Consider the following 60,948-nt stretch of genomic DNA (forward strand, 5'->3'; position numbering starts at 1 on the left):
TGGAAAATTAAAACATGTACACCATACCATAGATACATATTCAGGATTTCAATGGGCAACTGCTTTGAGTTCTGAAAAGGCTGATTCTGTAATCACACATTTATTACAAGTTATAGCCACCATAGGAATACCTGTACAAGTTAAGATTGACTATACTCCAGCATAAGTCTCTAGTAAAATGAAACAGCTTTTTGCATATTGCAACATAAATCATATTACAGGTATACCACACAATCCTGCAGGGCAAGCAGTTATATAAAGATGTAATTGCTGTAGTTGGTTATTTTACTCTTTGGCTCTTTGGGGGCCCACCACCCAGCTCCCAAATATTCTTTCTTATGAATGCCCACTGTCCTTAGCTTGGCTTATTTCTAGCCAGCTTTTTTTAAATTATCCCATCTATCTTTTGCCTCTAGAATTTTACTTTTCCCTATTCTACATAACTCTCTTTACTTTTTACTCTGTGGCTGGCTGTGTGGCTGGGTGGCTGGGTGGCTGGCCCCTGTAGTCCTCCTCTCCTCTTTTTCTCACTGTTTGTTCCTCCTTCCCAGATTTTCCTCCTTGTCATTGTTTGCTGTAGCACGGGTGTGTGGGTACATGCAGGTCCATGGAAAGAAGACTCAGAGGCACCTTAAGAATGAGTTTAGTCTTTGGTGGCTGCAAGGGGGTCCAGCCTCGAAGGACTGAAGCACTTTCCCTTCGCCTAGAGCATTTTTATTTCTCTCTATTACAGTTTAGTCAGTTAATTTCCATATGTTCAAAACAACCCGAAAGGAGCTCCCGAAGATACAAGGCCAAGTGCAGATCCCTCGATTTCTCAGGTACCACAGTTTTCCAGGTTTCCTGGACCAAGTTTTGCATAGGCTTTGTAACCTTAGGAGACTCCCAGACAAGAATCACAAAGGGCCAAGTTTTGCATAGGCTTTGTAACCTTAGGAGACTCCCAGACAAGAATCACAAAGGGCAGCTAGAGAAACAAAAGGTATTGGTTAAACAAAGGATGGATTAGGGCTAGGTGCTATGCTCTGAAACCAGGCCAGGTGTAGCTCAGCAGAAATGCAGCCACAGATACCCCTTTCTATATATAAAAAAAAAATCAATTATCTTGTAGGTTATGCAGCCTTACAAGAAATATAGCCTTCCTTCTTTCTATCTGTCTTACAATCTTATGCAAGTTTATACCAAAACACATCTTTTTGTTTTGTTTTGTTTTGTTTTGTTTTGTTTTGTTTTGTTTTGTTTTTCAAGACAGGGTTTCTCTGTGTAGCTTTGGAGCCTGTCCTGGAACTCACTTGGTAGTCCAGGCTGGCCTTGAACTCACAGAGATCCACCTGCCTCTGCCTTCTGAGTGCTGGGATTAAAGGTGTGCGCCACCACCACCCAGCACCAAAACACATCTTAAAGCCAATAAAGTTACTATTGCTAAAGCAAGGGCAACACCTACTAGGATAAGAAATCTATTAAAGTGATTCATAGGATTGAATGAGGCTATGGTCTGCTAGATTCTCCATAATGTCCTTTCCTGTCGTATCAGGTAACTTTTTTGCAAATGTTTCTTTAATTTCTTTCTGTAAATCAAAAACCATTTGAGAAGAATTAGGGTGACCCAACAAATGCATCGTAATTTTTTCCCAATCATACTTGCTTTCATTAAATCTTAAGTGTGTGATACAATAACAAGAAACATTCCAACCCCATTTTAATTTTATCTGCTCCTTCAAAATTTCTAACTGATCCCCTAACAATACAACAGCTTGCCTTATTTTAGCTAATTCATTTACTATCTCACTATCTATCTTATTTTGTTCAGTCCAAAGTTCTTCTGAATGTCTATGCCAGACTCTAATGAATTCAGCAGTTTGGATTTCTTTATAAAATGTCACTCCAGCGGTTGCTGCTGTAGCCATCAATGCAGTGATTCACATAATAAATCAACCACCAGTCCAACCATACGACAGGTTTCTTTTAATATTCTTTCAGCAAGCTTCTGTACCAGAATCATCACAGGAGAGTCTTGCCATGGCCTCGACAACTTCACTGGTATCCAGATTGCTGGCCTTGCTTTAAGAATGTATAAACTGGGGCTGGAGAGACGGCTCAGAGGTTAAGAGCACTGACTTCTCTTCCAGAGGTCCTGAGTTCAATTCCCAGCAACCACATGGTGGCTCACAGCCATCTGTAATGAGATCTGGTGCCCTCTTCTGGCCTGCAGTCATACATGCTGTATAAGTAAATAAATAAATCTTTAAAAAAAAAAAAAAAGAATGTATAAACTGGGGCTGGAGAGATGGCTCAGAGCTTAAGAGCACTGGCTGTTCTTCCAGAGGTCCTGAGTTCAATTCCCAGCAACCACATGACGGTTCACAACCATCTATAATGAGATTTGGCGCCCTCTTCTGGCCTGCAAGCATGCATGTAGGCAGAACACTGTATACATAATAAATAAATAAATCTTAAAAAAAAAAAAAAGAATGTATAAACTGGGCTGGCAAGATGGCTCAGAGGTTAAGAGTACTGGCTGCTCTTCCAGAGGTCCTGAAATCAATTCCCAGCAACCACATGGTGGCTCACAACCATCTGTAATGAGATCTGGCGCCCTCTTCTGGTGTTCTGCACTGTGTACATAATAAATAAATCTTTAAAAAAAAAAAAAGAATGTATAAACTTTCAGAGGTCAAATTTAAAAACATAATAGAATTAACACAGGTATGAAAGGTACATCATTTACAAGTGATGTTGTAATTATTTGGGTGTCATTGTACAGGCCCCTTTAATAGCAGGTAAGGCAATGGTACACATGCCATAAAAGGATGGCTTTGATTCAGTCTCAAAAAGAGTGTGCTTATCATCCTTAATGTTTAATTTTCCTTCCCATGCCTCAAGAGGGTGCCAATTTCCACAAGTTAGTCTGAATTGAATTGCCAAATTGCAAGAGAGGACTTGCCATTCCAACTTCATGCCACTGAATAGGTTCATTAATAAAAGCACTGATTTCCACAGTTCCATTTATATTATACGGTTTCCATCATAACTCTGAGTGAGAATATTTCTCTTGAGGGAAGCCACAAGGGTTCCAATCAATGAGGTCTCCTTTGGAGATATTAATTAGCACTCGAAGTTTCTCTCTTACACTGTTGCCAATGTACCCAGTCAGATTCCTTTTTGGTAACCCTTATCTCACAGAAGGGTAGATTTATGGAACTAGTAGCATTAATTGCCTGTCCTTTAAAACTGGATGCATGAAGCATATAAAACTTATTATGATAATCTTGGGTAGTATTGACTATGGATAGCCATACTTGAGAGGTTATTTTTAGGCATTGAATTCCATTTCCCATGCAAATAGGTATTCCTGTACTCCAACACTGTAATTGTCAATCACTTTACCCTCCTTCATTGGCTGAGTGAGACCTCAGTTGTCATAAGGACCAGGTAGCCAAGATGATTCATTAACCATTACAGAAATATTCATATCTCCCCAACTTACTGCTATGTTAATTGGAGGATTGGAGATATAAGCCCAATAATTATGATCCATCCCTTTTATCTGCACCATTACCATGGAAAGCATGGCAAGAAACAAGTTTGTAGCATTAAAGGCTTGTGAGTCATGTGAAGTACCATGTCTCCTTTATCACACAAACTCTTAAGCTGTCCCCAGGTGGGAGGATTAGTTGTTTGTTGCAAAGGTCTCCTGTGTCTCGACTTTCGCAGAGACATTCCTGCATCTGTAGCATCTTGGAGATGTCTTTTGCTCATGGCAGATTTTTATCAATTTTGATGGAATCCACAATTTATTATCTCCTGTGGAAACATAAGCATAACCTCGGCCCTAACTCAACACTTTCCCTGGACTACTTTGATACTAAAATATGTATAATACATAGGCTGACTTGATTCAGCAATTCTTCCTATAACTCAATTTTGTTCCTGTTTCATTAGCACTTAAAAAGATTTTTTTGAGTTAGTAGGGTATTATGCAGTCTATCTCTGGGTGTCCTCATATCCCCCTTCTGTTTAACAAGCATTTCTTTTAGGGTGAGGTTAGATCTCTCAACAATTGCTTATCCTGTAGGATTGTATGGTGTCCTGGTAACATGTTTTATATTGTAACGTGCAAAAAGTTGCTTTATTTTACTGGAAACGTAAGCTAGGGTATTATCAGTCTTAATTTGTACCAGTATGCCCATTACAGCCATTATTTCTAATAATGTATAATTATAGAATCTGCCTTTTCGGAACTTAAAGGCAGATGCCCATTGGAATCCAGAGTAAGTGTCAATGGTATGATGAACATAAGATAAAGAGACAGAAAGAAAGGAGAGAGGAAGAGGAAAAACAGAGGTGTGTGCACCTCATGGCAGGGAAGGAAGAGAGCAGAAGAGAGACAGGAAGGGGAGGGGTTTTCCTTAAAGTGAGGCTTTCACATCAGGACTCAGAGCTGTGCCAAGGGGTGGGATTTCAAGGAGCAGGTCAGAATATTATGATCCCATAATTCTTACACTTCCCATAATTCCCACAGCTCAAACACCTCTGGGATTAAGTGTCCTATACATGGACTCATCCAGACAATACCACTGTTTTTAGCTTCTTCCAGCTCTTCCTGTTGAGATCTTAAACTAGGAAGAGGAAGGCTCAATTCTGTTTTATTTTCTACACTGTTTCCTTTGAAAGGGAAAAATCAGTAGCCATCTTGAGAGACACTTCCCCCTCCCCTCCTCCAAAGGTATCTGCTGACCAGCAGTTTTGGAAGTGACCAGAAGTTGAACTTATAAGGCTGGGACAATAAATCTATGTATCCTGGACTTGGCAAAACAAGATATGGGGAATAATGGGCTCAACTGACCAGAAGTTGAATTTATAGGAGAGTAGGACGAAACAATAAATCTGAATGTATATATATCCTGGGTTCAACAAAAGCAGGACATAGGGAATAAAAATTCATGTCTCTGTAGATACCCTGAATCCTGTTAGCCATCAGTAACCTCATGCTTACAGTTCAGCCAGTAACTTCAAAGAACTACCTCACCCCTAACCCCCTCGTCCAATCCCAAGCTGCATGTAAACCTTTCCTATATAAACCCCTTCAAGTGAGCGCTCAGGGCATTCTCCTCCACCGGCTGTGTCGGATGTTGGACGAGGACCAAGCCCTGGACTTGCTTGTTTCGTTATTAAAAACCTCTGTGTGCTTGCATTGGATATCGGCTCCGTGGTGGTCTTGCTTGGGGGTCTTGCGACCTGGGCACAACACCCAGGCACTGGGGGCTGGAGAGATGGCTCAGAGGTTAAGAGCCTGCACTATTCTTGTAGAGGACCTGAGTTCCTTGTAGAGTTCCCAGCAGCCACATCGGGCAGCTCACAACCACTTGTAACTCCAGCTTCATGGGATCTGATGCCCTACCCTTCTCAGACTACCGTACTCATGTACACGTACTCACACACCATCATTTAAGATAAAAATAAGTATATGCTATCAAAGGCTGGCGAGATGGCTCAGCAGACGAAGGCACTTACCACCAAGACTGATGACCCAAGTTCAATCCTCAGGGTCCACATAGTGGAAGGAGAGGACCAACATCCACAAGTTGTCCTCTGACCTCCACATGTATGCCATAGCCTAGGCGCACAAACTTACACTCACACCCATACCCACAATCACTGTCACACAAGTAGATGATAAGTAAATAAAAAATTAAATTTATTTAAAAACATTTCATCAAATTAATTTCAGGCTCTGTGTTTTGGTGTATATAATACAGAAATGAATTTCTGATCCCCAAGATATCTCATTAGGCCCAGCAGTGGTGGCTCACACCTTTAATCCCAGCACTTGGGAGGCAGAGGCGGGCGGATCTCTGTGAGTTCGAGGCCAGCCTAGTCTACAGAGTGAGATTCAGGACAGGCACCAAAACTACACAGAGAAACCCTGTCTCGAAAAAGCAAAGCAAAGAAAAAAAAAAAACAAAAAAAAACAAATAAAACTTCTGACCTTAAGAGTTTTGGGTAAGGGAGACCCCATGTGTCACATCTTAGGGGCTCCCCAGGCCTGGCACCCTCCTGTCACTCAGCACAGAAGTTGTGGGGTTGTTAGTTTTTGTCTTGTCATAAGTCCCCTCAGACTGTAGACAGATGTTGGGGTGGGGGTGTCAACCATTCTACAGCAGTCCCTCCCTCATGCAAGCTTTTACTTTATATATTTTTAGTTATTTGAGATTAGCCATGGCCCCAAAATATTAAATGGAAAACAAGTAAACTTTCAGCAAGTTCTTTCTAGCTGTATTTTGTTTACGTGCATGGGTGTTTTGCCTGGACGTGTCTTTGCATCATGTACATGCAGTGCCCATGGAGGCCGGGAGAGGGCAATTAGATCGCCTGGAACCGGACTGGGTGCCGGCTGTGGAACCCAGATCCTCTGGAAGAGCAGCCAGTGCTCTGAATGGCTGAGGCATCTCCCAAGCCTCAAGTTGGTTTTCTTTTTGTTTGTTTAAAGGAAGATCTTTTATAATTCTTTTTTTTTCTTTAAGTGAAACACTTTTTTTTTTCTTTAACATACATTCATTGATTTATTTGTCTCTGTGTGGAGACAGCTTGATTTCTTATGCCTGCTGTTCCTAAAAAGGTCATGAAGGTGTTGCTGTAATCGCCACAGGAGGGCAGTCTAACACTGCTTTGCAGACTGCAAAGAAGCCATGGTTGTCAACCTCATTCAGGAAGGCCAGAAAACTCTCTCAAGTTTTAAGAGGGGATAAATGTGTAGGAAAGGAGAATCTTGCAGAAAGCTAGCAACTATAATGCCCTGTGATCACTTTGCAAGGAAAAGTAATTAGTAAACTTCCTGTGGATTCAGAGCTGACACACTGGGAATGTGCTTTCTCAACACATCTATTAAGTAACAACAACAGCAGGAGTGAGTCTATTCCTCTTTGGACCTTGTGTCCTAAACTGCTGTCTTAGCTCTGTCTCCTCTCATTTATGGTTGTTTTTTATACTTTATCTCCTCTCGTTGACAGGAGATTCACTAAGATTTAAGGTGTGTACCACCACACCCAGCTTTAGCCCAACTCTTAAATGATTTCATGCTATCATCTTTTGAGGGGAGAATGCTACAGGGGTCAGCAGCTTAGGTGGCTACTGAGGATGACCTCTCTCATATTCTATTTTGGATTCTGCTATATCAACACAAAAGGGACCAAGACAGACTCTTGTAATCATACCTTTTTTGGGGGGTGGGCTTTGGGGCAATCTCTTCCTCGAGCAGTGTTTCTTCAGCACCTTCTGTTGCTAAGACATGGACAGAATTTCCAGCAGCTTTTAATTGTTTATCATTTATTGAGGCAGCGTCTCTCCCTAGGCAAGGCTGACCCGGAATTTACTCTGTAGCCTCAGGCTGGCTTCCAGCTCATGAAGATCCTGTAATTTCAGCTCCCACATGCTAGGATTACAGGGATGAGGCCCCATTCCTGGGCTCAGTGACCACTTTTTCTAATCGAAGGAGAAAGGCAAGCGTCACATTCTGACACCAAAGGGGGAAGTGTCCCTAATAGGTGTGAGCTGGCTCTCACCCGAGTCATTCTCTGGTCTTTCTTAACATTCTAACTTCAAAGATGATGGAGAAATAATTTTTGTGTGTGTTTTCCTTTTTTTTCCCCCAAAATGGGATGTCATTTTGTAGTCCAGACTAGCCTGAACTCTCTATGTAGCCAAAGATGACCTTGAACTCCTGATTTTCCTGCCTCTACCTTCCAAGTGTTGGAGTTACAGGTATATGTTACCACACCTCCCCTTAAAGTTACAGTTTCAGGGCCTGGAGAGACGGTGCAATGCTTTAGAGCAGTTTCTACTCTCACAGAGAACCAGAGTTCAGTTCTCAGCATTCACATGGCAGCTCACAATCAAGTCTTTTGTCTTCCTTGGGCACCAGGCACACACATGGTACAATATGGACATACACAGGCAAACACTCACACATAAAACAAAAATAAAAATCATTTTAAAAATAAAGTTAGATTTTAAGTGCTAGTTACTATGGTTGGATAGGAGTCCTTCAAAGCCCCAGGTGCTAAAGGTATGGTCACCAGCCTAGGTCACCTTATTGGAAGGTAACAACCTTTAGGACATGGGTCTAGTAAAAAGAAGTTACACCAGGGGGCTGGAGAGATGACCTAGTGATTAGGAGCACCATCTGCTCTTCCAGAGAACCTGGGTTCAATTCCCAGCACCCACATGGCAGCCAGCTCACAACCATCTGCAATTCCAGGGAATCCGACACCCTTTTACAGACATAAGAATAAATCATTAAAATAATAAAAAAAAAAAATCTAAAAAAAAAAAAAGTTGCGTCATTGAGAGTGTGCTCTTTAAGGGAATACTGGGACCTGGCGCCTTACAGTGTTTCTTGTCTCCCTGGCACCGTGAGGTGAAGAGGCCCCCACCCCTCCACTGGAGCACGGGAGCCATCCTAGGCCTGAAGCAGCAGGGCCAAGCAGCTATAGACTGAAACCTCATAAAATGTGAGTCAGTCGGCTTTCCGTCCTTGCAGTGGTTCTTACGGCTTGGACATTAAATGAAGGCTTAGCCACTGAAGCAGCTGTGTCCAGAGGTGAGGCCCCAGGGGATGATGGGATCGTGAGGGCTCTGACTTCAGACTGGACTGACCCGCCCATGCATTCCTAGCTCTGTGGGCTCCTGGGAGATAGATGGTGGGGATTCAGAAGGTGGGGTGCAGTTGGAGCAATTCAGTGATGGGGAACATGCCCTTGAAGGGTGTGTTTTCTTCCTGGCCCCTTCTTTCTCTCTTCCTGCTTCCTGTCCACCGTGGGCTAAGCACCTTCATTCCACCTCACTCTCCCTGCTCTCAAGACTGTCTCACCACAGGACCAGAAACAAGGAAGCCAACTGTGAACTGAGAATAAATTATTCCTAGTTACAGCCGATTCCTCGGGTATTTTGTCAGGGCGGCGACGGAAGGCTGACTAACAGGGTTGGTTACCTCAGGCCTTTGTCACTCTGACGCAAAGCTGACTAACACACCAGGGCTGCTCTTTCAAAGCAAACCCATGCGGCATTTGATGGCTAAAAATGGTTGAGATGAAACTGATGTGTTTCACCTACAGAGAAAAGATGCCACGGACACCAGAGTTAGGGCTAGAAAATGGTGGGTGACAGACAGCACCTGATACCAGGTGGGGTCGAATATGCCAGGCAAAGCACAAACCACACGGTGCCTTCCAGATGGTGCCAAGGACGGTGATTCACCTGGAGACGCCAGCAGCTCTGTTCTGGACTTCACGGCAGGTGTGTCCTATAACGTATCTCCTTCATTACTGTTGCAGGGCAGAGACCCAAAGACCACTCAGTGCAACCAAAGTCCTAATGGAGAGTCTGTCTGTGTTAAGCAGGCTGGGGACTGCCTGGAGAGCAACACTTCTTTTTTTTTTTTTTTTTCCGAGACAGGGTTTCTCTGTGTAGCTTTGCGCCTTTCCTGGGACTCACTTGGTAGTCCAGGCTGGCCTCGAATTCACAGAGATCCGCCTGGCTCTGCCTCCCGAGTGCTGGGATTAAAGGCGTGCGCCACCACCGCCCGGCTGAGCAACACTTCTTACAGAGCAGCCTCAAATGCATTTTATAGTGAGCTTTTAAAGGTAAAGAACACAGAAAAACTACATCCTGGTTGGCAGTTGCAGGGGGAAGTTAAGCAAACAAGCAGTTTAACATAAATCCAAAACCATGAGCTGGTTTTTTTTTTTTTTTTTTTTTTTTTTTTTGTGGTTTTTCGAGACAGGGTTTCTCTGTGTAGCTTTGCGCCTTTCCTGGAACTCGCTTTGGAGACCAGGCTGGCCTTGAACTCACAGAGATCCGCCTGGCTCTGCCTCCCGAGTGCTGGGATTAAAGGCGTGCGCCACCACCGCCCGGCCTAGCTGGGTATTTTTGTCCTTGATTTTCTAGAACAGTCTTGGGTGTTCTCCCACAGCACTGTTCAGAGCAGGGGGCATAGAAAAGAGGCAGGGCCATTTCCAGGTTAAATCAAAGATGGCTCCAGCTGAGACAAGACGACGGAGGAACTTTACCCTGTCACGTTACTGTGCTCGGTCCATTGAGGAAGGTAAAGGAGAGGGTGGGCCGTGGTGATTGGCAGCTACAGTTAGAGATTAACAATGGCTAAAATCTCACAAGCCCCCCAGGAAGTACAGACCCAACAGGTGGCCTGGCTCCGCCCTCCTCTCTCTTTCCTTCTTACTTTCTGCTTGAAACCGGGTCTTATTTTGTGTAGCAGGCTGGCCTCAGACTCACAGCAATCCTCCTGACTCAGCTTCCCAAATGCTGGGATGACAGACATGTGCCACCATGCCTGGCTTATGTAAACATTTAGAATGGATCATATCAATAGGTTTATTAATCTAAGCTAAAAACTATTGTATTCAGGGCCAGACGTGGTGGTGCATGCCTTTGAGCTCAGCACTTGGGAGGTAGATACATGAGAATGAGAAGATCATGGTCATCATTAGAAGCATTAATCTAATTAATCTTTATCAATAAAAAATCAGGAGTCAAATATTGGGGTAAGAACCTGAAAGATCAGAGAACAGGGAGCAGCTATCAGTAGCTTCCTACCTCTACAATTCCTTGATCCAAAAGGGTTGAGGTCCTCTCTCAGCCCCATCTTATCACTTCTTGTATGCTATCTGTCCTCAGTCCTCCAAACCTCTATGGTTAGCTAGTGGCTAGCTCCGCCCTCCAACTTCAAGCAAACTTTATTTGTCAGAACACAATCAGAATCTCACACATTTCCCCTTTTTTGTCTAAATAAAAAGCAAAGGTTAATTGTATATAGTAAAACTATATACAATAAGTACAATAACTATACAAATATATACAGGCAAGAATTACATTAACAATATCTGATCCATTTGCATTTGACAAATTCATAGAAATACAGGAGGTAATTTTAAGAACAGGACACCCACATTCCCAAGAGGTGGGGTGGGTAGTTTTTGGTCGTTCATTGACTTACGGATATTTGTTATCATTTAGGGGGGTTGATTACAAGTTGTTATTGATAATGGTCAAGAAAAAAGCTGAACAAAGGAGATTAGATTCAGGGATCTCATTCTAAAAAGAAAAGGGGGGATATAGAAATGATAGGATAAAGGGTAATTACTGAATATACTTTAATCCAAAAAACAACTGTTAATCTCTGTAACTTGAGTTTTTCTAGTCCTGCCTGGCCCATGGTCAGGACAAATCTCTCTCACCCGCCAGTCCTGCAGACACACAGACCCAACCAAGTAAACACACGGAGACTTATATTACTTCTAAACTGTATGGCCATGGCAGGCTTCTTGCTAACTGTTCTTATGTCTAAAATCAACCCATTTCTATTAATCTATAAATTGCTATGTGGCTCATGGCTTACCAGTACCTTACATCTCACTTTTCATGGCAGTCTCTCTGCCTCAGCCTTCCACTTCCCAGAATTCTCTTCTCTCCTTGTCCAGCCTATACTTCCTGCCTGGCTACTGGTCAATCAGCATTTTATTTATACAGAGTGATATCCACAGCAAATCTCAAAATATTTTACATTGGTATGGATTTTAATTTATTGATGTAAATTTAAAGTTATTTCTATTACGCTGTATGTATGTTTCTACTCTTATTTGGGGTATTGTGCTTATATAGCTCATTTAAAAATGTAATGTATAATTAAAAATTACAGATTAATAGTTATCTATAATAGTCAAATTTATAGTCATGTTAGGTGTGTTTTCAAGGTCATAAACAGATATATTTAGATAAATGATCTTCAGACACTTCAAAGATCTACAGAATATGGCATTTAAGATGTTTTAACAACATAAGGGTTTTGTTTTGTTTTTTTATGACAATGAGACATGTCTGCTCCTGGCAGCACCAATCTACTTCAGAGAAGATGTTGGGCATCCAAAAATTCCATATGGAGTTTGCTTTCTTTATGGCAAAATCTAGTCATGTGGGCATGAAACTGCCCTTGGCCTCAATTACTGACAGTTACTGTCCAAACTGGACCAGCAGGATGCTGAACTTTGCCAAGACAAAGCAGGACAATCCTTCAAAATTCCCTGCTTCTCAGGAAAGTCTATCAGATATGCTAGGCCTGGAGGCCAGAGCTGGATGCCCCAACATTACAAGGGAACTTTGGGTGACTGTCCAGCAGCCTGATGTCCTTGTCATTAGGTAACATTTCACCCTTCTGGTGTCTTTAATAGAGTTGAAGACTAAATAGTTATTATAGTTTTCCTTAGTTATAATAGAAAGTGAATTAGATAGAAAACTTTAGATTCACTAAGATAGATAATTAAGTATTTTCTCTAATTTTGCCAAATGCAAATGAATTACATAGTGTTACTATAATTCTTACTTAATAACTGTTTTTGTTGTATATAGTTTTACTATATTAAGGCTAAAACTTGCCTTTTTAATTAGACAAAAAGGGAGAAATGCTGTGGAATAATCCTTTTTTACACTATGAATATATATTACTCTCATTGGTTAATAAAAAGCTGACAGGCCAGTAGCTGGGCAGGAAGTATAGGCAAGACAGCCAGACACAGAGGACTCTGGGAAGAAGGAGGGTGGAGTCAGAGGAGATGCCACCCAGCCACCAAACAAGCAGGATGTATAAAAAATGAGGTAACAAGTCAAGAGCCACATGGCAAAGCATAAATAGAAATATGGGTTAATTTAAGTGTAAGAGTTAGCTAGTAACAAGCCTGAGCTATCAGTCGATCATTTATAATTCATATTCAGCCTCTGAGTTGGTTGTTTGGGACCTGGCAGTTAGGATAGAAAATGTCTGTTTACAATCTTTGGCTACTGTGGTGGCTAATCTTGGTTGTCAACTTGACTATAGCTAGAATCAACTCAAATCCAAGCTGCTGAGCACTTGTGTGAAGGGGTTTTCTCAACTGGATTTTTAGAGGTGGGGAGACCCACCCTAAATATTGGCCACTCCCAGAAGGTGTGGCCCACATAAAAGGACAAGAAGGAAGCTTTTGATTTTTGCCTGCTTGCCCTCACTCTTGCTGGCAAGTTCATCTATGCTGTTGCTCAGGCATTCTTTTTGCCTGTATAGAACCAACATCTTCAGGATTCCAGCACAGGCTAGAGACAGCTGCTTTCCAGGAATCCTCTGGAACTGCAGCACCAGATTGGGACTGCTGAGACATTCAGCCTTAGTGATTGAACAGCTACTGGTGTGTGTGTGTGTGTGTGTGTGTGTGTGTGTGTGTGTGTGTGTGTATGCATATGTATATTCATTGTATCAGTTCAGTTCCTTCAGAGAGCTCTAACAACACCTCCATAGCAAGTTTGAGGCCAGTCTGGGCTAGAGATTCTGTCAAAAGAACAAACAAACAAAAATCTCAAACATCTATTGTAATCAAAACAGCAGAATGTGGCCCAACAATTGTGACCAAATTAGCAGAATAGATTACAAGTCTGCCTCCATTTACATCGGTGTGTTTGGAAATCTAAAAGTTTTACATTTTTGGCATTTATTTTTATTAATAATTTTTAAAGGGAGCATCATTTATTGAGTACACGGCACAGCAGCTGCCTGGACAGTAGGTCCAGTGCCCATGGAGTTTAGTATTGTTTTTCAAATACATAAAATCACAAAAGCAGTACAATAGCTCTGTCACCCTAGAGGGTCCTCCTGCTGCTACTGTGTAGCAAGGCCCCACCCACAGACCTTCCCAGCTGCAGGTCTGTGCTGTCTTGTGAGTTTGGGATTTGTTTGACAGATTGAAGCAGTGTGCAACCTCTGGGGTCTGGTCCCTTGCAGCTGTGATATGCATTTGAGATGAGAGGTAAGGATGTTTTTATTAGCACAAAGTTACAAGATGTTCACCACCACCCCACCCCTGAGATAGGGTCTTCCCGTGTAGCCTTGGCTGTCCTGAAACTTACTGTGTAGATCAGGCTGGCCTCGAACTCATAGAGACCCATCTGCCTCCGTCTCCTGAGTGCTGGGATTAATAAAGGTGTGCACCATCACTGCCTGGCTAGTATCTTTTCATATATTAACTTTTGCATTTTTTTTCTCATCTCCTCTCTGGCAATATTGGCTATGTTGCATTCATTTATGAATCCTTCATCACTGCCATTTTCTCTACAGCCCTTGACCACTGTTGTTCCTTGCTGTTTTGTTTGGATGGGGAAATAGGCATCTTTCTCAGTTCTAAACAAGGGGCCATTAGGAAGGATCTGCAGGGAAAGGTGTCATTCAGGGGACTGTAGAAAGAGGTGACATGTCACATGAGGCAAACAGATGATCAACAAACAGATCAATACAGAGAAGCAATGGTCAAACTAGCTCTAGCTGACGCCATTGCCATCACCCTGGCCCAAACCCAGAAAGGGGGCTCCCTGGAACGCGGTGCATGGCAGGAGCTCTGTGAGAGGAACAGCATTGATGCCCAGCAGCCCAGCAGGGGTGGAGCCAGTTCGGAAAGGGCTCCACTTTGCATCTGCCATGCAGGCTCTTACTGATGCGAACCTGGCATCAGTACCAGGTCCCTTGATGCTACTGGACAGAGTGTCCTCCTGGGGCACTGAGCACAGAGTGCGTCTAGAGAGGCGATGTCAAATGGCCAGTTTGCAGGATCTTGGAAAGTTCCCTCTTATAAGAAAGAGATCTGAGCCGGGCGGTGGTGGCGCACGCCTTTAATCCCAGCACTCGGGAGGCAGAGGCAGGCGGATCTCTGTGAGTTCGAGGCCAGCCTGGTCTCCAAAGCGAGTTCCAGGAAAGGCGCAAAGCTACACAGAGAAACCCTGTCTTGAAAAACCAAAAAAAAAAAAAAAAAAAAAAGAAAGAGATCTGGGAGGGCCAGGAGAAATGCTCAGTAAATCAAGGTCCTGTGGCCAAGGCTGACAACATGAATTTGATCCCCAGAACTCACAGGGTAGAAGGAGAGAACTGACTTTCACAAGTTGTCCTCTGACCTCCACATTATGCCGTGGCACTCACCCAAAATACATGTTTAAAAAATTGAAGAGGGGCCGATGAGGTAGCTCAGTGTTGGAGAGCACCGCTGCTCTTCTTTTAGAGGACCCAGGTTTGAGTCTCATGCCGTGGCACTCACCCAAAATACATGTTTAAAAAATTGAAGAGGGGCCGATGAGGTAGCTCAGTGTTGGAGAGCACCGCTGCTCTTCTTTTAGAGGACCCAGGTTTGAGTCTCAGAACATACACAGCAGCTCACAGCCATCTGTAACTCCAGCCAGGGGCTGTGACTCCCTCTTCTGGCCTCTGTGGGTACCAGGTACATGGGTGGTACACAGACATACATGCAGGCAAAACACCCGTAAAACACATAAAAATAAAGTCATTCTTAATGATTTGTTTATGTTTTTATGTGAATTGGTGTTTTTTTTTTTTCTGCATGAGGAAATGTCTGCGTGAGGGTGTTTGATCCCCTGGAGCTGGTGTTACAGTTGTGAGCTGCCATGTGGGTGCTGGGTATTGAACCCAGGTCCTCTGGAAGAGCAGCTGGTGCTCTTAACCACTGAGCCATCTCTCTAGCTCATTCCTATTTTTTTTTGTTGTTGTTGTTTTTCGAGACAGGGTTTCTCTGTGTAGCTTTGCGCCTTTCCTGGGACTCACTTGGTAGCCCAGGCTGGCCTCGAACTCACAGAGATCCGCCTGGCTCTGCCTCCCGAGTGCTGGGATTAAAGGCGTGCACCACCACCGCCCGGCCTCCTATTTTTTTTTTTTTTAAGTTAAAGAAAGGGATCTAGGAGTCTGGGTTTGGGGCTCAACAGACAAAGCATTTGCTGGGCAAGCATGAGGATCTGAGTCTGAATCCCCAGCCCCCACATAAAAGCTGGGCACAGCAGCACACGTCTATCACTCTGGAACTGGGTAACCAGAGATGCAAGGATCCTGGAGACTTTAGGGTGGTTTTCTGTTACTTGCAGCTAAGGGCATGAGGCATGGATATTGGCAAAACTGCATGCAGTGAGGTCTAGCTGCTAATGATTCTGTGGATTCAATTTTCTCTACTGTGAGTGGCACTTGTAAAGCTTAATAAGAATTCAGAACCCATTCAAAGTATTAATATAGGTTAAAATCAGGCCATGGTGGCACACGCCTTTAATCCCAGTACTTGGCAGGCAGAGGCAGGAGGATCTCTGTGAGTTTAAAGCCAGTCTGGTCTACAGAGTGTGTTTTAGGACAGCCAGGGCTACATAGAATGGCTCACTGGGTTCAGCTGCTCACAGACAGGTCTGATGACCTGATTTCGATCCCTGGAATCCATGCAGTGGAAGGACGGAACCAATTCCTGAAAGTTGTTCTTGACCTCCACAAGTGCCCTGTGGTGTGTGCACTCACACACTGAATAAATAGACCAATGAATGAACAGGTGCAAAACATATTTAAATGATTGTCATATGGTACCACATGGGACAGAATAATAACCCCACTGCAAACCAAAGTTTGAGCAGGGGTACTTCACTGTCAACATAACCAGGTCTGTGATGGACTAATGAAATCCATGCTATTTGCTTTATCTGTGTACTGTCTTCTTAGTCAGACTCTGGGCTGAACTTATGATGTATAAGGTCAATAGATTGTGAAAGAAGTGGGACTGTGCTGGCCTTGTGAACTGACTTCACAAGACTTTGTATGCTACTGTCCCTTGTCTCCATGTGGACAAGGTCCGGCTAGGCCACTGGAGGAAGAGAAACAACATGGAGGAAAATTCAACTGTCTTATCCTAGACTGCCAGAACAGCCTGTGTGCAGCCAGCAGATCCCCAAACATCTGAGAGACCCTAAGCAATTCACAACCAACCACAGTGAATATATCTAAGACTAGAAGAATATCCTAGTTAATTTATAGGCTTGTGTGTAATAAAAAAAAATATATGGAATTTTAAGCTACAGTATTTGTGGAGGGAAACCTGTTACAAAGCCATAGCTAACTGATACAAAACCTCAATAACTAACATATCTGAATGGCCCAGTGCCACAGAGATTGGCTAACTGACTGTTGGCATAGTGTGGAAACATTGTCTCTAATCAGTAGTCTGCAACAGGTTGGCTCAAAAGGGTTGGATTGTAAGAATTTACTAGACATGGCTCACATTGACAATGCTTAGCCCAGGCCCTTCTGGTAGAAACTAGAACTACGCAGTCACATACCCTTGTGATATGGTTTGGATGTAAGATGGCCCTCCCCCACGTCAGACTCAAGTATTTGAACTCTTGATCTCCAGCTTGTGGGAGATTGTGAAACCTTTAGGAGAAGGGGTCTACCTGGAATGTAAGATGAATTGCTAAACGGTCTTATTAATAAAAACCCAGAGCCAGATATTGGGGTAAAAAGCTGAGAGATCAGAAAAGCAGAAAGAAGCCAGCCACGTTCTTACCACTTGGAGATACTCCGCCAAAGAGACCTACTTCTGGATCTCTGTACACCCACGCCTATATGCCTTTCTGTTCTGCATCTCACTTCCTTTCTGCCCAGCTACATTACTTCCTCTTCCTGCCCAGCTCTGTCACTTCCTGTCTGTCTGTACAGACCTCTAGACCTTTATGGTTAGTGCTGGGTTTAAAAGTATGTACCACCATGCCTGGCTCTGTTCTCGGTGTGGCTTTGAACTCACAGAGATCCAGACAGATAGATCTCTGCCTTCTGAGTGATGGGATTAAAGGCATGTGCTACCATTGCCTGACTTCGATGTTTACTATAGTGGATGGCTTTTTCCTCCAGTCCTCAGATAAACTTTATTTGGGTGTACAGATAAAATATCACCACACTGGAAGAAGTCAGTGCTATGGGCCTTTTGGGTTGTAGTGTGACTCTGGTTCCAGCCCAAACTCTAGGGTTCCTGACTGATAATACACTGTAACCACAGCCATGAGCTGCCGCCACCAACATCCCTTCCCTGCCATGGACTGGGTTCTAGTTTCCTTTCTGTTGTGACAAAATACTCAGACCAAAAGCAATTTAGGGGAAGAACGGGTTTATTTCAGCCTACACTTCCACACTCACAGTCCGTCATTGAGGAAGTCAGGGCAGAAACTCAAAGTAGGAACTTATTGCAGAAGCCATGGGGGAACATTGTTTGCTGGCTTGCTCCAGGGCTCATGTTGGGCTAGCTTTCTTATACAACCCAGGACCACCTACCTAGAGATGGTGCTACTCACAGTGGGCTGGGCCCCTGCACCAATTAACAATGTAGACAATCCCCCAGAGACATGCCCCTGACAGGCCAGTCGGCAATTCCTCACAGACATGCCCCTGACAGGCCAGTCTGCAATTCCTCACAGACATGCCCCTGACAGGCCAGTCTGCAATTCCTCACAGACATGCCCCTGACAGGCCAGTCGGCAATTCCTCACAGACATGCCCCTGACAGGCCAGTCTGCAATTCCTCACAGACATGCCCCTGACAGGCCAGTCTGCAATTCCTCACAGACGTGCCCCTGACAGGCCAGTCTGCAATTCCTCACAGACGTGCCCCTGACAGGCCAGTCTGCAATTCCTCACAGACGTGCCCCTGACAGGCCAGTCTGCAATTCCTCACAGACGTGCCCCTGACAGGCCAGTCTGCAATTCCTCAATCATGCCTCTCCTTTCAGATGACTCTTGGCTGTGTCAATTTGACAAAGTTAACTAGGACAGACTGTAACCTCTGAGTCATGGACCAGAGAATACTTCCTCTTTGAAGTAGTTCCTATCTGGTGTTCCATCAGAGCAATGACGTCACACTAAAAACCACAGAGGCCACACTAAAAACCACAGAGGCCACACTAAAAACCTGGATGTGGAGCCAGCTGGGCACCTCTGCAGCAGAGATGGGATGTCGGTGGAAAATTAATTACACTTGACCGTTACAGCTCAAGGGTGATGCTTGCCAACTGATACCAAACTGCAGTGTCCGTGTACCCGTCTCAAAGCTGGGAATGTCCCGGAAGACCCCAGTTCCAGCAGGCAGAGAGGAGCTAGAAGGGCAACTGTAACCACAACCCTTATAAGAGAAATTGTATTCGGAGCCAGAAGATGCCTCGGGGAGGGAGAAATCGGTCAAAGGAAATGGTAGGAAAGCGTCCAGGAGAGGCCACCTGGTCACACATTCACAGCCTTTCAGAATTGGTGAATTAAAATTAAGAAAGAAAAAGGAAACAAAGCAGAGCATCGAGGCTGAAAAAAAGGAGAGTTCACTTCATTGATGTGTTCCCTTATTGGTGTGTTCTCTTATTGGTGTGTTCCTTTATTGGTGTGTTCTCTTATTGGTGTGTTCCCTTATTGGTGTGTTCCCTTAGATGAGGTCAGATGACTTCTGACATCACTTGAAGTCCAGGGTCTGCCTGGCAAGTTCCATTAGTGATGACAGCCTGCCCCTTGGGTTCCCTTCAATGGTTTGAATCAGAACCTGGCCAACCCTAAGTGCATGAGTTAAAAATAACGATAAGTGGGGAAGGGCTGGAAGGATGGCTCAGTGGTTGAGAGAGCACTGGCTGCTCTTGCAGAGAACCTGGATTCTGTTCTCAGCACCCCCATGACAGCTCTCACCTGTAACTACAATTCCATCTGATGCCCTCTTCTGGTCTCCATGTGTACTGTTCATGCACAGCACCCATACCTACAGGCAAACATTCATACATATAAAATAAAAATAAATACATCTTTTAAAAATAAAACATTTAAAAAACAATGGGAAAGCTGGGCATGGTGGCACACATCTTTAATCCTAGCACCCAGGAGGCAGAGGCAGGGGAATCGCTGTGAGTTCGAGGCCAGCCTGGTCTACATAAAGAGTTCCAAAACATCCCGAGCTATGTAGAGAGACCCTGTCACAAACAAATACACACAAAATGGAGAAAAAAGCACCAAGGCAATCACAAGTTTTGAGTCTCTATGAAATCTCACTTTAAACCATAACTAGATAATAAAGACCCGAACCACATGGCTAAAGTTTACAAAAAAAACTGGTAATAGTGAATAGATACCACGATGCCCCAAATACAAGAATAAGCTGCCGACATCCAAAGACCTGCATAGAGTTGGTGTCTCTGCAGGAACAGTAAGGAAGTGGAGACCCTGGAGTAGTTACCCATTGGTAACTGGTCAGGTCTTTTCAAAACATCAGGTGGAGGGAGGAGGGGCCCTGTAGAGGGTTCAGGAGAAGCAGCAGGTAGTGCTGTAGGTAAACAACATGGAAATACGGCATGTGGTACACACAGAATTATAGCTCTCCATGGAAGGAGCAAAGAGACAGAGTTCTCCATCCCTTTTCTGACCAGGGCCATGTGTTTATTAGTGAAGGTGTCCTACAGGAACGCCTCACTCTCTCTCCTAAGGGGTAAGGCCTCACAGGAGTGGTGGACTTCATCCAGCTTCCTTGTCTCCCAAATTCTGAAATCTAGTCTAGAGACCAGAGCTCCATCCTCTCCAGCAAGCCATTTCATTCCCCCAGTCAGTCTTATCTGTGAAACGGAAATAATTGTAAGGAGTCCCATCTTGCTTATCCCAGGATAATGTGAGGCTGGTCAAGAGACCGTACATGTCAAATTACAGGCACTTTTTTTATGCTATGATGAGTTCTGGAGACACCACTGCCCCTTGATGCTGTAAATTCTTGGGCAAAGTTGCCCGCTCTCTCAGCCTCTATTTTGGTGCCCTCTAAAATGGTAACAGCAGTAGTAATCTACGTTAGAGAGATGATTTGAGAATGAAATGAAGCAGAACGGAAAGGCGTTTACCATCGTATTACCTGATGTTGCCTATGATTCCTCTCATAGCTTCCTTCATTGAATTACTCAGTACTCACGCGCAAACGCCAGAGGGCGACATAGACGGGGGAACGCCAGCCACAGACCATTGCCTCAGCGTCGTGAACCGCCACGCGGTGGCGCTAAGGCACAGGCTGTCAGGTTTTCCGCAGCGTTCGGGGATCTGAGAATTAACTGAATGAGGGACAAGGGAACCCTGGGGACAGAGGAGCCCTGAACCATACGGTCAGAGATGCTTAGACCCAATAGCCCCTGGGCCTCTGGGACGCAGTAAGATCAGTGGGGTATGAGTGGGCCCTGGCACTCTTTCCTTCTGGCGGTGTCTGCATCCCTTCACTCTGCAGCCCTGTTACCTGATACGCGGAGGGAGCGCGCGTCTCTGTGGGCTCCGCTGCTTGCTGAAGCTCATTCATCTGCCACCGCGGCACTCCGTTGCCATGACAACGTGATGCAGACGGAGGGGGGTGGCCGGGAGGAGGGAGGCCCTGCGTGACGTCTGCACTCCTCGCAGCTCCTCTCTCGCGGCCTCTCCCAGTTCTTGCCTATTTTGGAAGAGAGCCGCAGCCCTTCTGCTGATGCGCGCGCGCTGGCGCCTTTTTAAGGCAACTGGCAGAGTGGCAGCTTCGCCAGAGCTCAGGAGCTGCCCCCGCCCCTGAGCGGCGGAGTCCTGGCCGGCCTTGGGAGCCCCCCGGAGCCATCGCCCCACCCCATCCCCATCCTAATGCCCTCCACCTTTGTGGGGACATTTTAACCTTGGAGAGAGGAGGTCTTGCCCTTAACCCCTCGTCCCCCGCCCCCAAGAGGGGAGACTGTCTTATAGAAACCTTGGAAGGAAACAAGATGCCAGGCCTATCCGTGCTTGGAGATCCTACGGACAAGGCCACAAGAGGGACAACGCCAGGTGAGGACCTCACGGCCCTCGGGCCTCCTTTCAGCCCCTGATTAAGCCTTTTATTCCTGGGGCTCAGTCTGAAGTAGATTGGGATCCCAGGAAAACTCAGCCCTCTCATTAAACTGAAAGGGAAACTGAGGCACAGAGAAGAATAGTGATTGGCTAGAGTCACATGGCTAGTTCCTGGAGGAACATAGGCCCGAGACCAGGGAGCGTGGCTTCCTGGCCCCGGGAGATCCTCCTGTTCCTTAACGCTGAAGACTACCGATACATTGTGTTCCTTTCTCCCTTGCCCTGCACCCAGCCAAGGGCCAGGCAGGTCCGCCTCCCAACCAGCTGTCTTTTCTTTCCCAGCAACATGCAGATCTTAGGTGGGTTTTCTGGACCAATGGCCTTTCTGGACAAACTTCTGGATCCCATGGACTCCATGACCAGGTTGCTACTTATAAATGTCTGCTTCCACTGAAAGCCTCTTGCAGCCCACCAGCTCTCTGGAACATTCTGGAGTCAAACCTCTCCTAGACTGCCTGCAAGTGCCACTTGGCTTCTGGATGGAAATGTGGCCTGCTGGACACTGGCAGGACTCCCCAGAGCCATGTGGACCCAGCCCCTTGGACCCTCTGCCCAGTCCTGATGACACCTGACAGAGGACAGCATGATGTACTTGGCCATTCTTGAGGAGATGTACAATTTCCAGACAGGTCTCCATTCTGGACCAGGATTGGGGAGCCAGAGTGGATCTGATCTAGGTCAGCATTTGTGGTTTTGTGTATAGCACCTATCCCTGGAGCCTTGAAGGGTGCTTCCAAGGGGCATCCATTGCCAGGGCCAAGCCTTCAGTGCACAAAGGGGGAAACTGAGGCAGTCTTCAGAAAGACGTCATTTGCCAAGGTCACAAGGCAAGGCAGTATATTTGTTGCTGAGATTAGGACCCAGAACACTGCCTCCTGACCCCAGAGGCCAGCCTTTGAATGACACACAAGGTCACTGCACTGTGTGAGCCAAAGACATGTTTCAGGATCTACCATCTCCAGCTGTGGCCGTGGTCCTTTGAGTTACTTCATTCTGCAGTAACCTTCAGCCACCCAAGAGAGATGACCTCCGAGGAGTTCCCTCTTCAACTGGGCCTCCGAGATTCTCTGAAAGTGGGTGTTTGGGCTAGACTGTGGGGTCCATCCATGGCTGCCTGGGGGACCATGCTGAGAGGACTTTCTTCCTTCCACAAGACTGGAGTTCAGGAAGCTGCATACAGTAGTTACTTCAGGCGCAGGCTGTGCAGACCACTCAGGATAAGCAGGGGTCTGTTCTGTGCATTTTGGATCCCATCAGACTACTCCAATGGTGAGTCTCCTGATGAAGTAGGTACGGACCTGTAAGAATGGCCCTGGCTGGGTTGGATCTACAGAGGGAAAAGCCAGGGAACCACTTGCTTTCCACTGAGCTACATACAGCCTTAGGAAGTACTTATTTCCCCAAGTCCATACAGGCTTGGTGTTCAGGGATCTCAGAGCCGAGAAACATGGTCCCCTGGAGACTTCAGGCTCTCTCAGACCCTAGCATTGGGCACATGGGCTCATCATCCATACACCCCACCACCACCACCACCCCCCCCCTCCCCCGCTGAAACTGGGTTTCAGCTTTGCAGTATTCAGATTCCAGAGCCTGAGAGGTGCTGGGCCAGGTGGGACCTGGATATAGAGACACTCAGGAAGCCGATAGGGGAGGATGAGCCTTTAAGGCCAAGTGTTCTGCTGGTCTTTCACTTTGCAAGTAGGGAAAGGGAGGCCCAGGGAGGAGAAGGGACTTGCATGGTACCCCCAGTGGGCTGGTGGCAGTTAGGGCTAGAATCCATGTCTCCTGATCCTCTTGCCTGGGACTCTTCCTCTGCCTTAAACACAATCTGCTGGCACCAAGGCTAAGCTCACTTCCTCTTCATCTCAGATCTCTGAATCCTTGGCAGAGGAATCCTCAGACAGGGCTGGGCCATTCAGGAGCTTTCCCCTTCGCCAGATGGTCCTTTCCTCCGAAGCTTCCTGGTGTCCCCTCCTCACCCACACAGTGCTCATCCTTTCCTAGTTCCAGAAGCTTCTCCAGCAACAGGCCAGAACGGCTGCTTCTCTGCTTCTTGCTATGGTTCAGCCAACTGTGGCTGCAACATTTGCAGGAGTGGGCATGTCCCCAGCTCTCTGCTCTTGGAGTCTCTTCTTGGTTGCCTCTAGGGTTTTCTTTCTGCCTCTGGCCCAGGCCTGTTGATCATCGCTGAGTTTTAAATCCCTCTGTGTTTCCTGGCCTCTCTTAGGCTGCTCTCTGAAAATGCCTCCTCTGTGTGCCCAGGGCCATTGGGAGTGATCAGCCCACACATCACATCTGCTCTGGGGTTCTAATGAGCCGATCCCCACACCAGATACATAAGGCATTGGGTATCTGCTGCACCTGTAAACTCCATGTCCCTGGGGACACTCAGGTGATATTAGAGACAAGCATAAATCTGGGTCTGCAGTAGCCTGCAAACCTGGGTAGAAGTGAGAGCAAGGAGAGGACAGTCACAGGGAGCTTTGGGGTGTGGGAAACAGGAGCTGGGATTTAAGATGGGTAAGAACATGGTCAGGTTGGCCTCTAGAAAGACGGCCAAGGATTTCAATTGTTGACTCCTGAAGAGAATACATTGGTACTGGCCTGGATGCTCCTTTCTGCCCTTGAGGGATGTGAGGATGCCCACTGATACACAGGAAGGGGTCTGAATCCAAATTCTCAGGGTCACTTGGTGTGTATCCCTCAGTTTCCTCAGGACTCCACTGATATCTTTATCCCTCTCTTTGGAGATGTTTCAGCCTGGACTGTGGTTGCCTCCATCTAGTACTCATAGACCAAGGATGCAGGAAACACACAGGGCCATGAACCCAACCAAGCCGCTTCTCTATGGTCTTACTCAAAATTATATTTTCCTTAAGATAATGGCCACTCCCGTTCCATATCCAACACTTACTCTGTTCCTTCCATGCCTCTGGCCTTGTTCTGAGTGCCTGACAAATCAGTTCACCTAGCTCTTTTCTGTTTATTTGTTTTTGTTTTTGTTTTGTTTTGTTTTGAGACAGGGTTTCTCTGTGTAGCTTTGACTGTCCTGGAACTCACTCACTCTGTAGACCAGGCTGGCCTCGAACTCACAGAGATCCGCCTGTCTCTGTCTCACCTAAGTCTTGCATCAAGGCCTTAACACAAGTTTTATTATCCTCACATCTCAGTTTAATATTGAGGCATGAAATGGTAAGTCCCTTAACTGACCATTGTCACAGTCTGTAATGGAGGCAAGACTCAGTCCGGCCCTCCCTCCAGGCCCCACCCCTTTGCCTCCCCTGCCTTGACTGTCCTCCAGCTCTATGTGAAGATCCTGTATATTCAAATTCCTCTTTTTATCATTTTAGTCACATTTTTGTTTATATTGTGTGCATGTGTATGGGTAGGCGTGCGCCATGTCTGTGTGTGGAGATCAGAGGACAACTTGTGGGAGCCAGTTTTTCTTACCACCATGTCAGTCCTGGGGATTGAACACAGGTTGTCAGGATTGGCAGCAAGCACCATTACCTGATGAGCCGTCTTACTGGCCCCTCAATCCCTTCTTAATGGCCCTTCCATTCCGAATGTGACAAGCCACATCCTTTCAGCCTTCTCTTCACCAAGAAAAATATCTCCATTCTTTCCATCATATATATATATAATTACATATACATACATATATATATATGTATATATTACAAATATACAAGGAGTACTTTGCTCCAAGCTGGTGGTGGACAAAGCAGACTATTCTTACCCAGGGGGCTCCAGTCCAGGCCAGGGAAGACAGTGACCAACTCATCAGCAGAACCAAGTCCAGAACTGCCACTGTCCCAGCTGGTGAGAGAAGCGCAGGACACCAGGGACCCTGTAGCTGGAGATTTGACCTGATACGGAAGATTTTCTGGAGTGACATTTGAGCCAAGATATTGAGGAAGATGATAACCAGGTGCAGGGAGAGGCAAGGGGCTGTATGTGCACAGGGCTGCAGAGACCAGGAGGACAGAAGCTGCCTGTGGCTAGAAGGGGTGGGGCGCAGGCAGGGGAGGGGAAAGGTCACCGCAGCACAGCCTGGGAGGAGGTCTGGGTTGCTCCTCACACTTCCTGAGGGCCCTGGTGGTTAAAGCCTGAGCCTTGGCCACCTCATCTCAGGTCCATTCCCAGCACAGCTCCTGCAGCCAAATCTGCTGGTTAAAGTGGGGCGGCGGGGGTGGGGGTGGGGGGGTGGAGGGCAGCTATTAAAGGAACACAGTGCTGCCTTGTGTCCACCTAATTAATGAACCTGTTAGCTTCTACCACCAGGACCCACCACACCTTATAAAGCCTTAGGACCATGCTCCAGTTCATTCCGCCCCACCCCACCCACCCAGCACAACCAAGTCAGTCAGTTGGCCACTTGACTCCCAGCAACACAGCTCAAACACACCTCCCTAGGGAGCCCACTGCCAGCTCCCTGGGCTTGGTCTTCCCATACGTTTCTTCTCCCAGTACCCCGGATGCTTCTTTCGTGGCAGTCTCTCATTCAGACGGCTTGCTGGCATTGTCTTCTCACCAGTGTGGAGGCTCCACGATGTTAAAGCCAGGCTTATGTCTCCCCCACAGCCAGCAGCCACCACAGAGGCTGGCCCCATTCATCCCTGAGGTGTATGTAGTGAGCATCACCTCCACCCCCTTAGTCCCTGATTCCTGCCCAGGCCTGTGGTGGATGCTGGCAACATGGTGGCAGGGGCTGGGGTAGTAGACAAGGAACAAGCATGATAATTAAGACTGACAAATGCAGCCTCGAGACAGGGGCATGCCTATAACTCCAGCACTGGGGAGGTAGAGGCAGGAGGACAGGAAGTTCAAGGTCGTCCTCCGCTATGTAATGAATTTGAGATTAGGCTAGGATCCCTGAGACCCTGTCTCAAATTTTTTAAAAGTGCAATAAGGAAGAGGCCCAGGTGGGACTGTGAGGGCAGAAGGGATGTGCTAGTCACCCCTAGAAGATCATTGGGGCAGGGAAGAGTTCACCTGCTGAGGAAGATCACAGGCATGAATGTGTGAGGGTGCCTCCTCCTCCAGGCCCGCAGATCTAGAGGTCAGGGGTCATGCTCTCCACTTCTGTCTTCATACCACTGAGGCAATGGGGTCCCTGGTCTGAATTTTTAAAGTGAATTAATTTTTTCTCCCCTCCTTGGAGCAGGCCCCTCTATCAGCCCTGTCCTCAAGCCTTACCCAGATATCTTCATTTTCCCCATCCAGGTTCTAGTCTCCCCCTCCTACCCACTCCATCCCTCCTTGTCCCTCACCCCTGCCCAGCCCACTGCCCTGGCTCTGACCGTTCCCATGAGTGGGTGCCAGCGTGTACCCTCTTCACATGAGATTTGTTGGTTTTAATCATAAATAGATAAAACGTTCTGAGTGCTTCTATGAGTAAGTGGGATTGAGGGAGTGATCTCACAATGGGAAGGTCGGAGAAGGAAAACAGGAAGGAGAAGGAGCAGCTGAGACCATCTCGATGCTGCGCAAGCCAGCACTACCTGAGGGCTAGCTCTCCATTGCATAAGTGGATTGAGGACTGCCAGAGAACCTCCTGGAAAACATTTATGGGACTGCAAGTCCACCAATTCAAAAGAACAACATAATAAGAAAATCTAGATTTTTAAAAAGAAAACAAAGAATGTGGAAGCTGAGAAGCAGGGATTTTAATTCTGAGTTCATCTCATTCTGGCTGTGTGACCCTGAGCAAGTTGCCCACCCTCTCTGGGAAGGTGTATATTCTTCCACTGAGTCAGATTAGAGACATCAGGAGGCCTGGTATCTCATACTATGCTCATTTTTTTTCCTATAAGAAAAATTGGTGGTCTTGTAATAACTTCACTTCCAATATGGGACAACTCATCTTCCCAAAATGCAGTTCCAGAGAGACTGGGGGTGGACTGGGGTAACCTCACTCTTCACTGCCAACTGGAGTTCATGCTGTCATGGGAACAGGTATGCAGAATCACTTCTGCTTGGGGGAGACTGTACATTCATGGTTACGAAGAGGGCTAGACATTTTAGTAGTGGCTTCCCAAGTTCTTCTCCCTTAGAAAAGTAAAGAAAGAGTAAAGAGAGAGACGAAGTGACAGCTTGGTTTGTTCTGAGACCAGAGAGCTTTCCAGAAAGAGACAAAGTGATGGGGGGGTTGGGGTAGGGGGGCTGTTTCTTTGCCCTCTGCTCTAAGGATGGCAAGCCTTCTCTATCAAGGGTCAGGCAGTAGACATTTCGGCTTGGTGGTCCCTGGTCCCTTCTGTGTTTACTTAACTTTGTGGCTGTGTGAAGACAGGCACCAGCCATAAGTCAACTAATGGGTTTGAATCTGTCCCAGTAAAATTTCATTTGTAAAAAGAAGCAGTGGACCAGATTTTATTTGGGGTCATAGTATATAGGTCCCACTTTTGTTCAATGTGGTAAGAGAACAAGTTTCTGTGAGCGAGTTAGGCTTAAAGCATAGCATTGCCTGCACCTTGCTGTATGACTAAGCCATTGTCCATTTCTGATCGTAATTTCACCAACTATATAATGAACAGAAGAATACCAACCATACTAGTCCTGAGAAAATGTCTTAGAGGGCCTGATAGAATGGCTAGGGAGGTTAAGGAACTTGCTGGTAAGCCTGATGACTTGGGCTTGATCCCTGCCCAGGACCCTGTGATGGAGTGTAAACTAACTCCTGCAAGTTATCCTCTGACCTCCACACATGCACACCATGACACATGTGTGTCCCCACCATGATAAATAAATACATGAAAATAAAGTGTCTAAGAGATCAAAACAAGTCCCTCCGTCCCCTTACTCCATCCCTTTCAATGGTGCTAAGTCACCCCACAGGCCACATCCTTGCTCGCTAAGGGTGATAGTAGCCTTCTAGGATGGAGATGCATCTTTCAATAGAGTCAGATTCTTGGTCTGTCTTCCCAACCTACAGTCCTCAATGACCCCGTTTCTGGAGCAATTCAAGCACAGGAGGAAACAAGGAATCTCTCTTCCTCTCCACCATCCAGCCATTTGGCAGGGTGCTAGAGTTCACTTGAGGGAGCAACATGGCTGCAGTGGCTGGTGGCCAGGCTTTGCAGGAGGCCTTTGAGAGTCGGGCTGGCACTAGAGTCAGGAACAGTAAGCGTCTGTGTTCTCCTAGCCAGCTCTGGCCCAGCTTTCCTGGAGCCTCCATGAAGCCGCCACAGCTGTGGTCAGGTGGGAACTTGCAGCCCCATTCATTGCATCGTAAAGTTGAAGTTGTCATCTTGTCCTGTCTGCTCAGATGACCTCTGAGTGTCACATCCTTCAGCACCTTTTCATCTCTAAAGCCCTAGCAAGTGGTTCATGCCCTCTCTTCCACCTTCCTCTTCTTCTCTTTCCTTTCCTCTCTCCTTCCCTTCCTCATAGACATATTTGTGCAGACAAACACCACATGTACACTGACAGTCCTCTGTCAACATCCTTGTTCCAATTTTTGAGAAAAAGCAGCCAGTAGTCTCCATGATATTCTGAAGAATCAAATCCTCCACCCACCTTCCAACTCCTCAGGAGGTCTTCCTCCTGGAAAATCTCTGAAAAACATACATCACTTCTTCTCTAATAGGGGTTGAGGGGCGATGTCCGTCTAGAGCCCCAATAAAGCTATGCAAGACAGGAGCAAGGGATCTCATGGCCTGTTCTTGCTATAAAAAGGCCTTTTTCGGAAAAAATAAAGAAAGGAATCAGCCAATCCCTTCTCGATGCCATCACCTCTTCTTGGTGATTTTTCGGGGAAGGAGTGGGTGGGTTTCCATGGCAACAGATGCGAGCTCTGCTCAGTAAAGAAGGGACCTTGATATTTTTTTCTCTCTCATTCTCTCAGTTGTGTGTGTGTCTCTGTGTGTATGTGCGTGCTACACATGCCTATGCCCACACCAGCAATTTTTTTTAGAACTAAAGAAAGCCCTTCTCTCAGCTCCCCAAATATGGAATGATGGAAAACCACTCACTCCTGCAGGCCAGAGAAGATTCGGGATGGTTCCAGAGAAAGGGGAGTGTTCCTGTGAGGTTGTTTTTCTCCACTGCAGAGACTGCATGCAGCAGAGAGGCCTTTGCTTAGAGGCTAAGAGTTAGAAAGAAAGACGCTTGGTGGAGAGAGGTGAGCAAAGGACAGATGGTGCAAAAACAAAACCAGCAAATGGTATCAGAGTGGGCAAGGGACGGAGCACCGGGTCTCGGGAAGCATTTGATCCATACAAACCATCGAATGCTGAGCGAAAGATCCAAGGCAGGCTCAGATATGGACACAAACACACAGAGAGCTATAAAATAAATATATGTAAGCACAAAATACAAAACCACATGCAACACAGGAAGGTAGAGACTTAGAAAAACACAGACAGATCAAAACCACAGATGCAGGTACTGGCAAATGTATAGACACACAAGGATGCAGAGCCCAGCTACAAAACACATGCAAACAGATACATGGATGCAGATAGACAAGTGTGTTCAGACAGACAGGCTTGGATGCAGACACAGAACATGCAACACAGCTTCAGCCAAGTACACACACACACACACACACACACACACACACACACACACACAGACCCCCAAAGCCCCTCTCTCAACTCACTCCTTGCCCACTTTCCCATAACAAAAGGCTGTGATGCCTCCCCCATCTCAGGCTTCCAATTCTGTTCTGCTGCTGCTGCTGCTGCCGCCGCCTGCCGCTTGGGGGGAGAGAGTGGGGTGACTCAGCCAGGCCAGGATGACTCATACTGACAGTATTTTTAGCAGCGGCCAGGAGCTCTCCAGCGTGCCAGCCGCCCCCCTCCTCCTGCCTGCTATTTCAGAACCGTCACTGGTGATATAAATAGCTCTTCTCCCACGGCCTGAAGCTGCTGCCAGGCTATTTTTGGTTCTGCACAGTTAAAAATAGTTTCGTGGAGGTGGGAGGCAAGAAGAGTGGGAGCTGGCCTAGGGAGAGGAGACATTGGGGGCACACAGAGCTTCTCAACTTGAATCAGAGTAGTCAAACTAGGATGATCCCTCCTCTACCCCCTCCCGTGTTCCTTTCTAGACCTTTCTCCCCTTCTGAAGTTCCTTATCCCTAGTCCATTCTTGTGGAAAAAACCAAGGAGTCCTTCCTTAAGCCTAATTCTCTTCCCTAGCTCAACTATTTCCTACAGCCCAGAAGTTTTGACCCCCACCCCTGTAAATAGCCCATATACATCCTCAGGGAAAAGGATGGCAGCTGCATCTTGTCACCCTCGTCCATCCTTTGATGTAACAGGCAGGCCATGGCCAATCTGATTGGCAAGGCAATATTCAGCACCACGGACAGTGGCCACCAACCCGTGTTTTCCCAGGGCTGCTCAAACTGCTTGGGAGCCCAGCAGGACCCAGCAGAGAGACACAACTTATGGAGGAGATACCAAGAATGTCTGCTAGCCAAGGCTTAAAGCATCTGTCTGTGAGGAAGACAGGCTAGGGATGAGCCTGTGATAGAATGCTTGTCCAGCATGCACAAAGCCCCGGTTCTATCCTCAGCTCTAAGAAACAAAGAAATCCACTTGCCACATGATGATTTAAGTAGATGCTTTCGATCTCTACCAAAATGGCACAAAACACCAGGAAAGGGTTTCTACAACCATGTACCTCTTCTTTCTCACCTTTGGCATCTCTAGGGATTGAACTCAAGCCTTGAGCATGCTAAAAGTGTGCTCTACTACTAAGTCATAGTCCCATTCCTGAACGCACTCCCTTCCAACACCCCTTCTCCTCCTCCACATTTCTTCTCTTGCTATCACCCCTTTTCATGAGGAGTGGGGGTTTTCCTGACCACAAACTTTTCTCTTTGGTGTCAAAGTTCATTTATACCTCTGTGACTTTCTACAGCCAGGACTATCTCTACCCCCCAGCTTTTTAAATAGTCTTGTTTGTTTTTTGTTTGTTTGTTTGTTTGTTTCCAGCCCTAAAAATGTTTTTACACATTCCTACTCTAAATGAGATTTCAGGCAAAAAGTTTCCATAGACCATCGCTTTCTCCTTTTATGAGGTTGAGGGATGAAAAAGGGCACCCATCCCCTCCGTAGAGAGTAATCATATATAGTGACTAGAGAGAGGGGCAGTGTGATGCAAAGGCCACCCTATGGAGGTAAGCCGGACCAAAATAGATAATTAAACCAAAGGTGCAGTTTTCAGGGGTTTAGGGGTCCACAAATTCCCAACATTCAGTGGAGTAAGAAAAAAAAAAGGAAACACACACACAAATATGCACACAAACACACACACACACACACACACACACACACACACACACACACAGTGGAGAGTGGAAAGGCAGAACGAGGAGCCTTGGCGCTAAAAATGGAGCAAGAATTGGAGGAAGATGGGAAGGGGAGCCTGGCAGAATTAAAGGGTCTTGGGTAGGTGCAGCAGTCACGGAGGCTCAGCAGACCCTGACTTCTTAGCTGCCTCCCCCTCTTCCTCGCCGAAGCGGTGGGGGGAGCTCTCCGGAGCAGTGCGGAGGCCGGTTGGCCCCGCCCGCCGCCGCCGCCGCCGCCGCCGCCGCCGCCGCCGGAGGATTCCTGTCCTAATATGGAGCTGGGATTCCCCCAGCCCCGCCCCCGCCCCCAGCCCGCCGGAGAGACTGGGGCTCGCAAGAGGGCGGGGGAGCAGCTCTCCTTGGGGGCTGGCAAGTGAGAGAGGGTGCGGGGAGGCCTAAATGTAGATCCAGATCCTTACCAGGCCCTGGGTTCTTGCCTCAGTTTCCCCCACAGGTGACTAAGGGTAACTAATAGAGGAGTGAGGACCACAGAGGTGATGTTTGTGTCCCTATGCTGTCCTGGATACATGCTCAAGGCCGAATTCAGCTGGTCTCTTCCCCACAGGAATACCATTCCATCCTAGAGATTTAGACCCTCAGGCCAGGGCTTGGAGAGGAGGAAGGAATTATTTATTTGAAAGTGGCTAAGGGATTTTCAGATTGAATAGACCCTAGCAAAGACCTCCGGTTGTGACCTACCCCCTTCCCCAAACCTAAGGAAAGTTCCTCGTGTGACTTTGACCTTTGCCCGGCAAATAGAGGCAAATTCGCAGAGGTCCCTTCTCCTTCCTATCCTTTGCCTCCTTAGAAAAATCAGTGTTGGTCCCAGCCGGTCCTAGGCCTTTTGCAAACTCTCCTGCCAAGGGCTTCAGCCCACCCTAACCCGTGCACTGTTCCTCCTCTCAATAGAATACAATGGGAAACCTGGGCCCCTGCACTCCACGCCTGGCTCTGCACAGCTCTCGCCAGCCAGCCCCCTCCGCAGCCTCCTTCTCCCCCCTCTTCCCCCGCCCCCTCCCTCTCCTGTTCCACGTCACAAGATGACGTAGGAAGCCAGGGAGGGAGGAGGAGCGCCCCCCCTCCCCAGCCAGTGGCTCCCGCTGCAGCTTGCTTTAGCCCAGCCTCCCGCCTCCCGCTCCCCCCTCCGTCTCTAAAACGAGCCCCCCACGCCTGCCAGGAGCTATATAAGGCGGATCGAGGCAGGCGAGGGGGGCAGCGCTGCCGAGCGGAGCCCAGGAGTGGAGCGGGAGCGAGCGAGAGCCTGAGCGAAAGACTGAGAAGCAAGCAAGAGGAAGCCTCCGGTGCATCGGAACAGGATCGCAGGTGCTCGGGAGCCGGAGCTGGAGCTCCACAGCCGGCAGTCATGTACCGATCCACCAAGGGCGCCTCCAAGGCGCGCCGCGACCAGATCAACGCCGAGATCCGGAACCTCAAGGAACTGCTGCCGTTGGCTGAAGCGGACAAGGTCCGGCTGTCCTACCTGCATATTATGAGTCTTGCCTGCATCTACACTCGCAAGGGTGTCTTCTTTGCTGGAGGTGAGCAAGCTTGGGCTACCGGAGACCAGAACTGACAGGGACCAGGGATGGAGGAGCTGAGGGAACGCGCTGAAACTGCCGCTTGTCTAGGATAGCGTTCTGGAAGACTGGAGAGAAGGGACTTGAGGGGACTCGGGACTTGCTACTTTTTCTCCTGAGTTCGGTCTAGACTAGCCTGAACGATGGTTCTAGCACCAGATTTGTGGGAGATGGAGAGCTAAAACAGAATGGTCCAGGTTCCCATTGCCTCAGAGGCATTCCAGGAATCCGGGGAGTGGACGGAAGGAAGCCTGGCAAGCTGCAGGGAAAGCCTGCAAAGGCAAAGTCTGGGCAAGAGCAGCATGTGCTAGGAAATGCTTAGAGGGTCTTTCCATGCTCAATGGGGCGCTGTCCGCGGTTCTGAAATCCGCTCGCTTACATGCTGCTGTCCGCGGTGCTTAAAACAGCAGTCTTTTGCGAAGAGTGCTGTCCGCGGTGCTGAACCCCAATCCCTTCGGGAGAGCTCTGTCCACAGTGCTGACAGCTCAGGGCTGCTGAGGTTCCCGCAGGGTTTGGAAGTCTGAGGGCTTCCGGGCTAGATCGTTCTAGCAACAGGTTTTCTGGCCAAAATCCACAAGCATAGGGTCAACAGGTGTTTTCAGAGCTAGGTCTGTGAGAATTTCCTGTGTCTGCTCTGAGACTCAGATGATGCTCTCCTCATTTGTTTTGTACCTGAGTCTTATCCTGACACCACAACCTCTCACCCTACAGGTACTCCTCTGGCTGGCCCCACGGGGCTTCTCTCAGCTCAAGAGCTTGAAGACATCGTGGCAGCACTACCTGGATTTCTGCTTGTGTTCACAGCTGAGGGGAAGTTGCTGTACCTGTCTGAGAGTGTGAGCGAGCATCTGGGCCACTCTATGGTGAGTAATGAAAGTCTTTGCATCTTAGGTTGTGGCATATGTGGGATAAATGAGCTTTCCACTACTGAGACACTGGAGGTGTGGGGGGAGTCTGCCCTGAGAAAAGCTATTGGTCACAGACTGGCTCTTTCTGCCTTCACTAATGATCACCTCTCCTTTCATTCTTCTAGGTGGACCTAGTTGCCCAGGGTGACAGTATCTACGACATCATTGACCCTGCTGACCATCTGACTGTTCGCCAGCAGCTCTCCATACCCTCTGCTCTGGAGGCTGGTAAGAGCTTCCCCATTCTTCAGTGCGCTCCTCTGCTTCCCTGCTCCAACCATCTACTTCTCCTCTGGTACCCACTCTCTTAGTCAGTTTTTCTTTTTGTTCACCTAGATCGCCTTTTCCGTTGCCGATTCAACACTTCCAAGTCCCTCCGGCGCCAGAGTGCAGGCAACAAACTGGTGCTTATTCGAGGTCGATTCCATGCTCACCCACCTGGGGCCTACTGGGCAGGAAACCCCGTGTTCACAGCTTTCTGTGCCCCACTGGAGCCAAGACCCCGCCCTGGCCCTGGCCCTGGCCCTGGCCCTGGTCCTGCTTCACTCTTCCTGGCCATGTTTCAGAGCCGGCATGCTAAGGACCTAGCCCTACTGGACATCTCTGAAAGGTAAGCCCAGAGTATTCAAACTCCAGTATGAAAGGCAGGCCAGAAAGAAGGGCACCTTAGACTCTTGACCTTAGATCCAGGACAGGGAGGATGGGGCTTAAGTGGGCAGAGAACCTGGGAGGGAGTGAAGTGCATGTGTGAAGTAAGGAAAACAGAAAGCTGATCTCACCCTTTCCACCTTCCCAGTGTTCTAATCTACCTGGGCTTTGAGCGCAGCGAACTGCTCTGTAAATCATGGTATGGACTGCTACACCCTGAGGACCTGGCCCACGCTTCTTCTCAACACTACCGCCTGTGTGAGTGTCCTGAGAGGCCGTGGATAACACAGGAAGCTGGCAGAAGGCATGGGAGATAGACCAGGAATGGGCTTGGTCCACACTGATGTTGAGGAGACACTGAGTCCAGCAGTTTTGGAGGCTATAGTCAACTTTGGGGTGAGAAGTCAAGGCAATATAGGACAGAGCTAAGAAACACTGAGTGATAAGGTCAAGGTGGGGAGCCTAGAGGTACAGGTTAGGGTAGTCAGAAGAGAAAATTAACGACTCCCTCAGTCCAGTGTAGAGGTGAGAAAGGTGGGTGTGTAGGTGGTGTCGCCTGATGGACTCACTAACCCTGTATCTCTCTTTCTCCCCAGTGGCTGAAAGTGGAGATATTCAGGCAGAAATGGTCGTGAGACTTCAAGCTAAGCATGGAGGCTGGGCATGGATTTACTGCATGCTGTACTCAGAAGGTCCAGAAGGCCCTATTACTGCCAATAACTACCCTATCAGGTAAGCTGTAAGATGCAGGACAGTGGAGGGGGGAGGAGGAGCTGAGGTCAGTGTAGAGACAATGCTACTGGGACTGGGACTCTGACAACAGGACAGCAGCGCCTCACAAGTCACTGCTTCTCTCCTCTCCAGTGACGCGGAAGCCTGGAGCCTCCGCCAGCAGCTCAACTCTGAACACACCCAGGCAGCCTGTGTCCTGGGAACCCCAGCCGTGCTACCCTCGTTCCCTGAGAATGTCTTCTCCCAGGAGCAGTGTCCTAACCCACTCTTTATGCCAGCCCTGGGGCGTCCCAGAAGCACCACCTTCCCCAGGGCACCTGAACTAGGTGTGATCTCAACATCAGAAGAGCTTCCCCAACCCCCCAAAGAGCTGGACTTCAGTTACCTGCCATTCCCTTCTAGGCCTGAGCCTTCTCTCCAAGCAGACCTGAGCAAGGATTTGGTGTGTACTCCACCTTACACACCCCACCAGCCAGGAGGCTGTGCCTTCCTCTTCAGCCTCCATGAACCATTCCAGACTCACTTGCCCACTCCATCCAGCTCTCTCCAAGAGCAGCTGACTCCAAGCACCGTGACATTCTCTGATCAATTGACACCCAGCAGTGCAACTTTCCCAGACCCACTGACCAGTTCACTGCAAGGACAGTTGACCGAAACTTCCGCCAGAAGCTATGAAGACCAATTGACTCCATGCACCTCTACCTTCCCAGACCAGCTGCTTCCTAGCACTGCCACATTCCCAGAACCTCTGGGTAGCCCTGCCCATGAGCAGCTGACTCCTCCCAGCACAGCATTCCAAGCACACCTAAACAGTCCCAGCCAAACCTTCCCAGAGCAACTGAGCCCCAATCCTACCAAGACTTACTTCGCCCAGGAGGGATGCAGTTTTCTCTATGAGAAGTTGCCCCCAAGTCCTAGCAGCCCTGGTAATGGGGACTGCACACTCCTGGCCCTAGCTCAGCTCCGGGGCCCCCTCTCTGTGGATGTTCCCCTGGTGCCCGAAGGCCTGCTCACACCTGAGGCCTCTCCAGTCAAGCAAAGTTTTTTCCAATACTCTGAGAAAGAGCAAAATGAGATAGATCGTCTCATCCAGCAGATCAGTCAATTGGCTCAGGGCATGGACAGGCCCTTTTCAGCTGAGGCTGGCACCGGGGGGCTGGAGCCACTCGGAGGACTGGAGCCCCTGAACCCCAACTTGTCCCTGTCAGGGGCTGGACCCCCTGTGCTTAGCCTAGATCTGAAGCCCTGGAAATGCCAGGAGCTGGACTTCCTGGTTGACCCTGATCATTTATTCCTGGAAGAGACGCCAGTGGAAGACATCTTCATGGACCTCTCTACTCCAGACCCCAATGGGGAATGGGGTTCAGGGGATCCTGAGGCAGAGGTCCCAGGAGGGGCCCTGTCACCTTGCAACAACCTGTCCCCAGAAGATCACAGCTTCCTGGAGGACTTGGCCACCTATGAAACCGCCTTTGAGACAGGTGTCTCAACATTCCCCTACGAAGGGTTTGCTGATGAGTTGCATCAACTCCAGAGCCAAGTTCAAGACAGCTTCCATGAAGGTGAGTCCAGCGTAATGTCCAAGAGCTCCTGTCCCTGTCCTTCCAATCAGATGTTGGGTAGATTAGGTAAATCAGTTCCACTCTCTGAACCTCTGTTTTATTAAGTGGACAATATCATCTATTGGTAGAGGAAGGTAGTGAGGGTAAGAACAACATCAAACTTTGTGTGATAGATTAGTAGAGCTGGTGGGCAGGGGAGGTGATATGGGATAAAGTGATGGACAATGGCAAAAGCTTGAAAGTTTGTGAGGGACCTAGACCAGTCACCACCCCTCTTTTATAGATGAAAATAATCCAGGCCCCAGAGTTAAGAAACTTTTCTTAAGTCATACAAAAATGGATGGAAGTTGATGCTTCCTCTAAGGGGGATGCAGAGCAACAGTCGGTAGAAGTTGGTAGCTCCATCCCAGTGGCCCTGTGCTGTTGGTCTAAAGCCGCAGCCACGGTTCCCTTTCATTTGTCCACATTGCCCCCTGTCTGCTAACTCTCAGGATCATTTCCTACTCGCCAGCACATTTGAAGCCCGTGTTATATATCTGCATTGTACCACAGCCTGAGCCCAAGGACCCTTTTTCCTAATAGGCTTAACTGACCTCTCTCTCTCTCTCTCTCTCTCTCTCTCTCTCTCTCTCTCTCTCTCTCTCTCTCCTGCAGATGGAAGTGGAGGGGAACCAACGTTTTGAATAAGTCTGTGACTTAACGTCGTCAAGTATGGCATATTGTCATCAAGACGTGGAGCCGCTCTCCACCCCCCCGGGACTGTTGGGGGGATTCTGGGGGCCAGAGGGGGATATATCTGATTCTCCAGGCCCTGAAGGATTTAGGGGGGAGGGGGGAGGGTAAGGGAGGGGAGCAACTTTTTAAAATCAAGGGACTTCGAGCGATCCCAGTTTCCATTTCAATCTGTATTCACTCGTAGTGAGCTTTCCTTGAATGGATTTCAAGCGGAGACTGGGGGAGTCTCACTTCCCCACCGCGCTGCCCCACGGGCCTGGGCCAGTTCTCCACTCCTAGGGGCCAAGCCACCTCTGGGTTTTGGTGGGGGAAAGGCATGGCCCACCTGGGGCTAGCCTGTGCCCTGAGGGGCTCTTGACACCCACGTAGAATTCTCTACAAAGCAGTAACGGGATTTCAATTCCGACGGACTCTGCCGCCCTGGCGGCCCTTCCTGTGACTTTTGCGCCCCGCGCCTGGGGTGGGGGGCGCGAAGAGACGCTACATTCCTTTCCGATGGAGGAAGGCAGACCTGCCGTCACACGTGTGCTTGCACGAGTGCGTGTACCTGGTGCGGGACTCACCCGGCCGCCAGACTGCCTGGGCTTGCCCAGGTGGCCACCTCGTGGTGCTGCGGTGACTTTGTAGCCAACTTTATAATAAAGTCCAGTTTGCCTTTTTGGTACCTCTGGTGTCCTGCTCTACTATGAAAAGGGAAGGGTGGGGAGGAGAAAACATGAGGAGCCCAGATAGGAGCCCTGGGGCGGGAGACGTGGGCTGATCCTCCTCTAAGTACTGACATCTCTTCATGAACTTGTCCATTTCTCCATTGGCTCTGAACCTTCAGTGTGTGGTCCACACTGTGTTAAAGACTGAGCATTTGTCTGAAGCAGATGCTACATTGAAGACACTGGAGTCTTCGCTCTGCCCTGGGTTTACATTGTTCATGGTGTAATGGGGAACAGAGGGCCTGGGGATGGACAAGAGGACCCAGCTTGGCATTGGTCCTGGATACGGGTTTAAAGTTTCTGGTCTTTTCCTGCCCAATCTTGCAGGATACTGATTTCCTTGTAGAGCCTTAGATCTTTACATTGGAAGCTGTAACCTATTATCCTCACGTAGGGCTTTTCAGTTAGCAAATATCTAAATCACTGTGATAAAACTTCATTTCACTGACAAACCAACTAGATGATGGATGTTTCCTCCTACCCAGTGAGAGGTGAAGGTGTGCAGCATCCACACACATCCCCAGAATCCAGCTGTTCTCTCAGCTCTAAAAGCCATCTCATCAAGGAATTCCCTAGAAGGGCAGTGTTGGTTGGAGCAGGGGCCCAAGTAATCCTCTCCTTTGACCCGTCCCCAAGTCTGCAACGTAGAACAGAGTTGTCACATGTCAGTGGAGGAGAAAATTTCAAAATATGGTGTTTGACTCCAAACTCAAAGGCTCAATAGCCACAGGGTGCAGTTAGTGGCAGACAATGAAAATCAGGAGGTAGAAAGACTCGGATTCATATCATACTCTGACCACTTAGTTTTGGAGTGGCCTAAAGTTTCCACTTTGTCGGGTAAAGTGGGGACAGTGACAGAAGCAGCAGCCGAGAGACACTTTAGGACTGGACAGAAGACTCTTCCAACTCAAGAAGTGCAAAAAAGACTCAGGTTGTTCTGACCTACAAGGCAGTGGTGACTGGAGACTTAGCCTCTTCTTCAAGGAAAGGATGACAAGTCCAGGCTCCAATCTTTCCAAAGAAACACAGAAGCACAGCCCTGAAAACCGTCCTAGCCTCCTCTCATTCCAAAGCCCAGCTGCAGAGCCAGGCCCTTCAGAAGGTCCGTCCCTTACAGAAAGGAAGGTGTTCACAGGGACCTGCCACCCTTCCCCTCCTTTGAGGGGTGTGTGGTGGAGCTTTTCAAAAGCTGCACTGTCATCCCCAAGAGGACCCTGACTTTGCTCCATTCCCTCCTCAGCACAGGGACAGCGAGGTGGCGAGGTGGATAAAGGTGTTTGTGCCAAGCTGATGATCTGTACTTAATCCTTGATGGAAGGAGACAATGGACCTCTGAAAACTCCTCAGATTTCTAATGCACTCCAGGACACGCTCAGGGCTGTGTGCATACACACACGCACACACACCACACATACACACACACACACACACACACTGTACATATACACTGCACACACACACACTGTACATATACACTACACACACACTGAACACGTACTACATACACATTACACACACATACACACTACATATACTACTACAACTAATAACTAAAAATTGAAGACATAGGGGTGAATTTAGGAAATGAAACTTCCGTGAGAAAAAAGAAACACTTCCCTGATATTTGGCAGCAGGTGACAACAGTGTATATTCTGTTTGTTGTGTATTTCTTGTTTATTTTGCCTTTGAATTTTTTGTTTGTTGTAACAGGCCCCGGCTAGCTTGGAACTTTCTATATAGACCAGACTGGCCTTGAACTCATAAAGATCTACCTACCTTTGCTTCCTGAGCACTGAATTGTCTTGGTTTTTTTGTTTGTTTGTTTGTTTGTTTTAAAATAAAATTATAGATACTTACTGTATTTACATCTTGGCCCACTTCCCAGTGCCCCTTGTCTTTTGTTTGATTGTTTGTTTTTTGAGACAAGTTTTCTCCGTGTAGTCCTGGCTGTCCTGGAACTTGCTCTGTAGACCAAGCGGGCCTCAGACTCAGAGATTCGCCTGCCTCTGCATCTGCTGGGATTAAAGGCGTGTACTACCACCACCACTGATGGCTTCTTCTTCTTCTTCTTCTTCTTCTTCTTCTTCTTCTTCTTCTTCTTCTTCTTTTTCCCCTTCCCCTTCCCCTCCTCCTCCTCCTCCTCCTCCTCCTCCTCCTCCTCCTCCTCCTTCTCCTTCTCCTTCTCCTTCTCTTCGTCCTCCTCCTCCTCTTCTTTTTTGAGACAGCATCTCATTCTTCAGCCCAGGCCAACCTGGAGTTCACTATGTAGTAGCCAAGTTGGCCTTGCACTTCTGCAGATCTCCCTGCCTCAGCCTCCCAGGTGCTAGGATTACAGACTTGAGCCGCCACCCACCCTGAGGTTCAGCCAGACCACCTGGTCCCGAGGTGAGGAAAAGAAAACTAGAAAAGGCAATGTTGCCACCTGCTGGCAAGAGAAGTAGCTGCTCCATTCCTGGCTGGTGATCCCCGTGACTGAGCATCATCACCTTAGAACAGACAGACAAACTGAACCCCCCTAGGTGGTGGGGAACTTCAGAATCTGAGAGTAACTGATGTTCTGGGGACACAGTGCATGAGAGAGGGTGTCTTAGTTACTGTTCTTTGCTGTGAGGAGACATCATGACCAAGGAAACTCAAAATAAAGTATTTAGTTGGGGACTAGCTCAGAGTTACAGAGGGTGAGTCCATGATTATCATGGCTCAAAGAGGGGCGGCAGGCAGGCAGGCATAATGCTGGAGAAGTAGCTGAGAACTTACATCTGATCTGCAAGATAGAGGCAGAGAGAGACCCCAAAACAAAGCCCACACCCAGTGTCTTAGTTAGGGTTTCTATTGCTGTGAAGAGACACCATGACCACAGCAACTTTTATAAAGGAAAACATTTAATTGGGCTAGTTTACAGTTTCAGAGGTTCAGTCCATTATCATCATGGCAGGAAACATGGTGGCAGGCAGGCAGGCATGGTGCTGGAGACATAGCTGAGAGTCCTATATCTTGACTTGCAAGCAACAGGAAGTGGTCTGAAACACTGGGTGTGCTCGAGCATATATAAGACCTCAAAGTCCACCTCCACAGTGACACACTTACTTCAACAAGTCCATACCTACTCCAATAAAGCCACATCTCCTAATATGCCACTCCCTATGAGCTTATGGGAGCCAATTACGTTCAAACTATCACATTCCACTCCCTGGCCCCCATAAGCTTGTAACAATATTATAATGCAAAATGCATTTAGTTCAACTTCTAAAGTCCCCATAGTCTATCACAGTCTCAACAATGTTTAAAAGTCCAAAGTTTGAAGTCTCTTCTGAGATTCATGTAATCTCTTAATGGTAATCCCCTATAAAATATTTTTTTAAAAGTCACATACTTCGCCTTTAATCCCAGCACTCGGGAGGCAGAGCCAGGCGGATCTCTGTGAGTTCAAGGCCAGCCTGGTCTCCAAAGCGAGTTCCAGGAAAGGCGCAAAGCTACACAGAGAAACCCTGTCTCAAAAAAACAAAAAAACAAAAAAAACAAAAAAACAAAAAAAAAGTCACATACTTCCTACATATAATGGCACAGAATATACATTACCATTCCAAAATGCAGGGAAGGAAATATTGGACCAAAGCAAGACAAAAACCAGCTGGGCAAACTCCAAACTCAGCATCTCCATGTTGGATGTCAGAACTTCTCCATGAAGATGTCAGTCTTCAGATCTCCAACTCCCTTCAGCTTTGTTGACTGAAACATAATTCTCTCCCTTGGGCTGGTTCCATTCCCTATTAGCAGTTCTCCTCAGCAGATATCCCATGATTCTGGTATCTCCAGCATCTTGGGATCTCCAAGGCAATCCAGGCTTCACCTTCACAACTTCATGCAATGGCCTTCATTCAGGGACATCCCTGATACTTGCCTGGTCTCAATGGCTTTCCTTAGTCTCAGAAGCAAATTCCATAGCCCCTTTTCTTCTTAACTCCAGAACCACATGGCCGAAGCTGCCAAGTTCTGCTGTTTACTAGGGCTGGAAAATGGCCCCTCATTCAATTACATCTTCACCAACTTTCTGTTTTCAATAGTTTCCACACTGCCTAAGCCTCCCTGTTCTGGAACTTGCTCTGGAGACCAGGCTGGCCTCAAATTCAGAGATCCACCAGTCTCTGGAGTCCTGAGATTAAAGACATGCACCACCACACCCAGCTCTAAGCTTTTCTTTAATTCTTTTTCACAAGTTGGAAACTTAGCTGTCTAGGATCTTTTCCTGAGGTCACCACTCCCTATATTCCATTTCTTAATCTGTTTATCTCCTTAAACATAGAATTTAGCTCCATTCCACTTTCTGGTGCTCCTCTTCTCCTCAAATTTTACATTTTGTAATTTATCTTGCTCATCTTGCTCCTTTAATTATAAATATTCATTAGCGTTACCACTAATAACCACATGACAGAGTCTATACTAGGCTGTTTTGAGATTTCCTCTGCCAACCGAATTAATCCAAAACTCTTCACTTTAGCCTCAGGCAGACTCTTCAGCCAAGGGTAAAAGGCAGTCACTTTCTTCACCAAAATATCACAAGAATGATCTCTAGGCCATATATTAATATTTTTCTCCTCTAAAATGTCTTGAGCCAGGCCCCCACAGTTCAAATCACTCTTAGCACCACTGTCTTCCATGCTCCTACTAGTATGGCCCATTAAGCAGTGCTTAAAGCATTCCACTGCTTTCCTAACCCAAACTCCCGAAGTCCATGTTATTCCAAACAAAAACATGGTCTGGCCTATCACAGCAAAACCCCAGTTCCTGGTATCAACTTCTGTCTTAGTTAGGGTTTCTATTGCTATGAAGAGACACCATGACCATGGCAACTCTTATAAAGGAAAACATTTAATTGTGGTGGTTCACTCACAGTTCAGAGGTTTAGTCAATTATTGGCATGGCGGGAAGCAAGGCAGCATGCAGGTAGATGTAGTGCTAGAGAAGGAGCTGAGAGTTCTTATATTTTTGACTCACAGGCAACAGGAAGTGGTCTGAGACATTGGGCGTGGCTTGAGCATAAATGAGACCTCAAAGCCCTCTCCCCCAGTGACATACTTCCTCCAACAAAGCCAATAGTGCCACTCTCTATGAGCTTATGGGGGCCAATTACATTCAAACTACCATGCCACGGACTGGCCCACCAGGAGTACCACGACCGTAGGAGAACCAGGGCTTGGGTAGTCAGGAAGGCAAGGATTCGGCGAATGACAGACAGATAACACATTCAGAAGTAGTTTGAATCTGCTGCAATTTTACTTCTGCAAATCAGTAGTTTATATACAGAGAAGAAAACTATCAGGTCATACAAGGAACAACAAGAGCTTGGCAATAATTCAATTACATCATCTTTAAAAAACAGCAAGCAAGCCGGGCGGTGGTGGCGCACGCCTTTAATCCCAGCACTCGGGAGGCAGAGCCAGGCGGATCTCTGTGAGTTCGAGGCCAGCCTGGGCTACCAAGTGAGTCCCAGGAAAGGTGCAAAAGCTACACAGAGAAACCCTGTCTCGAAAAACCAAAAAAAAAAAAAAACAAAAAACAAAAAAAAAAACAGCAAGCACACAATTATTAATTGATGCTAGACATATCCCTTCACCCACAGGAATCTTATGGCCCAAAGAACAGTCTGTGGTTTCTAAACTTAGTACAGTCCCTAGACTTGTGCAGACTTCTTGTGGTTGCAGCTGTGTCCCTTATCTTACCCCAGCAGTTTTCTAGATTACTATACACTTCTACTTTTCTGGTTCTCATGGCCCACTTAGCCAATTTGGATGCTGCAGACCCTATCTAAGTCTTTCTTCAGTTCTTCCACCACATAACTCTTCTAATATAAGACCTTTTTACCTGCTAGAATATGGACTCTTGTACTTTTATGCCTGTAAAGGGAAGGGGTTCTGCTGTAGTCCTTAAGTTTCCCATGCTGAACTTCCTCAACAGAGGGGCCCACCATCTGCCTCCTATGAAATAACATTTTCTACCATAAATCACTTTAGTTGGGATTCCCAAAGGATTCCTAGTGGGTAAGTGTTCATTCCCTAGAATTGCCTGAACCTTTATACTTTCTTTATCTAGTGGCTTGGGGTTTTTAAGAAATAGCTCATTCTGCTGTATCTGATTAAGATCCATGTCCAGCTTCCCCTTTCCTCCATAGTTCACAACCCAAGCATTCATTAATTTTGACTGTGCTTCATAGATTACTTAGAACATTATCAGAAAGCGGTTATACAGAAACGATAGCCCAGGGAGCTCATGATTCGTGAAGTACATCTTCTTCAAGAAGGAAGCATAATGCAGGCACTCTGCCAGGGACCTCCAGGGAGCTTAGTCCTGTGGGACACGTATCTCCTGTCCGCTATTGTTGACACAATTGTTTATGTCACATGGATGACACTGGAGTTGGTGTTGCACTACCACATACAGTGACACATCTCCTCCAAAAAGGCCACACTTCCCAATTCTTTCTAAATAATCCATCAACTAGGGACTAAGCATTCAAATATATGATTCCGTGAGGACCATTGTCATCCAAACCATCATGGAGAGTTTAAGTTTGGGGGCCAGAAAGATTGAACTCAAGGGCATTAGGAGATAGCTCAGTGGGTAAATGTGCTAACTGCCACACCTGAAAATCTGAGTTTGATCCCTAGGTCTCACATGGTGGAAAGAGAGAATTGATTCCAGTAAGTTATCCTCTGACCTCCATTCACATCACGGTACTCATGCTCACACACACAATCAAAAAGAAAGACTGAGTTAAGCATTAGCTCTACTCTTGTGCTCTTCTCCTGCGATGGATATTTATGACACCTGCCTGATCCAGGAGCTGTCCTCAGTTCTGGGAAAACTGAACAAACAAGATCCCTGGGGCCAGACAGCTGTACTGGGAACATAACAAAAAGTGAGACAAGGCCTGAACACTAACGGCAGGAGTATGGTGGCAGAGTAACTGGGCACTAATTCCCACTGCCACCTTCTGTGGAAGTGACGCTGAGCTAACACCTCAAATATGAGAACAAAGAATAGTCCGAGCCCACAGGAAGCACATGTAAGGACATTAAAATAAAAAAGTATTTGACTTGCTTAAGAAATAGAAACGAAGTTCTGTGGGTAGGGCGAGCAAGAGAAGAGTGCTGGAGAAGACTGCCAGCACGTCTAGACGGTGCTGAGGAATTTCAATTTTATTCTAGTTGAGTGTGGTAGTGTGCAGCTGCAATCACAGCGCTCAAAAGGCTGAGGTGGAGAATCCTGAGTTTCTGGGCAGTCTGGGGCACGCAGCAAGACCCTGTCTCAAAACCCAAACCAAAAACAAACAAAACAAAAATTCCCAAACCAAAAAAACAAAGGGCGGATGTCCCACTTAGGGTTACTATTGCTATAATGAAACACCGTGGCCAAAAGCAAGTTGGAGAGGAAAGAGTTTATTTGACTCACATTTCCACATCATAATTCATCACTGAAGGAAGCCAAGATAGGAACTCAAACAGGGCTGGAACCTGGAGGCAGGAGCTGATGTAGAGACCATGGAGGGGTGTTGCTTACTGGCTTGCTCCTCCTGGTTTGCACAGCCTGCTTTCTTATAAAAACCAGAACCACCAGCCCAGGAGTATCACCACCCACAGTGAGCCAGGCCCTCACCCATCAATCACTAATTAAGAAAATGTCCTACAGGCTTGCCTACAGCCCAATCTTTTTGTTTTGCAGACGACCTGAATTTGGTTTTCAGCACCCACATTAGGTGGCTCACAACCACCTGTAACTCCAGCTCTAAGGCATCCCATACCCTTCTTTGGTCTCCATAGGCACCTGCACTCACATGTACATATGGTACTCCCATATATGCACATAATTAAAAGTAAAAATTATAAAAAATTGAAAAAACAAGATGGAAACCTACAAAGGAACAACACCCAAGGTTGTCCTCTGACCTTCATACAGACAGGCACAAATTATTAGAGAAAGGTGGTAGTGGAAAATAGTCTAGAATTAAAGGCAGCTAAGGAAGGTCGAGAGTGGGAGAAACAGTCTTCTCTAGGGAAGAGCACATCGGTTATCCAATACCAATGGTCATTCCTGAAAACATACATACAAGTAACATTACACAGACTGAACAGGTTATATTTAGGAATATATATGTGCATACGTAGATGCATATAATAACAATTAATGGAAAAATAGACTACGAATGTGAAACAGAGCAAGGTGGGGTATATGAAAGGGTTTGGAGGGAGGGAAGGTAGGGGAGAAATAATGTAATTATATTATAATCTCAACAATGAAAGAAAACAGTTAATAGAATGTATAAATATATTTATATGTATATAACAGATTGTAGCCAGAAGTTTCTCTGGTCCTGCCTGGCCCTCGGTTGGGATGAATCTTTCCCACCCACGTCTGGCAGCTACTTGGTCCCAAGTAAACACACAGAGGCTTATATTATTTACAAACTGTATGGCCTATGGATCAGGCTAGCTCTTATAACTTAACCCATTTCTATTAATGTATATGTTGCCACGTGGCTGTGGCGTTATCGGTCTGCTGGCACCTTGTTGCTCCTTGGGCGGCGGCTGGCATCTCTCCCAACTCCATCTTCTTCATCTCCTCTTCAGTTCAAATGTACTGCCTCACCTTATCCTGCCATAGGCCAATGCAGCTTGATTTAACAACCAATCAGAGCAACACTTATTCACAGCTATAGAAAGACAGCCCACAGCAATGGATTATACATATGTAATAAAACACAGTATTGACTGCAATATTAGTCTGCAATGTTTAATTATTAGTTTTATGTGATAAATTTGCTAAATGTTGTTCAGTTCACTGGCAAACAAAATATAGTGTCCAGCGTATAATACATGGCAAATGTGAATTTCATCTCCTCTACCAATTCTGCCTCCCTTCTGAAGAATGGGCAAAACTCTTGCGGGCTGCAAGAATATATCATAGAGATTCAGCTGTGTATTAAAGCTGAACTTTGACCAGCCAAGGGTCTGTCAAAAGGCAAAGCCATTATTATGAATATTTGGTGTTACCCAGCCTTTAATATTTCAGCTGTCTTATGCTATGAAATCCTTACGTGCCCAGACCAATTGGTAAACAGTTCAGCTCCCCACACCTGCTGAACCTACTAAGTTACTAACTGCTCTGCTGAGTTTAGGAGACAAGCTGGCAAGAGACACATAGCTTTGTTTCCTGTGCTAATGAAGCTCAGACCATCTCCTGGCCTTGAGGAGGCCTAGTGGTTCTCCAGAGCACTTTGAGAACAGAAGAGGTTTTTACATATCAAGGTGAGAGATAAAACATTCCTGAGGAGGCAGGGAACCACGTGTCCAGGGAAAGAAAAGGCAGGTATTTTCTGTAGAAGGGGAGAACAGCACAGAGAAGAGAAAAGAGAATGGAAGAACTAGATGAGTAAGAACTTGAAAGGAACAAACTGAGATGGGGAAGAACTAGATTGAAGGGCTAGAAGAGAGGACTAGAGAAATGAGATGGAAGATGAGGAAGAGTCAGATGGGGAAGTACTAGCTGGGTAAGAACAAGCTGAAAAGGACCTAGGTGAGTCAGAATTAAGATGAGAGAATTAAGATAGAACTTAGAGGGAGCAATAGATACTTATAGAGAGAAATCAGGCAAGAAAGGAGCTAGGCACGAGAACAGAACTGAAGCTGTGTAGATAGGATGTTATGCCAGAGGAATTAAAGCAAGTGGACTATAGAGCTCGGTGTGCTGAGATTCTATTTCCGGAAAATAGTCCTCGCCGTTAGTAGTTCTCTCTCCTGAGGCCCTGGGATGTATAATATTAAGGCTGGTCCCTCTAATATGATACAAGACAAAACAGGAGGCCAAGGGTTTCCCAAGGACTTCTCAAGTGGGTATCTACTGGAAGTTTACCTCTTATGTCAGTGTGAGGCTGTGATTCATGTTCAGTTATCCTCTGACCCAAGCATAGATTCAGAAGCTAGTCAGAAGCCTGAGTGGAGCACAGTGATCCAGCTCTTGTTTTGTATTTATGCCCCGAGTTTCATTCTCATCAGCATAAAAAAACCCAGCAATTTTTAAAAAGCCAACAAACAACAATCCTTAGTAAGGAGCCAGGTGTGGTGGTGCACACCTTTAACCTCAGCACCGAGGAGGGAGAGGCAGGTGGATCTCTGAGTTCAAGGCCAGCCTGGTCTACAGAGCAAGTTCCAGGACAGCCAGGGCTACACAGATCCTAAATGTTATGACATGTTCCCCAGAGGCTCATGAGCAGGAGGCTTGGTCCCCAGTGTGGTAGGTGGTGAAATCCTTAAGACATGGGGTCTATGCCCAGTGTGGTGGCACATGCTTTAATCCCAGCACTCGGAGGCAAAGGCAGGTGGATCTCTATGAGTTTGAGGATAGCTAGAGCTGCATAGCGAGACCCTATCTCAAAATACAAACAAAACAAAACAAAACAAAACAAACAAACAAACAAACCAAAAAATAGAGGACTGGAGAGATGGCTCAGCAGTTAAGAGCACTTATTTGATTCAATCCCAGCACCCACATAGTGGTTCACAACTACCCATAAAGCCAGTTCCAGGGGATCCAATACTCTCTTCTGAAAAACACCAAGTGTTGTAGTTGGAATGTAATTGGCCCCCATAAGCTCATAGGGAATGGCACTACTGGGAGGTGTGGCTTTGTTGGAGTGAATATGGCCTAGTTGGAGGAAGTGTGTCACTGTGGGGGTGGGCTTTAAGGTTTCCTATGTTCAGGATACCACCCAGTGTCTCAATCGACTTCCTGTTGCCTGCAAGATGTAGGACTCTCACTTTAGCACCACATCTGCCCTCACACTGCCATTCTGAAAATGGACTAAACCTCTGAAACTGTAAGCAAGCCACTCCAATAAAATGTTTCCTTTATAAGAGTTGTGGTGATCATGGTGTCTTTTCACAGCAATAGAAACCCTAAGACACCAAGCATGCACATGGTGCACATACATACATGCAGGCAAAACACTCATATATAAAAGAAAATGAATAAATCTATTTTTTTAAGTGGGGTCTAGTGGAAGGTGCTGAGGAATCTCACCTTCATTAATGTTGGCTTTAAGGAAGGGACTGTTACATGAGGCTACCTCTCACAGATGGCCCAATGCATATGACGGTTCCCAATTCACCATGCTGTGATACAGCCAAGAGAGCCCTTGCCAGACAGCAGCACCGTGACTTAGAAGCCAAATGGATATCTTTTCTTTATAAAGTACCAAGCTTTGGTTACTCTGATATAATAACAACACAAAACTAAGGCACTGGGCATGGTAATCTGCTTGGCTGAGCCTGTGTTCACACAAGGAGAAGCATGAAGATTCCTGTTCACCTGTGGGGCAGCTCACACCTGTGAAGGTCGGAAACTGTCAGTACTGTCCCCATCTCCGCGGTCTCAAGAGAGGGGCTGAGAGTGGGTCACAAACGATGTTTATTCAAGCGTGATCCCTTGGCACAGCCATATATATAGAAATATATAAAGTCAGGAAACTATGAGTCATGTTGCCATGAAGATCCTTCTTCTCCTTTGGCTCAGCTTTCTCAGTGGGCCCCCTTCTCAGCCTCTTCTTTCAAAATCCCACAGTGTGGAAGGCTGGGGTCACTTCTTGGCAGCTTCTGCCCAGGCTGCCAAATCTGCCTCCTTCTGAGCAGCCAAAACCACAGCTCGTTCCTTCTGGAAAGCTGCCAGTTCTTCTGCACTGAGGCTACAGGGGAAGAAAGATGGCTAGTGAGTGACGGGTCCTGGTACAGACCCCAGCTGAGACCCCAGCTGCCCTGCCTCTTTCCCCTTCCTGGACTTCCCAACTCCACACCTCTGCGCATCTGTTTCCTCTCCCTGGAACCAGATATCTGAGATAACACATCCTCTACCTTCCCGACCTTTGTTCCCATCTTCAAGTCCTACTTAACCTGTGGCCTCTCCTGTGCCATTGGGATTTACTAGTCCTTCCTCTGAGCCGCAAATACTTCACACGAGGGAGTCCTGGGCTTACATACAGAGGAAGTAGGAATCTGACCGCTGTGCCCCATAAAGTAAGACTGAAGAAACATCGAGGCCGTCTGTGTTCCACTCGACTCCCTGTGAGGAACAGCCGAAACTAGCCTTGCTGTAGAAACATCAGACACCAGCAACAAGAGGCCCATGATGACTGTCCCTGCTCCTGTCTCTGATACGGTCTGGGCCAAATGGTCTCCCACTTGACAAGTTACTTTAAGGACACAATTCCTGACAGCATCCAAAGCCAACTGACGGGGCCGCTGTTAGCCTTTGGATTAAGTCTGAATGTGGGACAATTCAACAGATCCTTCCTGACTGCTCCCTGCCTCAGACCATAGCCCACTCTGCCTCTAGACAAGACTCCTAGACCACAGGGAATGTGGCTTCAGCCTCTTACCTCTCACTGTTCACTGTAATTTTCCCACTTTTGGGAGTATTTGTTTCCTTGCCCTCCATTTCCCGGGCTGTTTTGATGTCACCATCCTCAGAGAGTCCTCATGACACACCAGATAAAAGCAGGAACTCTTTTCTCTGCTCTCATGACATCCATTCATTTTTTTTTAAACGACACTGACCACATGTCCATCTAAGTCTCTATGTATGGATCTGCCTCTACCTTAGGACTATACATTTCTCCAGAGTGGCCAAACATTACTCCTCATTCCTGGTTATATCCAATGTCCAGAACCATGTCTAGCATATAACAGGTGCTTATGAAGTATATTCCAAATGAATAAATGAGGCTTCAACCCATATCCTTCTGCTAGAATCTTAGGTTCTTTGACTTAAAAACTCTACATGTAGCTAGGCAGTGGTGGTACATGCCTTTAACCCCAGCACTTGGAGGCAGAGGCAGGTAGATCTCTGAGTTCAAGGCTAGCCTGGTCTACAGATTGAGTTCTTGGACAGCCAGTGCCACACAGAGAAGACCTGTCTTGAAACAAACAAACAAACAAAAAACAAAAAACAAAAAAACAAAAACTCTACATGTATAAAATTGTCATAATGAAACCTATTATGTATAACTAATATATGCTATAATTTTTTTTTAAACTCAACTATTTCACTACAATAGGCCTTCTCAACTTTATTCCCAAATTAAGAGCTTTCTGGGCTTCTTCTCTACAACACCTCTCTCAGGATACTCACTCCTTCACCACACGAATGCCCAGGGAACGGGCAGAGCCAATGATGGAACGGACGACAGAAGACAGGGGGACATCTTGCATTGCGAAAGCATCATCCTTAGCTTTGACACAGGCAATCTCATATATGTGCTTCAAACTCACCAGGCCCGCCACCTCTTTCCCTGGGAAGAAGAACAAGTAATGCGTCAGGTGTCACTACTTTTTTTCTGGATACATCAGAATCTCAGGTGCCCGCTCTAGTCCTCACCTGTTTGCCGGGCCCCCTTCTCAATCCCAGCTGCTGCCTTCAAGAAGTAGGAAATAGTAGGTTGCCCAATCTTGAGCTCAAATGTCCTGTCAGGCTTAAAAGAAAAAAAGATATATGAGAGTTTCTTGGTTTTCTACTCAGGTCCAGGGAATTTATAACGTCCCTTTCTTCCTCCCATCATTGTGCCTTCCTGAGGTGTCTTTAATACCACAAGACAGGAAAAGCAAATCATAGCACACATCCCTACCATCTTTATTCCTAGGCCAGCTCTACTCTGGAAGTCCCAGTGAGATGAAAGATAAGAACCAAAATATGGCAGGACTAAGCCAGTTCAGAGAAATCATGGTCTAGGCTTCACTGTGTGAAGAGGAGGGTGGCAACCAGGTTAGGGACAGAGAAGCAACCCCAGGTGACTAGTTTCAAGCACCAAGGAAGAATGTGGAAGAATGAGACTCTGCACCTTCACAAAAATCTTTGTAGGCAGGGGAATGCCTTCTTTGATGTCCTTTGTCTTCTCGTTGAACTCTTTGCAGAACTGGTTGATAGAGACACCTCGCTATGAGGAAGGCATAAAGAAAGTTAAGTGTGGGAATTAAAGGCTTTCTAGCACCCAGGAGCCCTTGTCCCCTCCTTCGTCTCCATTTCCCTGTGTTCCTATACTTCTACCCAGATTCAACCACAGCTTCGGGTCCCGACGATTCGTCCGCAGGGTCCCACTTAATCAGCAACTAGCCTACTGGGGAAGGGTCAGAGAGGCTGAGGTCAAAAGAGGCTACGTAAGTAACACAGACATAAGGCCTGCAGGTGTGAACAGCGGAGACGTTTGTAAGCGAGACTTCCCGGGCACCACAGCACGTTCCCACCTATGGGCTACCACCTCCCGTGTCCCCCAGGCCGGGTTCCAGACACCGCACCTGCCCCAAGATGGGACCTAGTGGGGGCCCAGGTACAGCTTGGCCTGCTCGCACGATAGTCCGGATCACGCCGCCGGCCTCGGGCTTCTTGAGGGACCGAGTGACCCGGCTTAGCTTTGACATGATGCGGGACTTTCAGTCTTAGTTCGCCTTAGAGCAGCAAGAACTACGCTCCAAGCGCAGCCATGTTGGGTCAGAGGTCAAGGGTCCTCACGATAGGCCAGGGTAAGTGAGGCCAGCAAAGAGCAGCCTTGTTTCGGTCATACAGCTCTCCAACTAAAGACGGGGTAAGGAATAAAAAAATCTAAACTTTGCGCCCTGAGGTTAGGAAGAGAACCTATATGGTTTCAGTACACACGGAACACACATTTCCTCTGGAGTGCGCACAGGCACGACATTAGACAGCCAAACAGGAGTGCGGGACCTTGAGTCTCCGCACGGCATTGTGGGTATGTAGTTTCAGCTCCTTATCCCGCGCCGGCTGTTAGCTGTGCTCTGGGTTGCCATCTACCGGACACGGTGTTATCTTATTGTTTGAAACCGGGCAAGTTAGTCCAAGTGGGAGGCCCTCCAGTCTTTTGTTTTCTCATGAAGTTTCATGAAAGGCAATACGATTCCAAGTATAGAGTGGAAACAAACCGACAGACCGCTGCTCTTTCTGGCTATGAACTTGATCTATATTAGAGAGTTGGGTTTAGGTTAGGATGGCCTCTTTCATCCTCTGTACAACAGATATTATAGGCGCCTTTCAGAATTATTGTGACAGCACAATAACACATTGCCTTAGAACCAGACTTGAACCGAGGAAGCAGTTACTGCTATTTGTACAAAAGAAACCCGATTTCCCTCCAGCTTATTTAGGCATAGTTCATTGCTCCCCTGTTCTTCATTTTTTATTGGAAGCAGAAGATTCTGTTATGTGTTTCAGCATTCCGCATCCTGCCTCATACTCTCCAGGGCTCCTTGTCATCCCTTGCCTTTTAGTGAATGGCATTTGAAGGCACCGGTGTTTGAAGCTTTTGTTACCACTCACTGGAGCAACCTTGTGTACCTAGGCGTTTTGGGATAGCAATGGCCTTGGTAGGACTCTGACCGACTATCCTTGACCACACCTGGTTGTAAAGCTCCACTAATTGCAGGTTTAATTCTCCATTATTTTCCACAATAGTCCAGAATGTAAAATACTCCACAAGCTGATTCCCAATCACCAGACTGAGACTACTTGGAAGGAACTATCCACTAAGTCAGTGTTTGAGATCCTTCAGATTCCAGGAGACTTCTCCAGTTTCTTCTCACAATTTCTCTCCAGCCAAAAAGGCATTCTGTTAGGTAGCATACATCTCCAGATTCTATCAGCTTGCTCTGAACTGTTTGTTTTCCTTTTTCCATTTCCTTGTGTGTGCAATGTGCATGTTTTTGCACTCTTGTGGGTGCACGTGTGTAGGTGTACTTGCACATGTGTGCACATGCATGTGGAGGGCTCAGGTTGATGTTAAGATCCTCTTCCATGGCTCGTCTGCTCTAACATTGAGGCAGGGTCTCTGACTCAAACCCAGAGCTTGCCAGCTGTCTTGTTAACCAGCTTGCTCTGGGGTTCCTCTATTGAGCTGGAATTACAGGTTGATCACCATGCCCAATTGGCATTTACCTGTTTTGTTGAGATCCAACTTCTGGCCTCACTCTTGTGCAGGAAACACTGATTGCTGAGCCCCCCCCCCCCCCCCACACACACACACACTGTTTTTGAAATTGCTCTTAGCCTTGAACTTCTCCATAACCTGCTGGAAATAAAGTCAGATCTCAGAGGCCTTTCTTTTATCACCATCTTCTGTGCCCAGTGAAATCCCCGAGCTTGACAGTGGTGCTGGCAGGAACAACAGCATGTCTCCCTGAGAGACACACCACCACAGAGGCTGAGGGCTTGGTAGGAAAGGGGCCCAGCAGCTTCAGGTCCCCTCAACTTCCCCTCGCATCTCCCCTTTATAACTCTGCAAGCTGGGGTAAGAGCAACTGGTACTCTGGAATTCCAAAGTGGAGTGTCTATCCCACCAGTGGAGCCTTTATGAAAGAAGGTTGAGTGACTTCTCTTTTTCTTCTTTTGTTGTTTGTTTGTTTGTTTGACTGATTGTTTTTCAAGACAAGGTTTCTCTGTGTAGCCCTGGCTGTCCTGGAACTCACTCTGTAGACTAGGCTGGCCTGGAACTCACAGAGATCCACCTGCCTCTGCCTCCCAAGTGTTGGGATTAAAGGAGTGCATCACCACACCTGGCAATTTTTCTAATAAGGCATAAATAAATGTCTATTTACTGATATAGAGAAGGAGTCAACACATCAAAGAATGATTCTGTCAAGTCTAGCTTCAGAATTAACGAGTTTATTGGAGTGATTTACAGGAGTGTGGGTGACTCATGAGCACTGTACCACTGAAAAGTCCCACCAATCAATTTCTCCTCCTCCACCCCCTGTGGTGTATGGTAAATGGACCTATTCATGTGGGTGTGTGTGTGCATATATTTGTGCAGGTGCTCATGCACACATGTGCATGTTAGCATAGAGGCCACAAGTGGATGTTGCATGTCTTCCTCAATCATGCTCCACCTCACCTTATTTTTCAGACAGAATCTCTCATGAACCTAGAGCACATCAATTTAGTTAGTGTGGCTGGCCAATTAGCTTCAGAGATCCCTCTGTCTCTGTTGGACCGCCAGTACTGGGGTTACAGATGTGAATTGCTGTACCAAGTGATTTTTACATTGGTCCCAGGTTTTTACGTGGGTGCTGGAGATCCTAATTTAAGTTCCCATACTTAACTTTTCTTTTTTTGGCATGTGTATGTGTGTGGTGGTATGCATGTATATCTGCATGTCCACATGTGTGCATGTGGAGGTCACATTTTGAGACAGCATCTCTCCTCTGAACCCAGTGGTTGCTGATCCAGCTAGTCTAACTAACTAACTTGTTCCAGGGATTACATGCCAGCCACCATGTCTGTTTAGTGAACCTGAATTCTGGTACTCATGTTTACTCAGCGAGCACTTTACTCAGTGAGCTGCCTTCCTAGCACCCATTTCAAGCTTTCTGATAGCTAAAGCCTCTACTGACCATTTTGTTACAACTCTATGGAGACTCTGAGCCAGAACCATTAAACCAAACTGATCCAAGTTCCTCCTTGGAAACTGAGCAATTAGAAGTGTTTATTGTTTTAAGGTGCATGGTTCAGGGTAAATTGTTATTCCACAATAGCTAGCTACTGTATGACTTTTCTGAGAAGATGTAAAATTAGTATCTGCTCCCAGTCTAGGGAGGCACCAACAGCCTGAAGAAGGACCCAATTCAAGTTCATATTGATGAGTGAAATTACTTTATTGGGGGTGATTTACAGAGCTGTAGACACATATGTAGGCCATGTTTCTCTCCCACCAGCCAATTCCCGAATAACCACTCAGAGGCTTAATATTACTTATAAATGTTTGGCCAGTAGCTCAGGCTTATTACTAACTAGCTCTTACACTTGAATTAACCTATAATTCTTATCTATGTTTAGCCACATGGCTTGGTACCTTATCTCAGTATGGCACTCTCATCTTGCTTCCTCTGCGTCTGGTTGGTGACTCTGCCCTCCTTCTTCCCATCATTCTTAGTTAGGCTTTCACACCTAACTTCCTGCCCAGCTACTGGCCTGTCAGCTTTTTATTAAACCAATTCAAGTGACAAATCTTTACAGTGTACAAGAGGATTATTCCACAACACACATAGGGACAGCTGCATTTTCCCCAAAGGTTGCCACTCTCTGCTTACCACTCTTCTATTTCATATACCTATAAGTCTATAACAGAATTAATATAAAGTGGGGCTGGAGAGATGGCAGTGGCTGCCTCTGGCTTCATAGCACTGTGATTAAAGGTGTGTGTCACTATGCCCAGCTATGGCACACACTTTTAATCCCAGCACTTGTAAAGCAGAGACAGGCTGATCTCTGTGTGTTTGAGGCCAGGTCTGCATAGTGACTTCCAGGCCAGCTATGACTACCCTTTTTCAACATCCCCTAAAGAAAACTCAGCGCTACAACAAAACAAACAAGCAAACCACGGCATGCATTTATGATCTCATTGTTTCTGGAGGATACTCTGCTTAGGGTCTTACAGGGTTTTACTGAAGGCATTGGGTGGCACTATGGTCTTCTCTGAGGTTCTACTGGGGAATGATCCACTTTAATTGGTAGAATCCAATGGCACATGGTGTTAGGACTGAGAGCTTTTCTGCCTGTTGGCTACTGGCTGGAAGCCATCCTTAGCTCATAGATATAAACCAGTTTTATTTTGTTTTTGTTTGCTTTGTTTTGTTTTGGGTTTTTGAGACAGGGTCTCAATATGTAGACCAGACTGGCCTTGACTTCATAGAGAGCTGCCTTGGCTTCCTAAGTGCTAGGATCAAAGGTATGTGCCACCACATCTGGCTCAACCTCAGTTTTTTGACACATAGGCCCCCTGTTAGATCAGGCATAAGAGAAGACCCAGACGGCCTCTGCAGAAGCAGATTTTCTTTTAATCATAACAGTGAAGGAGGCTTTTAGATACTTAACCCTTCATCCCAATCAAGACAAGTGCTATGAACTTAGGAACATATTACATCACATAGATATGATCATGTACATCCTATCACTTTCCTCTACTCTTGGTCAGAAGCAAGTCACAGCCACTACATATACTCAAGGTGAGGGGACTATAAAAGGCAGTGGGTACCAGAGTGCAAATGTCATGGGGACTGCCCGAGGACCCTGTCTGATATAGCCTTAAAGACACCGTCAGCAAACATCTGACGGCCTTTGGCAGGACTAACAGTCAAAGTTGAAAGGAAGTGAAGAACACATCACTGGCTCTCGGGGCACGGGGATCCTTGTGATACAGCGACAGGAAATGTAGCAACACTGCCACCTGTGACAATGTGCAAAGAAGAACATGTGCCTAATGAACCGTGCGGCATAGCACGGAGTTCTAGGTGTAATGTTGAAAGCACCACCTCATTCTGATTCTTGCTTAGACTAAAGTGTGAGAAGTGAGATGTAAACTGATAAGGCTACTGCCAAACCCAAAAGAAGTAGGGTTTGGTGGTTTTGAACAATTCCAGGCTCTCCAGCCTGCAACAATTAAGACTGGCTTTGGGGTAAAGATTTAAAAAAAAAAAAGACATTTCAATTGTGGCAGAAAGTTGGTATCAAGAGTATGGCTATAAGGAGTGGGCATGGTGACACCTATAATCCCAGCACTTGGGGAGGCAGAGACAGAAATATCAGGAGTTCAAAGTCATCCTTGGCTTTACACTGAGTTGTAGGTCAGACTAGGCTGTGTCTGAGACCCTGTAACAGGCCTGGCAAATATGAAGATATTTTCAAGAGAAACCCATATCTATCAATTTGACTATCAGACTATTAAAACAGTGGACCCAAAGAAATGGGATTTTTCCCAGGGGTTTCCTGCTGGGACAAGAAAAGGGCACCAGCTGGAGGGGGAATTTATCTCCCGATAAGAGGTTTTGTTGTGCCCGTGTCTCGAGACCCCAAGCGAGACCACCACAGAGCCGATATCCCATGCAAGTACAAAGGGGTTTATTAATAACAAGCAAGCCCAGGCTTGGTCCGCCTCCAACACTCTGCCTATGCAGGTGAAGTAGCACGGCCCTGAGCTCTCAGAGTGAAGAGTTTTTAAAGGGAAAAGCCGCAAGCTAGGAGGTACAAGCCTTTGCATTCCAGGGTCATACTTTAGTTAACAGGAACATTTAGCCAAGAGCAGAACTACAGAAGGCAAAATACATTTGGAGACTCTCCCAGAACCATAGGAGACTCTCCCAGAACTAAGCCTTTGTTTTAGCTTTATAACTATTTTTTTTTTTTAGTAAGTATGGTTTTATTCTCAAAGAAAGAAGTTTTTATTTGTTTTGTGGTGCTGGGCATTGAGCCCAGGGCTTTGTGATGATGAGCAGCCGTCTACCACTAAGCTTCATTGTCCTGAAAGATGGAGACTTTTATATTGGTTCAATCTTATTTAAAAACAGTACAGATGGAGCTGGGGGTACAGCTAAGTTAGTAGAGTGCCTGCTTAGCATTCACAAAGCCCTGGGCTCAACCACCAGCTTCATAACTATTTCCTGGCCAGCAGCCCACCCACCCTGGGGGCACGGTTGCCTTGACCAGAGTCTTAGCTGGGTGTTTATGTCTGTGGAACTTGGTTCAGCTTTTATCTTAGTATTGCTAGAAATAAAGTTTTCTTTAAAATGGAGTTTGTCTTGCTCTCTCAGTTTCACAGTTTTAATTTGTCAGACCCTCTTACAGGGTGAGACTGAAGCCCAGACAATGACAGCTGGAAGGTGGGTGGGACCACACTTTAACTGGGACTGCTTACTTGTACATATCCTTGGTCCTTTATTTCAAATTTAATCTATTGTATGATATTTTGTTTGTGTTCTGACAAATCAAGCTTTCCTAGAGATCAGAGGGCAGAGCTAGCCAGTAGTTAATAATAAAGGCCAGACAGTGGTGGCACACACCTTTAATCCCAGCACTAGGGAGGTGAAGGCAGGATCTCGGCCCATTCAGTCCGAGGATTCATAGAGAGAAGATAGCCCATTTGGTCTGAGATTTCGTAGAGGTAAGAAGTCTCTCTAGGCCGGGCGGTGGTGGCGCACGCCTTTAATCCCAGCACTCGGGAGGCAGAGCCAGGTGGATCTCTGTGAGTTCGAGGCCAGCCTGGGCTACCAAGTGAGTTCCAGGAAAAGGGGCAAAGCTGCACAGAGAAACCCTGTCTCGAAAAACCAAAAAAAAAAAAAAAAAAAGAAGTCTCTCTAGTGGCTGCTGCTCTGCTTCTCTGATCTTTCAGCTTTCACCCTCAGTTAGGGTCACACTTCATTAATCTCACTTCAGGACTCAAAAGATAGATTTGAAGGGGGGGGTCACTGGATCTCTTTGCTCCTCTCCCCAGTGTGGCCAACACTGAATAAATCTCCCTGGTCTGCCTTCTACGTTTAATTGGCTTATTGAGGATGGGTGGCCAGACTTGACTTGTGGTACAAGCTGTGAGCCACAGGCTGTGATAACTGTCTAAAAGCCAAAATGAGAGAAAACGAAAACAAAAAACAAAAATGAGAGAAAAAGAAACTAACTAAGAAATCAAATGTCTATGATTTGACTTATTTAATTTACTTAGTGGTACTGAGGGCTTGAATTTAAGCCTCACACACCAGGCAAATGCTTCACCACTGGCCTATCCCACATCACTCTTTTTCACTTTATATCATAAGACTCCCTCTCACTAAATGTCCCAGGCTGGCCTGAAACCTCCTCTCTATCCCAGGCAGGCATGGAACTTGCCTTTCCCAAGCTTCAGCCTCTCAAGTGAATAACTGGGATGACAGGACCGTGGCACCAGGGCTGGCATAAATGCTTGATATTCCAGTTGTTACATTTGTTGTTTTAAGACAAGGTCTCACTATGCCACCCAGGCTGGACTCTTGAGACTCAGGGAGACCCACCTGCCTCTGCCTCCTAAGTGGTGAGATTAAAGGCATGTACAAAACCGTGTTCTGTTTTTCTGGTTTTAATCCTCCCTTCGACCTCCTGTGGGGCATCCAACATGTTATTTATAGAAGCCATTAGTACTTCCCATGTAAAGGGAGATATAAAATGTAACATCCATCACCTTCTAAAAACAG

At 46.8% G+C, this 60,948-nt stretch overlaps 2 protein-coding genes across 2 annotated transcripts; one reads left to right on the plus strand and one right to left on the minus strand.

The window, feature by feature from the left end:
- The first annotated feature begins 33,212 nt into the window (after nt 1–33,212).
- Npas4 (neuronal PAS domain protein 4) lies at nt 33,213–38,754 on the plus strand. Its single transcript, XM_059249023.1, has 8 exons — nt 33,213–33,577; nt 34,328–34,479; nt 34,650–34,752; nt 34,861–35,134; nt 35,321–35,430; nt 35,769–35,904; nt 36,037–37,466; nt 38,121–38,754. The coding sequence occupies exons 1-8, from the start codon at nt 33,403–33,405 to the stop codon at nt 38,147–38,149; spliced, it is 2,409 nt and encodes an 802-aa protein (XP_059105006.1). The 5' UTR covers nt 33,213–33,402; the 3' UTR covers nt 38,150–38,754.
- An 11,597-nt stretch (nt 38,755–50,351) lies between these two features.
- Nucleotides 50,352–53,461, minus strand: Mrpl11 (mitochondrial ribosomal protein L11). The gene is made up of 5 exons (XM_059249034.1): nt 53,245–53,461; nt 52,791–52,886; nt 52,331–52,424; nt 52,085–52,244; nt 50,352–50,642 (listed from the first exon to the last, which is right to left on the minus strand). The coding sequence occupies exons 1-5, from the start codon at nt 53,365–53,367 to the stop codon at nt 50,537–50,539; spliced, it is 579 nt and encodes a 192-aa protein (XP_059105017.1). The 5' UTR covers nt 53,368–53,461; the 3' UTR covers nt 50,352–50,536.
- Nucleotides 53,462–60,948: the final 7,487 nt, after the last annotated feature.

This window comes from Peromyscus eremicus, chromosome 1, assembly GCF_949786415.1.
Source record: "Peromyscus eremicus chromosome 1, PerEre_H2_v1, whole genome shotgun sequence".
Taxonomy (NCBI): Eukaryota; Metazoa; Chordata; class Mammalia; order Rodentia; family Cricetidae; genus Peromyscus; species Peromyscus eremicus.

Bases quoted from the DNA above. Each gene is read 5' to 3' on its own strand.
- Npas4 (XM_059249023.1), top strand. From the start codon at position 33,403: ATGTACCGATCCACCAAGGGCGCCTCCAAGGCGCGCCGCGACCAGATC. The intron at 34,480-34,649 runs GTGAGTAATGAA...TCATTCTTCTAG, and splicing joins AGCATCTGGGCCACTCTATG to GTGGACCTAGTTGCCCAGGG. The intron at 37,467-38,120 runs GTGAGTCCAGCG...TCTCTCCTGCAG, and splicing joins TCAAGACAGCTTCCATGAAG to ATGGAAGTGGAGGGGAACCA.
- Mrpl11 (XM_059249034.1), bottom strand. From the start codon at position 53,367: ATGTCAAAGCTAAGCCGGGTCACTCGGTCCCTCAAGAAGCCCGAGGCC. The intron at 52,887-53,244 runs GTGCGGTGTCTG...CCTTCCTCATAG, and splicing joins TAGGTCCCATCTTGGGGCAG to CGAGGTGTCTCTATCAACCA. The intron at 50,643-52,084 runs GTGAGTATCCTG...CTTCCCCTGTAG, and splicing joins GGCATTCGTGTGGTGAAGGA to CCTCAGTGCAGAAGAACTGG.